This window comes from Xyrauchen texanus, chromosome 19 (assembly GCF_025860055.1).
Source record: "Xyrauchen texanus isolate HMW12.3.18 chromosome 19, RBS_HiC_50CHRs, whole genome shotgun sequence".
Lineage (NCBI taxonomy): Eukaryota > Metazoa > Chordata > Actinopteri > Cypriniformes > Catostomidae > Xyrauchen > Xyrauchen texanus.
The window spans coordinates 7,956,247-8,028,335 of NC_068294.1; the positions used below are offsets into that span (position 1 = coordinate 7,956,247).

General features: G+C 38.2%; 1 protein-coding gene across 1 annotated transcript; it reads right to left on the reverse strand.

Annotated features, from left to right (window-relative positions):
• Positions 1-19,517: 19,517 nt before the first annotated feature.
• On the reverse strand, positions 19,518-57,426 carry LOC127659468 (GDNF family receptor alpha-4-like). Its single transcript, XM_052149311.1, has 8 exons — positions 56,936-57,426; positions 46,367-46,651; positions 39,832-39,924; positions 36,527-36,875; positions 34,509-34,618; positions 33,834-33,968; positions 33,249-33,379; positions 19,518-25,975 (listed from the first exon to the last, which is right to left on the reverse strand). Exons 1-8 carry the CDS (start codon positions 56,976-56,978, stop codon positions 25,763-25,765), a joined length of 1,359 nt encoding a protein of 452 aa, XP_052005271.1. The 5' UTR covers positions 56,979-57,426; the 3' UTR covers positions 19,518-25,762.
• Positions 57,427-72,089: the final 14,663 nt, after the last annotated feature.

Consider the following 72,089-nt stretch of genomic DNA (forward strand, 5'->3'; position numbering starts at 1 on the left):
AGAGAATTAACACACCTTTATTACAAAAAACCTATACTAATACAATCAGTTCCTACTTATAGAAAAAACAAAATATACACATTCAATTAAAAAAAAAAAAAAAAAAAAACTTTTTGAGCCGAGTCATTTTTAAACATGTACAAATTGTAAACTCTCATTAAAGATTTCACACAAAGCCCTCTTATAGCACCAAATCAATTCAAAAGATATAAGATCCCCCATAGCCTTGTAATACTGAAAGTCTATTAGAATTCTGGATTTCACTAGGTTAAGAAACATAGTTTGTAGATTGATGCTTGAGTTTCGCTCAATTTTTATCTTCCTGGAGTCATAAATAGCCTTCTTTGCTTGACCTAATAGAAAGTTTAGCAGTTGGCAACAGAATTGATGACTCCGAGTATATTTAAAACCACAAATAAAAGTTTCCAAAGAGAAAATCTCATCAAAAAGATCAAATAAACTCTCTAAAATCTGAAACAAAGGTACAAGCCTGTTGCAATACAGAAAATACTCTGGACTTAATAAAGCACAGTGGACCAACACCAGCCGATGACATGGCTCCCCAAACCAACACAGACTGTGGAAACTTCACACTGGACTTCAAGCATCTTGGATTGTGTGCCTCTCCATTCTTCTTCCAGACTCTGGGACCTTGGTTTCCAAATGAGATGCAAAATTTGCTCTCATCAGAAAAGAGGACTTTGGACCACTGAGCAACAGACCAGTTCTTTTTTTCTTTAGCCCAGGTAAGACGCTTCTGACGTTGTTTGTTGTTCAGGAGCGGCTTGACAAGAGGAATACGACATTTGAAGCCTCAGTCCACTCCTTGTGAAGCTCCCCACACATTTGAATGGCCTTTTCTTGACAATCCTCTCCAGGCTACGGTCATCCCTGCTGCTTGTGCACCTTTTTCTTCCACACTTTTCCCTTCCACTTAACTTTCTATTAATGTGCTTTGATACAGCACTTTGAGAACATCCAACTTCTTTTGCAATTACCTTTTGAGGCTTTCCCTCCTTGTGGAGGGTGTCAATGATGGTTTTCTGCACAACTGTCAGGTCAGCAGTCTTCCCCATGATTGTGAATTCAACTGAACAAGACTGAGAGACCATTTAAAGGCTCAGGAACCCTTTGCAGGTGTTTAGCTGATTAAAGTGTGACACTTTGAGCCTACAATACTGAACCTTTTCACAATATTCTAATTTTCTGAGATTCTGAATTTGGGGTTTTCATAAGCTGTAAGCCATAATCATCAAAATTATATCAAATAAAGGCTTGAAATATCTTACTTTGCTTGTAATGAGTCTACATAATTGTAAAATAGCTCAAGGATGGGCAAGGAGGAGGCGAGAACCGGCTTGTCAATATAAATGATAATTTAATGAAATCTTAAACCAAAACACATAAACAAACACACACGACAGACATGCCCATAATTCTCTCTCTCTCGAACCATCGTCACCGGCCGCCTTTATCCCTCGCGCGCCTCATCAGGCCGATTGGGGACCGGGCGCGCGATATTCTGATCGGCCGCGCCCCCCCTCCGCTCCACAATAATATATTAGTTTCACCTTTTAAGTTGAATTACTGAAATTAATGAACTTTTGCACGATATTCTAATTTTTCGAGTTTCACTTGTATGCTATTAGATACGCAAACATTTCCTAAAAAAGGATTAAAAAACAGTGGTTCATTCAAGCCATAATGATCATTTTCAGACCGCTTCAACCTAAACACTTCCCAAGATTTCAAAACCTATGCATAAAAATTAGCACCAAATGTAACATTCTCAATAAAAGGTGACATCAAAAACAGTTGCTTATCAAGAGCACTACCACAAAGGGATCTTAGTAAAGTTAGTCCAAAAGACACCCAAGGGATAAATTCTGTAGAAAAAAGCAGTCTCTGGGCAGATTTTAGTCTCATGGCTCTGACTTTAGCTGACAGTTCAATCAGACCTTGTCCTCCTTCATTTACTGGCAAATATAGGATTCCAGAAGGAAGCCAGTGGAAACCACCCCAAACAAAATCAACAAAGTCCTTCTGTAGTTTTTGTAGTAGTTCTTTTGGGGGGTCCATAACAGTCAAACGATGCCACAGCATAGATGCTGCTAAGTTGTTTACAACAAGAACCCTCCCTCTATACGACATTTGGGGGAGAATCCACCTCCATTTCTGTAAGCGACCAACCACTTTTTCATAAAAGCTTTCCCAATTTTTCTGCATGTATAGCTCTGTTCCAAGGAAAACCCCCAGCACTTTAAACCCCTCTGAACTCCAGGGGCAGCGCTGAGGAAGTTTTGGAATTGGCCTACCTTCTTCCTCCCATTGGCCTACTAACAAAGAAGCACTTTTTTCCCAGTTGACTCGAGCTGAGGAGGCTTTTTGAAACATCTCAAGAGCCGCTTCCATATTGCACACATCTTCATTTGATCTTATTATTACAGTGACATCGTCAGCATACGCGCTGAGTTTTACAGTTACCATCTCTGATGTAAAATGGCCCGCCGTTGAAATTCCACAAGGTTGACGCCTCAGAGCCGTTAGCTACGGTTCAATGGCCATGGCATATAAAATACCTGACATACTTATCCTCTGCCAACTAAAAAAGGTCTTGTGAGTGAACCACTTATTTTTAAGAAACTATAGATATCAGTGTACAGTAATTTAACATAAGAACTAAATGAAGGACCAAAACCGAATGCTTCAAAACATTTAAAAAGAAACTCATGATCCACACGATCAAATGCTTTTCCCTGATCCAAAGATAAAAAACCCACTTTAACATTATTGTCTCTGGCAAATGAAATCAAATCACGAAGCAGAAACAAATTATCAAATATTGTACGTTTTGGAATACAGTATGACTGGTCTATGTGAATTATTGTTGATATGTAGAGTTTTAATCTATTAGTTAACGCTTTGGACAGTATCTTATAATCCACCCCAAGCAAAGACACTGAACGCCAGTTTCTTATATCCGCAAGATCCCCCTTCTTGGGTAGCAAAGTAATAAGCGCTCTTCGTAGACTCAGCGGTAAGGTGCCTCTTTCAAAGCACTCTAAAAAAACTGAGAACAAGTCTTCTCCAATCACTGACCAAAACTGTTTGTAAAATTCTGCCGTTAAGCCATCCAAACCCGGAGCCTTGCCTGAAGATATATCATTAATAGCAGCAGTCAATTCGTTCATGTGCAATGGCTGATCAAGCTTGGCCTTATCAGTCTCCATCAGATGCGGTAGATCCTGGAGAAGTGTTTCTGCTATCTCTCCATCACATGGTTCTGCTCTATAAAGATTTTCATAAAAAAGCAGTGCTTGAGTAATTATTTCATGCTCATCAGTTGTTTTACCTCCTTCTGGAAGTTTCAGACGACTTAAAAGTTTTCTATCAACAACTTTCTTCTCCAAATTGAAAAAGAAAGATGTTGGCGCATCCATGCAATTAAAAGATGTAAACCTTGCACGAATCAGAGTCTCTTTGGCTTTTTCTTCCAGGAGATTGTGGAGAAGAATTTTCCTTGTTTCCAACGCGTCAACAGTACTTCCATCATATTGTTCAATGTTCAGCTGCAAAATATCTTGTTCAAGCTATCTCATTTTGTTTTCAAGAGTATTCTTGTTGTAGGCAGTATACTTCTGACAAAACATCTTGACTTGAACATTACTAATGTCCCACCACTGACTCAGGGACTTGTACTGAGATTTACTCTCTCTCCACATCTCCCAGAAAAGTGTAAAAGAGTGCACAAAGTTGTGATCCTGCAAAAGCTTATTGTTAAAGCGCCAGTAGGGACATTTAAATGTGCTCTATGCAGATGTGACATTGACAGAAATATAATGGTGGTCTGAGAAAGGAGTAGGAATAATACAACTATCAATAAACTTTTCACAAACACTTCTTTGTGCATAAATTCTGTCAAGTCTTGCTGCAGAAACCCTATTCAAACGTACTTTCATCCACGTATATTGTTTTACATCAGGAAAAGCTTCTCTCCAAACATCCACAAGATCATGATAAACTATCAATTTTCTAAAAACATCTGCTGACGGACTATGAGGTTCTTCATGATTCCTGTCCACTGTGTGATCTAAAGTGCAGTTAAAATCTCCAGCCAAAACAATAATCCTAGCATGTGGGACACTGCTTAATGCTGTATGAAGTTTTCCAAAGAATAGTGTACGTTCAGTCCCAATATTAGGGGCATATACATTGAAGAGTGAAAAATTGAGCCCATGTAAAACAACATCTACTCTTTGCATTCTACCTGGTAGAACATCGAAAACGCTCACATTCTGTTCCTTAAACTCAACTCCAAGAAGAATAGCCACTCCTGCACTGTTACTAGAACCATGACTCATAACAACCTTTCCATCCCATTCCCTTTGCCACTGAATTTGATTATTAACATCCGTGTGAGTTTCCTGTAGAAAAACAACACTACTTTTTTTTATAAAAATATAATCAAAAAGACTAGTCCTTTTCAAAGGCTCACGACAGCCATTAATATTCAATGAACTAAATCTCAAAGGTGCCATGAAAAAAAATACAAGATAACTACACACACACACACAAAACAACTATACTCATTTTTTATTTTGCAAATTCAAAGAACTTCTAACGTTACTCATAAGTTTCTTGAGACGGTACCTTTTTGGTTTATCAAGCTCTTCAAAGGAAGCTTTTCTCATAGCCATGGTGCTGGACAGTAAAAACAATTTTACATCCGGAAAATAAGAATCAATTCTCGGTTTACGATGTCCTTTAGTAGTATCCAAAAAATGATTGATCTGCTGAAGAGAGTAAAGTTTGGTCTTACCTCCAGAGATGAGCTCCGAATCCGCTGCGTAATCTCTCATTAACTCCGAATCATCATGCTCAATGTCAGAGTCATCCATTAAATCCACAGGGTTTTGAGATAAAATTTCATCTTTACTCTGTTTAAGCATTTCCTCAGTAGTAGTATCACTCTCGATTTTATCAGGCTGCGCCTGTCCTTCATCGCACCTCAACTCAGTTTCAGACACGGGCTGCAACCACACCTGTCCCGGGCACGTCTCCGGCTGCCTTACAGCGGGAGCATGACTCGGGCCTGCTTCCTCCTCAACAGCCTCCGCCAGGTCGTCTCCAGAGGCCTCCAGCACCGGTCTCCCCTCGGGCAGAGTGCTCCGTCCGGCTGCGGTTCTGACGCCACAGCGGTCGCAGCAACATCCGCGCCGGCCGCCCTCTCGCTGTTCTCCGCACCTGCAGCCGGAGCTGGCCTGTCTCGCCTCGGGCAAGTTTGTCTAACATGTCCAAACTCCCCACACGCAAAGCATTTCATTGACTCTGAACTTATAAAAACAGTGTAATCCTTTCCCTCAATACTCAACTTCACTGACAGATTTAATGGATCACTCTGAGAGTTCAGAATCATTAAAGCCTGACGCCGAAAAGACATCACGTGTCTAATGTCCGGATTTTTACATCCAAGAGGAATCATTCTTATAGGACTCACTATTTTACCATACCTCTGGAGTATTTGCTCTAGGTTTTCATTTCTAACAAACGGCGGTATGTTGGATAAAATGACTTTCTTGACTGGGCTTGATAAAGGCAAAACAGGTACAAAAATGTCTTTGATTATCAACCCGGTTTCAATTAATTCATTCACCATTTGGCTTTCACTAAGAAAGAACACAATTGCTTTGTTCATACGGGAGGCGGATTTGATATTTGCACCACCGATCACCGCACTCACAGCTATCAGGCAATCCTCCACTGACACCGCGGCCTCAGGCATACACTTACAACCATGATTGATTGTTAACCGTGAGAGAGCCGCCATTTCCGACCCCATTAACCTCTCTCCCCGACCGAAGTCAGGGGAAAAAACTAAAACCTAATAACTATAAATAATAAAAGAAAAAGAAAAAATAAATAAAGAAAAAATAAATAAAGAAATCTCACTCAAAACAAAGAGACACTTCCACTCCCAACAATCTGCTCCTTCCACACTCACTCCGCACATGCGCACAGAGAGAGAGAGAGAGAGAGAGAGAGAGAGAGAGAGAGAGAGAGAGAAAATATCCTACACCAAGGCCAACAGAAGAAGCCAACAAATATTTGTATTGTTTAAGCTTTAAGTGTGAAAATTAAAAGTCTCACCTTGAACTTGAAGGACTGTTTCATGTGTCATCCGTCGTGGAAGTTGTTACAAAGAGGTTCTGAAATTACAGAATTACCTCTTTTAAGAGCTTAGTTGGTATTGGATCTAACAAACAGGTTGTTGCTTTTTATGTTTTGATAAGTTTTGTTAGCACTTCATGACCTATGACAGTGAAGGATTGAATTTGCATGTGAGAAAAATTATGAGACACTGTTATGGTGCTATGACAGATGATTTCATAATTTCAATTTTATTTCTGATTATTTCAATTTTATCAGTAAAGAAATTAATGAAGTCAACTTGCGCTGCGACATAGTATCTGGTTCTCTTGAGGCTTTATTCCTAACCAATTTAGCCACAGTACTGAATAAACACCTAGGATTGTTGTGGTTATTTTTCTATGAGTTTACTAAAATATGCTGACCTGGCAGCTTTTAGTGTCAGTCTGTGGCTATCCTTCCATTCACCACAAAATACTTATAATTTTGAATTCTTCCACTTGCGCTCCATTTTCCGAACTGCTCTCTTGAGAGAATGAATGTGATCATTGTACCATGGTGCAGGGCTTATTTCTTTAATTTTCTTTAATCGAAGGGGGGCGACCTTGCCTGATGACTACAATTATGAAAGTGTTCTGGCTTGATGAGAACTATATATGTACCAATTTTGGTGACTGTAGGTGAAAATGGGGGTGCTACAGAGGCCGTCTTACACACAAATTTTAAAGGGGCTGCTACAGACGTCCATGCGTGAACTTTTGCCAAGACATAATGGTCAGCGACTCTGATGTGTGTGCAAAATTTTATGACATTTTAAGCATGCCAAGTGCCTCAAAAACACCCAAATATAGGAAGAAAGAAATACTAATTAATGCCTTATCATGGCAACAGTATTTAATGTATAAAATATTCCTTTACAATTTTACATCAGCAGTGTCTTGACATTATTCTAAACATTTTAAGCAATTAATGTAAACAAAAGAGGGATATTTCAAAGCCTGTTAAAATTGTCATACTAAGGGTTGCATGGCCCCATATGAGGGTCGGACTTGTGAATGGCAGCTCTGTGCACTTTGCAAGTTTTTAATACTTTTTAGTGTCATAAACCGGTGATATTTGATATACCCTGTTCCATAATTGTTCTATGAAGACAATATGTCAAAGAATTCAAAATCCTCAGGCTCTGGAGACATTAAAAGACACTTACGTGCTCAAGCTGAAGCCGGAACAGTTTACCTGGATAAATAAAGGTTAAATAAAAATAAAAAAATAAATAAAAAGCTGAAGCCCTGAGCAACAGGCCGAAAGCCCAGGACTCAATTTTGCCAGTGCGGTGAAAAAGATTCAGTGTCAACTGTCAAAGTTGTCGTGGGGACTCTCATAGGCATACATGGACTGTTTTAGTTTAGAGGGATAGACGCCGGTTGGCGCTGTTGTGTGTGGGGTTCATGCGCAAAAATTTGTGAAGATATGGGGTGGAAATGTTTTCTTTAGTGCTGGCTCAAGTAAGAGCAGGGGAGTCATTACATTGATAAGTAAGCATCTACAATTCAAATGTCTTAAACAGACCAAAGATAAATTAGGAAGAGTCATTCTTGTCCTAGAAGAAATTCAGGTGCAAAATCTTATTTTGGCTAATATTTACGCAACTAACGCTAGTGTTCAAGGCTTTTTTTATAGATCTTGAAGGGATGTTTCAAGATGCTGGAACCCCTCATGATATAATATTGGGAGACTTTAATCTTTTGATGTCTCAGTCCTTCATCATAGTGAAGCAAAAGTGTTTAAGCCCCTTAGAGAAAAATGTATGCTTCATAGGATGTGGTTCAGGCAGTGGCAGGCAGGTTCAGGCAGTGGCATATGAAGTATCCAATGTCTTAAAGTTCAGTTCATCCTCTGAAGTATATCGTAAAAGACAAAAGTGATGTCTGGCTAGCACCGGCTGTAGTTTGTCATCATCATTCAGCAACATGTAGCAGTGGAGTCCGACACCAAGCAGGAATGGAGCTGATTCTGGCCGGCTTTGGTAACCTCGGGATATGAATTCCAAGGTTGAGACAGGGAAACAATTAGAATAATATTAGCATCGATGCCATTCAATTTATTGCAGAGTTATAGATTATGAGAAATGTTTCTGAGAAAGGTTTCTGGTTCTGGCAGACCTAATTAAAGAAGCCTAAAGAGTTGATGGATACATTTGCATCCCGAAGAGTGTTATGGAGACTGTTCCATAGGTTTGGAGCCAAATAGAAAAATTATGTACCTCCTTTTGTGGATTGTGGCAGTGGGGGCGTGGTCAAGCGGTCATCGAGAGAGAGAAAGTGGTAAGGGTGCACACACCTGAGCCAAATTATGACTAACACCTGTCTCTAATTGTAGTGAGATTGGGAAGAGTGGCATAAAAGGACAACACTAGCGCCAGATAGAGAGAGCCTTACTGTGAAGCTGATATATTATTTTGAAGCTGATTTGTTTAAGTGACAATGTGCCTATGTATCTGATGAGATATTGTGAAGCTGTAAACTAGAGAAGTGGTAAATTAAAAGTTCTCTACCTGTGTTTTGAAGAAACCAGCTCCCGGTGTCCTTCTTTGTTACACTGGTGCCGAAACCTGGGAATAAATTCATAGAATGTCCCATGGAGCCCTCCCAGCTGACTGAGATCCTCCAGTCCCTCGCCAGCCTGCACCAGAACCATCAGCAAGCTCTACTTGAGCTCTGCTAGGACCAGGATCGCCGGTTCTTTGAAATCTTGCGGGTTCAAGCAGAGGACCGGCATGTGATCCAGAGCCTCCTTGACCAGGAGAAAGCCTCAGCCACGACCCGGACAGCTGCAGCACCCTGCCCCCGCCCATGCTTCTGAAGATGGGAGCAGATGCCGACGTCGAAGCTTTCATAGATCTGTTTGAGAGGACCGCATGGATTTGGGGCTGGCCGTGTGACCAGTGGATCTGGAACAATTCCGGGATGTGATGGAGCTGGGATTTGTAGTCCGGATCCCCAATGCACCACAGGCTGCCCCCAATCGGGCCGGAGGGTACAAGATACCGATAAGAATGAAGGGGAGTACACACCAAGCCTTGGTGGACATGGATTGTTAACAGATCACTATCCACCAATGCTTGGTTCAACAAGAGGCTTTGGGAACAACTAAATGTGTGAGTGTAAAATGTGTGCATGGGGATATTGACAATTACCCTGTGGTGACCCTTGTTATTAAATTTAGGGGAATCACCCATCTGCTGATTTTGGGGACTAATTGGCCTGAATTCAGACATGTATTAAAGGGAATATGTCTGAACTATTTAATACATATGTCACGCTTTCATATACCTATTTCACAATTATAAACGAGCGAATGCATAGAGTGACGCAGGATGTTCAAACAAAGGAAGATACAACCCTGCTCTTAATACTGCAGAGCCGTCGTGAAATTTTGTTCCAGGCGGCTCATTATAATCCGATGGTGGGTCACTTAGGGGAGAGTAAAACACTGAAATGACTAATAGCCCATTTTTATTGCCTGGGCATTGGTGGTGATGTTCGCAGGTGGTGTGCAGGATGCTGCAAATGTCAGCTGGTGAATCCACCGGCCACTCCAAAAGCGTCATTGTATGCCCTTCCACTGATCGAGGTCCCCTTTGAGAGAATTGGCATGGACCTTGTCAGGCCATTAGAGCGGACAGCATGTGGACATCGCTTTGTATTAGTCCTAGTGGATCATACAACTCTATATCCGGAAGCAGTGCCTCTCAGCAACATTTCAGCACATAGTGTTGCGGAGGCACTCTTCAAAATAATCTCCCGGGTGGGGATTCCAAAAGAAATTCTCACCGATCAGGGCACAACATTTATGTCACAAACACTACGCAAGCTTTACGAATTATTGGGCATTAAATCAATCCGCACCAGCGTTTACCATCCACAAAAAGATGGCCTGGTGGAACAATTTAATAAAACCCTTAAAAACATAATTTGTATGTTCGTGCACGAGGATGCTAGAAATTGGGACAAATGGCTCGATCCCCTGTTATTCACAGTACGAGAGGTCCAACAAGCCTCCACAGGGTTTTCCCCATTCCAGCTGCTATATGAGGCCGCCTGCACGGCGTGCTTGATGTTATACGTGAAGCGGAGACCACCTTTCACCGTACCAACTCACAGAGGTTACCACGTGACAATAAGAATTTGCGGATGTGTATTCCCCTCTACCATTCGCACGAACCTCATCCAACACCACTTTGAGACCGAGCTGAGGGTGGTGGTACGTACCCACCCTTACCGTTTGCCCAAACATAAAAATAATTTTCGGGAAGAATTGGATGCAGTGCTCGATATGGGAGTAATAGAGGTATCCCAAAGCGATTGGTCCAGCCCGGTTGTTCTGGTACGGTTCTGTGCGGATTATAGAAAATTCAAAGCGGTGTCTAAATTTGATGCCTACCCATTGCCTCATATTGAGTTGCTTGATTGGTTGGGCACTACTAATTTTTACTCAACACTGGATTTGAAAAAGGGTTATTGGCAGATCCCCTTCACACAAATGTCCATGGTTTCTCCACACTGTTCAGATTACACCAATTTGTAACACTTCCATTCGGTTTGATTGGGGCTCCAGTCACGTTTCAGCACCTCATGGATCAAATTCTCAGACCGCATTCGGCATACGCCACTGCCTATTTGGATGACATCATCATTCACAGTAATGATTGGCAGCAGCACATGCAGCATCTGAGGGCGGTCCTGAGATTGCTGCGGCAGGCGGGGCTCACGTGATCTATGGTGTCAATGGCAGCACTTGGATCTAAAAGCACTAGAAGAGAAATGCAGTTGCGATCAGATGATAAAAGAAAGTTATTTGTAATTCTGATTTGTGCAGCCTCTGTACTGTGATGGGGCATAAATCCTGACTGAAATTGTTAATATATACAATTTCTCTGTAGAAATTAACATAATTGGGATGACACTACTTTTTCTAGTATTTTCGACATAAATAGGAGATTTGAAATCGGTCCATAAATAACAAGTTCACCAGAATCAAGCTGTGGCTTCTTAATAAGTGGTTTGATAACTGCCATTTAAACGTTTCTTGGGACATGTCATAAGAATAGCGAGGAGTTAATAATATTAAGAAGAGGTTCTGAAATTACAGGAAATACCACTTATAAGAGCTTAGCTGGTATTGGATCTAACAAACATGTTGTGGCTTTTGATGTTTCGATAAGTTTTGTTAGCCCTTCATGATCTGTGACAGTGAAGGATTTAAGTTGCTTGTGAGTAAAATTATGAGAAACTGTATTCTGAGGTGCTGTAATGGAATATCTGGTTCAGTAGAGGCTTTATTCCTAACCAATTGAGCCACAGACTGAATAAACACCTAGGATTGTTGTGGTTATTTTCTATGAGTCTGTGCATTTTCCAAGCTGCTCTCTTATGAGTGTGATCATTGTACCATGGTGCAGGGCTTTTTTCTTTAACTTTCTTAATCTAAGGGGGGGGCGACACTATCAAGAGTGCTAGAGAACACCTTATTTATATTTTATGTTATTACATCAAGTTCTTCTAGACTTTTTGGCTTACTGAGTATGTGAGACAGTTCTGGAAGATTACTAGAGAAGCTCGTCGACCATGTGTTACGACCCGGCTCAGAACTCGGGTCTCTGGTGTAAGAGCTAGAAGGAAATACCACTGAGCCACCAGAAAGCAGGGGTAGGATCCAATCGAAACACAGGATATGAGGTCTCAGGTAAGATAGTTTAATAAACAAAAGATGATTACAGAAAACTTCAACAAAGAATCTCCTAAAAATGGAGGTATGACAAAAACACAAAAAAAAATCCACGAGGGGAGAAAAGAAGGCAGAAGCAAGAGAACTGCTTTAAATAACTTAAACAACAAACCTAACTTTTTCACAGGGTCTCAAAAAATCCTAAGAACTCAGGTAGCCAGGCAGACATCTCATACAAAGACCAAGTAACCAGGGAGAACAAAGACAGAGCTTAAATACACAGGGGGAAACGAGGTGCAGGTGGAGATGATTACATAAACGAGAGGCCACAGGTGAGTGGAATGACATCTAGTGGCAGAACTAAGGAAACAGCAGTCCCAAATGCTGACACCATGAAGCTTTTCTTTAGTGGTCGAAAGAATAGATCTACCTGAACGATAGCGTGGTGTAGATTTAGTTAGCTGATCGCAGCAAACAAGAAATGAGGTAATGATCTGAGATGGCATAGCTCTGCGGTAGAATTTCTATAGTATCAACATCAACCAAATATAACAGAATTAAATCTAGCGTATAATTATGGTGATGAGATAGTCCTGTCACATTTTTTCTGACTGCAAGAGAGTTGAGAATATCGATAAATGCTAATCCCAGTGTGTCATTTTCACTATCTCTATGAATTTTGAAGTCACCTACAATAAAAGCTCTATCTACAGTAACTACAATTAGCAAATTGACCGAGGAAATCAGAATATGGCCCGGGTGATCTAAATACTGTAGCAAGAGCAAAAGATGAGTCACATTAAGCATTATTAGTTCAAAAGACTTATAGTAGCTGGCATTGGCAGTGACGAAGACGATAACGTGAAGAACCCAAGTGCATATTTATTCGTAAACGTGAAATCCAATAAATCCTAACTATAAACATGAAAGAAACATAAATCATGAACTTGACTAGACTTAATCTTGGCATGACGTAAATTTGGCCTGACAAAACATAACAACGTTACCAAATATAATACCTGACAAAGGACAATGGAAAACATGAGGGCTTAAATACATGGACAAGGGGTAAAACAATGACGAGTGAACCAATGAACAGCCAGAATTGATACCTAAATAACAAGACAAAAACCCAATGCAAACAATAAATATGAACATGGAGGGAAACAGGAATCACATGACTATCTGTCACATGACATGAAACAGGAACTACATTTTCAAAATAAAGACATGAAATACATGAACAAACACATCAAATATTACAAGGCTCATGTTTGTAACAATAACCTGGGGGAGTAGATTAATTTAAACTAATATATTCATCCAGTTTAAGCCAGGATTCAGTCAAACAGAGCACATCCAAACTATGATCTGTAATAAATACATTTACTTTGGTTAAAAGAGATATAATGTTTAGTAGCCCTAACTTTATATGATGTTATTTATATATATATATAAGAAAAAAAAGAAATTCAAGTTTGACCTTAATTGTATTTTTTATAAATGATTTAGTGAGGGGTTTGTGTTTGGTAGTTCGGGAAACAGATACGGTCTCCATGAGATATCTAGGTGATACAGTCTCTGTGTGTTGTAGTTTATGTGAACTTTGTGATGTTTCGAGGCAGCTAGCAGATGTTCAGATTAACCAGTCTGTCTGCTTCCTGACCTGTGCCCCAGTTAGTCAAATACTTATATTATATTTAATCAAATTTCTCTCATCTGTGATGCTCTGTAGTGCAGCACTTTATTTGACAAAATATAACTCCAATGCTGTATTTTGGACTGTGCTGTGAGGTTCTGTATATAAGCACTATAAAACAAATACAATATCATGTTGAAAATTAATTGTTATATTTACATTTGATTAACATTTTTATGAATTTAGATGATAACATTTAAGTAAACTCTTGATATGGAGTTACCTGAAAACAGGTATCGGACTCAGTATCGGCGATTGCCAAAAATGAAGTATCGGTAATTGTACTCATTCTCAAAAAAAGGTATTGGGGCATCCCTAGATAAAAGAAAATTATACAGGTTTGGAACATAAGGATTTTTTTCCTCTTAAGCCGATATGTGTCATTTGTGGGTGTTAAAAGTCTTTCTTCTATGCCAGCTTAATCTGCAGAAACAACTATAAATAAGCAATTTGCAGGTTGATTTCCACAGAAGGTGTAAACGCTGAATCTCTGTGGCACTATTAAACATTGATCTGTTTATTTGAGCTGCCCATCTAGTCCGAGACAGCAAAATATTTTGTTCGACTAATGGAAGACAGAGGGTGTATTATAGAAATCTGTTTGAACACAATGTTTATTTTTGCAGTTCCGTTTGGTGATACTAGTGTTGAAGAAATTACACAATTCAGCTTTAACTTATAAGACAATAAGTTCATAGGGCCTGTGTGTGTTTGTATCTGTAGACAGTGAAGAGATGTATTCTGGAAGAAGAAAGGCAGAGATCGCAGACTGTGTGATTGAACTCGGTGGGACAGAGAGAAATCTGATTAATAAACAAACTGTTTCTCACCAGCTTCCATATGCCAGTGAGACTTTACCAGCTTCTTGACTGTCTTTATCAGACGCAATGATGCTCTGATTAACCCAGATGCAATTAGAACAATCACACACTCAGAGGGGATCACCAACTACACACACACACACACTGCATTCAAACAATGCACTTTACAGTCTTAAACTTTAGTTCAGAGAGAGTATGCTAATGTATCAGAGTTGTTAAATGCAAAAATAAAACGTGTGCACACACACATACTTTCCATACCTAGAGGAAAATTGTGTTGCTCAAAGACTGATCCCTCATAGCTAATGAGATTTAATGGATATCTCAGTTACGGTTCATTTAAGTAACAACTTTGTGTAATGTTTCTCTAAAAATATTTGGGTCACACTTTACATTAGATGGCCTTAACTACTATGTACTAACATTAAATACATACAAGAGTATGTATTTACTGTGTATCTACACTGTTCAGCAAAATGCCCACATTTGTGCTACTGAGGATGAGGTACAGGTAGGTTTAGGAGTACGGGCAGGGTTAGAGTTAAGATTAGGGTTTAGAGTTTGGTTTTGGGGTAAGGGTTGGTTTAGGAGTACAGTTAACAGTGTAACTTCAAATGTAATGAAATGCAAGTACTTTAAATGTACTTTTAATGCAACAACATGTATGTACGTAATAAGTACATTGTATCAAATGGTTAAGTATGCATTAATTAAGGCTACCCACTATAAATTGAGTCCATATTTTGTTTTCTAAAAATTGTGTGAGGTGCTTGACCAAGCAAAGTTCATTGCCACAATTTCAGGATGTTCTGGGTGGTTGCTATAGTAGATGGTCACTTAATAACCCAAGTCAAAAGAGCCCACTAATCTCTATGATAGTCTGGGCCCTAGATATGCATCAGTGCAAGTCTATGAGATTAGTTTTTACCTGTTTTATAGACTGCCAGGCAAAAATCGTAAATCCGTTCACTTAGAAAAGTAATAGCTCGGATCATTTGTCTTGGAAGCATTTCGTACTGTAAAATAAATGTTTGCGTTCATATTGAAATCGCTGACTTTTCATTACAGACTTTGGTATCTTGGCAAATCTGAGCACAGTTTGAGAAATTGAGAAACTTTTAAACAATAGAGGAGACGCATGAGATTACCAGGCACTGTTTCTCAGGAGGAAAGTAAGAGAAACACTCAATTTGCTTTCCATTTATTCTCATTGGTGATTCATTCTTATTCATTTGACAGATGCTTTTGTCCAAAGCAACTTACAGCACATTCAATGTTTACTTGTTTAAGGATGTGCATTGCCTGGAAATCAAACTCATAACCGTCCTTTTGCTAGCACCATGCTCTACCTGTTTAGCTACAGGAACAGTTGTTCTCACACACACACACACACACACACACACACACACACACACACACACACACACACACACACACACACACACACACACACACACACACACACACACACACACACACACACACACACACACACACACACACACACACACGTTGTGTTTCCATGTTTTATGGGGACTTTCCATAAACATAATGGTTTTTATACTGTACAAACTTTATATTCTATTCCCTAAACCTAACTCTACCCCTAAACCTAACCCTCACAGAAAACTTTCTGCATTTTTACCTTTTCAAAAAACATAATTTAGTATGATTTATAAGCTGTTTTCCTCATGGGGACCGACAAAATGTCCCCACAAGGTCAATAATTTCGGGTTTTACTATCCTTATGGGGACATTTGGTCCCCACAAAGTGATAAATACACGGTCACACACACACCATCTATCAGACTACTACCAAAGGCAGAAAACATAAACGATAGATGAGTACAGTTGTATTCTTTTAATTCAGATGGTATATTATCATGGGTCACAGAAACATTGAAATCTCAGTTTTTACACTTGATAGGAAACAGGGCACAAAATAGAACCAGACTTCTGAAGATGAATAGAGAGAAAGAACCAGTGAAGAACCAGCGCAGTGAAACATGTCCGAAGCGTGACCCAGAAGGCAGTGATTGAGGTGGGGGTCATTTTAAGGGCAGATGTGTTGGGGTTGTTAAAGGCAGATAAGGAGAGACATGCTCAAACCACAGCAAACTCAACTTGACCACTCAACCATCTCTGAAAAACTTTTAATCTTGTGTGCTATTTTTCCCCAATTCAACTTTATGATGTACAATCACATTAAACGTTGACAGTGAATGAGCGTGTAAAGCATTGAGGCAATCTGAGGCTGGCTGAAAACATGACCAGTAAAAGCAAAACTGAAACAAACAATTCGACCCAGAAGGAATTTTTGCATTTTGATTTTCCAATTTGAGGGATAGGGTACAACAGGGCTAATGCCCCACCCCCCTTCCCCCAGGATAAAAGGCACTTTTGATTTAATTTTCTTCTTAATTGAAAAAACTTGATTTTTAGAAGAAAATATCAGCTCTGTAGGTCTATACAATGCAAGAGAATGGCTGCCAGAACTTTGAAGCTCCAATAAGCATATAAAGGCAGCATAAAAGCAATCCATACAACAAAATCTATGTCTTCAGAAGCGATATGATAGGTGTGGGTGAGAAACAGATCAATATATTTACGTCCTTTTTTTACTAAAAATACTTCTCCCTGCCCAGTAGATGGTGAAACGGACAAAGAATGCAAATCGCCAAAAGCAAAAGAAAAGTGTGAAAGTGGAGATTTATAGTAAAAAAAAGGACTTAAATATTGATCTGTTTCTCACCCACACCTATCATATCTCTTCTGAAATCATGGATTAAACCATTGGAGTCATATGGATTAATTTTATGCTGCCTTTATGTGATTTTTGGAGCTTCAAAGTTTTGGTCACCATTTACTTACATTGTATGGACCCGAGATATTCTTCTAAAAATCTTCGTTAACAGAAAAGTCAAACACATCTGGGATGGCATGAGGGTGAGTAAATGGTGAGAGAATTTTCATTTTTGGGTGAACTAACCCCTTAAATTATCACATTTATTTTGAGACAAAAAATTTATCATTTTCAGTTTTGTTAAAGGTGAATAAATCAAACTTCAATAACTTCAATAAGAGATTTTTTTTTCCCCATTAAAAATGTTCCAAGTGGGCTCACATTGTCTTTATTCCATTAATAGAATCCTCCACCAAACGCGACTGAAATGAACAGGAAATAGTGCACCCTTTTCTGAAGTGGTAATTTTGCATTAGCATTATATTCATTTGTTACTCAAAAAATCTTGTTGCCCCAGAAGTATTTGCATAGGGTCATTATATCACTATGACCCTGTGGCATAAAAGGGCCCCTCGCCTCCTTTTTTTATAAATTGAATTGAATTTTTTTTTAAAACCTTCCGTTATTATTTCCTTTCACATAAATTATGTTGCTCCATCAATATTCAATAAAAGGTGGTTTATTTTTTCAGTCTTAATACACCTTGCAACCAGAAAAATATTTTTTTCCATAAGGCGTGCATTTAGCCCCATTGTACCCTAATATATTCTGAAGAATGGGTTTAAACATGATGACAACAAGATGTGTTAAACAGAGTTTAAGTAGTACACTTTTGAATGCATAAATTACACAAAATATTAAATAAATGAACATGCAAGCAGCAGGAAGAAGTGTACAGCTTTGTGGACCTTCCAATACTCTGCTGAGCTTTCTGTGTGGGCCTGCACAAGATCAGAATAAAGGCAGTGTTCAGTGTTAATAGTTTCATTAAAATTAACTCAAGAAAAGACAAAACAAATCAATAAAGTCGTTATTAAAAGTGAAAACAGAGTTATGACAAAAAAGGCATAACTGCACTCCATTAAAGAGGATTAAATACAGACACTATTTTGGGCATCTTCATTAGAAATACATTAGCAGTGGTGATTATGTTCATGCAATTGATGGTGCATTGTGGGATGAAAAACAGTGGCATACAGTCCAGTGCGCTCCAATGCAGAGCCAGAGGAGAGAGAGAGAGAGAGTCAACATCAGAACCGCTGAAATGAGTTTCAGTGCGAGTGCCTGCAGCCGCCAAATAAATCAGTGTTCGCATACTATAATAATAAAGCTATGAGCCTACAGGGTAAACTACTCTCTCTCTCTGTCTCTCTCTCTTTCCTGTGTTTCGCCGTCATGCAATCCCCCCTCTCTCGCTCCATCAAGCTACCAGCTCTCTCACTAGGGTGCTTTTTTCTCTAACCCATACTCTTGCTCTCCTCCACTTTCTCCATCACTTTATCCCTTATTGTGTGTTTATCTCTTTGCCATTCTTATGCTCCCTGCAATCTGGCACTCTGCGGAGACTATTTGCGGTGGCAGGTTTCTCCTGTGTACACACGGGCACAGATGGATGTGGAGGAAACGGCAGATTTATATTAAGAAAATCTGTGTATGTGCCAAAACGTGGTTGTAATGCCGCACACACAAATAAACATAAACTGCGAAAATTGCTACGGCTAATTTAGTGTGGGCCCTGTCTCTATTGCTCTGTTCCAAAACCTAGAGAGCTGTCTTGTTGTCTAATGCCTACATAGACAGCTGTCTTCTAAGGCAGCTTCCTAAATGAAATGAAATGTCTGATTTGTATAGAGCTTGATAGACAGCAACTTTGCAGCAACTATTTAAATATTGCTCAATACAAAATTGATTCCAACAGAGCGCAACGGAATGGTTCCAGAAATAAAATCCCATACATTTTGTTCTATAGGCGACTTATTTTTTAACAATAACTTATAAAACTTCAAAGCCAGACTTGCCGTGTGCTCTTCAGAAGCTTTCGGTCTGCGTTATTTCAACATATTTAAAAAAATAAATAATTTCAAAGTTTGTAATGTAGTGATTCACCTCAAAGCTGGTTGGTTGGTTTGGTTCATGGCTTACAAATGTTTTTATGAAGGATTTTATGAAATCCCAATGGAGAAAAAAAGTGGGCAGGCACTGTTGCACTCTATAGAGTTTGACATTAGCATGCTAAGCTAAAAACACAAATCTCCAATAAGCATGCTAGCTGACATAAAATAATTTTGGAAAGTTGACATGGCCTGTGGTGTGAGATAATATACTTCAAATTAGGGCAGGGTGATAAAACATTATCAATATGTATCGGGGGCATATTTTCTATATCGATGATGAACTTTTTAGTCATTTTCTGTATTTAGCCTGTGTTCTACACCTAGACAATCGGATTAGGTACGTGTTGCTAAAAACGCAAGCAGATAACAAGCTTTAACTGAATCCCAGTCATGACATAAGCCTGTTAGGAAGTATTAGCAGGCATGGAAACTGGCAATGAGGCTTGGTAGCCACTAGCTAGCAGCTAGCTATCTGGCTAATTTAACATCGATGTGTACCGAACAAGACAACACTGACAATGCAGTACAATCAACTGAACACAACAACAACTCTGACATCATTGCTGTTTATTTATGTACTATTTAGTTGAATGATTTTTCATGATTCATACAGTAGTGCTGTCAATAGCATGAAAGTGTTTCTTCTTGTGATGTTTTTGGTGGTTGGCAATCCAGCTTTTGTTGAATTACCACCACATACTGAACTGTAGTGTGGAGCGTCACAAGAAAGTCTTTCAGAGGAGTCAAACATCAACTGAAGATGATGAAATTGGCGAAATTTCATCATAAAGAGGTCACACACCTTATTTATGTAGGATAAATCCTAAACTGAGTGTACTTTAAAGGTAGCGTACCTTATGGATTTTACTCGTTATGTTTAATTAATTTGTAATTAAGGTCTGTCAAACATGTGGAAAGCAGTTCCATTACCATTAACTAAATAGTTATGCATCTTTAGCGTGTGGTAATTCAGCGCATCTTATTCACTAACAACCCGCAATCTAGTTTAAGCAGGTGCAGTCAGCTCTGAATTTGTGCTGTGTCATGAGTATGTAAATTAATTAATTGTCATTCCTTTCCGTGCCAACACGCCTTCTTTCTATGTAAATTAGGCTCATTATAGATTGAGCTTCACTAACAAAAATTGCCTGGTTTAATTTACATCGCACTATTACCGCCAGGTGAAAGCATGCGTTAAAATTAATTTTATTTAAAAGAGTTTGTGTACATTTTCTTTTGAGTATATTAGTAGAAATGTATTAAATAAAGATCAAATAATGGAGAAGAGCATTATAACCTGAGTCAGGTGCACTTTCGGCATGTTTGAGAGATGATTCAGGTGATACTGTACAGTCCTGGCAGTGTGTGTCAGATTATGGTGGTCTGCTGCATTCAGAATTGGCCTGCAAGATCTGAATTTCCAGTGCAACAATTTTGTGGGTGTGTGCGCTGTTGCCTGATCTGCATAATTCCTTTAGTGAATTAGGTGCTAAAGCAGCGCAGACAGCGCATGAAAATAACTGCCGCTTTTACCAGACGCAATTCATTCTTAGTGAATTCCCCCCTTTTTCTCTTACTCTCCAAACATTCCTGCAGTGTGTATTTATTTAATGTGCGGCTTATATTATTCAGAACATTTTTAATGTGAATTACTGACATCCATGCCTTGCCTTTCCTCCTCCGTTGTCACTCATTCTCTGCCTCCCTCTGTTATGGCTGGGCGAACGACACTGGTCCCCGATAACAATTAAAAAATAACAACAGCCATCATAAAGGCTGCCCGCTATTTTGACAGGCGCATCAGTCCAGTGGCGAGCGCGTTTCTTCTCTTAATTAACCCTACTGATTGAACGGGCATGCTGCATGCCTCGCTGACCTTGCCACGGAGGAGAAGATGTTGAAAAGCATGACGTCTGTTCAACCAGAGCGTTCCCCTCTACGTTCTTCAGCATAATAGATCAGTTCACAAACTGATTAAAGTCGTGTCAGTGTAATCTAAGGTGCTTCATGTGAATGCAAGATGAGATATGAGCACTTTAGCTAAGATTTATTTTCATCTGGAGAGGAGGAGGAGGGAGGCGAATATCTCACCTAGTCCACATAATTCATATTTCCATGTGTCTTTACGTCTGGTATGGTCTATATCAAACTAAACTCTTATAACGGCGTCCGTACGAACGTATACGACACGTGAACTTCAACTGCTTTGTGATATATTTAGTACAGTCAGCTGCGGTTGCATACGTATACAACACGCTCAAAACCAACAGTCTCATCACAACTTGTAATAATTTGTAAGAGATGGTGAAATCTGAAGATATCGTATGACTTGGTACATAAGAAAAGGTATGACTTTTATTCACATAGAGACCAATCAATCAGCAAACAGAATAACTAACTGATACAATACAGGTATCAAATTTGAGCTAGCCTCCAATCCAACACTTTATTTTAAGGAAGGAAACTTCTGTGAACCAATGACTTTGGTTACTTATTCCATATGTATGCAATACAAATGACTGATGTACAGGTATGTCAATAACCTGTAATACCTTTCTCCGTCCCATTCCAAACCACAATTTCTTTCATCCACTGCACACAAAAGTTTGTTTACTATTTAAAAAATGGTTAGGTTTACTGTTTGGATAGGGGTTAAGCCCTGTACACACATGGAGCCACCTTATCGCTTTATGTCTCCAGTCCCTGTACTGTGAAGTCGCTAGTGGGCGTTCTTACTGCTTTTGCGCTAACATTGTAGCCTGCTCGTCTGGTGGCCATTTCTCTTAAAAATCTGAAATGGAATGCCTCAAAAACGAGAAATATTGCCAGTAAAATTAAGATATCATTCTAATTTGTAAAGGAATCCGTTTTCTTGCTGCCAAAAATGAACATTATGCAGTGGAGAGTGTTTTAATATGAACTGCAGCAGTGCTCATTGCATCACATCATTAACAAGATGAACAATCTATCAGTGTAGGAATCAAACTCACTCAGACTGCTGATAATTTCTTTTCCAGGCAACATTTTTTAATAATATATCCATAAATGTTGCTGCAGACGAACCATATAACAGTGAAATCGCTAGACTATTTTGCAGAGATGGGCCACTTCTATTAAAATGAATGAGAGAAACTGAACACCAAACGTTCAATGGATGTAGATAGGAAGTCCCGCCTTACAAGTAATAGAGCCAATCACCATTTAGATACAGACATCGGCTGTCAATCAATTCAAGAAGGTGTATGAGCATTAGCTGTAAACTGAGCTAAAGAAGCACAATGTATCAGATTTTCAGATTATCAGATTTTACTGCTGATTTGAAATGTGTTCTTTGGTCATAATCTTGATCAACCGTTTTTGACAATTTGGTCTTTCCCCATTTAAGTAGATAGGAGCTGGACTTGTATGCCGCTTGTTTACATAGAAAAATAGCTGCCTGATTGGTTTATTGGTTGTCGCTCCCAAATGTTGTTCCTCATTTGCATACATTTTTACTTTTATTAACTTTTATTAACTTTCTTAAGTAACTAGTCACGCCCACATCTAGTCGCCAGAGGTCACTGTCAATTGTATCGGGCTTTAGACTTTATGGTTAAATTTAAGGTTTAATTTTTGAGTTCTTAATAATATTTTTTGTTGTTTCTTTTACTTTTCTCAATGGAAGTAAAAGTTGAACGTTTTTGTACAAGCCAACTCCATTTCCTACATATGATTTCTTACAATTTCGCCATCTCGTACTAATTATGAGTTGTCATTAGACAAAATATGTTGGTTTGGAAATATGTTTTAAAAGTTGGGCTATTAATAACTGACATGGCATCTTAAACAATTTCTGTTATATTTATATGAATATAATTATATAATTTCAGACATTTTCAGTGGCATTGCTTTAATTGAACCTCCTGAGACCCGAGTGTGACTGCTGTGTGCATTTTCTATATAATTTTACTAAAAATTGATGTCCACAAATGTAACATTTTTCAGATTTTTTTTATCAAATAGTTTATTATGTTTCCAGGAGTGTTGGTTATTGATGTTTTTGAGATGTTACAGACATTACATCAGAAATTAGCATAATTAATTCTGATTCAAAGTAATGGCCAGCATCATCCAATCACTGCAAACCATGTTCAAATAAAATTACACATTATACATTTTTAATCTATGTACTGATTATCATTGTCCCATGTCTGCCAACCATGTTGAGTGATTCAGACATCATCTACAGCCTGAAACTGAACTTTTGACCGGATTTTAGGAGTGAATGCACTTGCTCCCTTGCTCCCTATTTAGTGAATGACTTAACCTCCAGTGTGTCTGCACTGGTCTCAGAGCAGTTCGAAATGCATCTTATTTTCATCCTAACTCTGTATAAAGCCTCTGAAAGCAACATTTTTCAGGTTTTGTATGAACCCATTGATTCTCAATGTGAAAATGCACTATAAATGTATGATTTCTAAGAAAAAAATGATCTAAAGTACACATTAGTGTACATTGTGTTTAGCAGCATGACGCTTTGCGATAAATTGCTAAAATTACAAATAAAAAACATATCAGATGAAACTAGAGACTCTAATCTTTTGACTCAAACAGTTTTCACTGTAAAAAGTTTATTAGGTTTCTCACCAGACATAGTTTTATTGCCGTTTCTCCAAAAGACAAACCCTGCTGTGGTCGACGCCATGTTGTTTGGTCTCATGACTCGATGCGTCAAAAGATGAACCCTTTACTGACATCACAGATTCTCCTGAACTGAGATCAGCCATTTAAATTCATTTAAATTATGCATTTGCGTATAGCGATGATGTGTATGCGAGATTGCACAAGGATATACATGTTAACATTTTCATTGGCAATGCTTTAATTTAATATGCTAACAGCTACATGTGTTGTGCTAAGAAGTGCATGGAAATCCTCTCGTAAAAGTTGCGTCTTTAAATGAATTGTCTTTAAAGCACAGTGGCATATATAGACGGGTTGCTTAAAACACCTGCCTTATGCTTCTAATCTGCTGCGTTTCAGTTACGAAATATACCACCTTTTAAGTGGACTCGGTGTGGTTTGGTGGTGCACAGCAAAGTTTGGAAAAAGCTTTCACACCAAACAAACCAAACTCTGACATCAAACATCAGGTCCGCACCATGGCTCTAGTTTGAAAGTGCCCTAAGAAAAACCCTTCTGGAGGGAAGCAGAGATTCTGTCTTTTACTTCCATGGACATACACGAGAACGAATGGAGAGAGGATGGGACAAGAAGAAACGAGACTGAGAAAAAAGCATCAGTGTCAGCAAAGGATTTATAAGAGTAAAAGCACGTGATTCCAGACTGCATGTTTCTTTTTTCTGGAGGGTTTGAGTCTCTCTCTGTCTCTCTTGTTTTTTTCCCCCCCAAGATCTATTTCTATTTCTTTCCCATCACAAGTAATTCTTTGCCGTGAACACACAACAAGATAAACAATTTGTGTTGTAAGCCATTATCTCTGTGAAAGTAAAACAACAGGCACCGAGAGAAGGTACAAGGGCGACAGGCGGCTGGAAAATGACTTCCTGTTCTTTCCCCTCGAGTTCTAAACCCAGACCGGACTCCGACACCTGCTGTTCGACAATATATTTATTTATTTTGCTTGTTTATTTCTTTGTTTTGACTTTATTACTTATGTTTTTTTCTGTTCACGGTTCTATTTATGCCCCTGGTTAGAGTGCACAGTCTGCGCTGAGTCGAAAATGAAACACATCACAGATAGAGCAATAAATGAAAACGCTTGCATCTGCGCGATCAGCTCTGCAGCAGGGCAGAGGCGCGCGCGTGTGTGTGTGCATGTGTGATTAGGTGTGTGACCTGGCTTGTGATACATAGAGGTGTGAAAAATGAAAGATTCAGGAATTGTGCTCGACAAGTATTTTCTCCGATGTCAACGAGCAGCGATGTCAAGCAAATCAAACTTACACGAACACACACACATACACATATATTTTGTCTCATTTCATACAAGTTCAGCAACAATAAACACAGCGGGGTTCTGAATGCAGGCTTCAGTGCAGAACACGTTTGGCCATTTAGGGAAAGTCATGTAGCGAGTCTTAAACAGCAATGTTGCCTAGTTTAACCCACTTTTTCATTTCATATCTGAAGCACACTGACATTATACAATAGATACAAAGTACGATCAAATCACTCGATTAGCATCGGCTGTAATCAACGCCAGTTAGTCCGAGGAGTTGTGACTTGTGATTCAAATGATTCAGGTGGGGGATCAGATTCCGAAAGTAATTCCCTAATGAGCAAGCAGCTATATCTATAGCAGACCCTCTTCCCTAGAAGGAGAAACAGAATGAATGAAAAGGAAAGAGGGATAGAACAGTTTTCCTCTTGTTTTGCTCTCTTCCACCCTCCAATAAGTTGTTCTTGTCATCCATCTATAAGAGGTCTTAGAGTCTGGATGTATGTACATTAGTACAGTGTGTTTGTGTGTTTATGTGTGTGTAAGAGTGTGTGTGTGTGAGCGGGGTGTCTACCCCCAGCCGAGGGCAATCAGCAGCACAACTGAGAGCAGGAAGAGAGGGGTGGAGAGGGTTGAGGCTGGGCTGTGGACCCGGTCAGCCTCGGAGCCCAGGTTAGTAACTGTCGCCTTCTCTGAGAACGGAGGGATCACGTTGAAGCCTCCTGCGGTTTCGTCTTCTTCCTCCTCCTCTTCTTCTTCTTCCTCTTCTTCACTTTCTACCACCTTTAGGAAAGAAAGCAATCGAGAGAGTGTTAGAGAAAGTTGTATGACTCAGTTTTTTAATGTCTCAGTTATTTCTCTTAGACTGTGATTCAATTAAATGGAGATAAATGACATCTTGGCTTAATGGTGAATGATGTCATTTTTTTCAATGTTTAAATACTTTCTCCTTTCCAAGTTTAACCCTCAGAGACCTAGCGCTGCAGAATTGCAACATTTGTTTGAAGCAATGAAATAATGTTTTATTTTTATTAAATATGGCTAAAAATGACACATAACAATAGCTGACATCTGAACAGTATCAGAAAAATTATTACATCCCCCATACATATGAACGTTGGTAAATTTGATACAGCTGATGTAAGCGTAGCAAAAATGCATCTTGTGAATTAGTGCTTAAAATGTTTCTATATTCACACAATACAGCCTATTCAGCAAATTATAGATAAACTACTCCAAACAATTTTCAGCTGTTTTCTGTGCTGTTCTTTCATATTAAATAAATAATATTTGTTTTATAGTAGCCTATTCATATTACATTAAATATTCTACATAGAGAGGGGTTTTTTTCATTACACTAGCAAATATATCATCAAAGACAAAAGTCCTTATTAGTTTTAAATAGTTATATTTCTTAAATGTTAATAAACTTGTAATACTGCTTGTAATACATTATTTTTTCACTTTTTTCAATTGAATTATGGTTCTTTGATTAAAAAAATTATAATTATGTCTAACATTATTGCTCCAAATTTGACTTTTTCCTCATAATTGTGAGTTATAAACTTGTAAACAAATGAACTTGTGACTTGTTGTGAGTTTAAATCTTTGTTTCTCACACTTGCGACTATTTAACTATGAAAAATAAAGTCATAACTGTGAGATTAAAAGTCAGTATTAAAATTTGTTGTCAATTTAAATCTTCCATTTTACTGTCTAAAACAGTAGTGACATTTTACAAACCTAATTGGCCATCATGACATTTTCAAAAAAAGTTTTAAAAACATTTAACATTTAAAAACACTTTCAAGAAGGAATATATATTGACAGCCCTAATATATATATATATACAGTTGATGTCAGAAGTTTACATACATCATAGCCAAATACATTTAAACTCAGTTTTTCAAAATTCCTGACATTTAATCGTAGAAAAGTTAGGATCCCTTCAGTTAGGTTCACTACTTTATTTTAAGAATGTGAAATGTCAGAATAGTAGTAGAGAATTATATATTTAAGCTTTTATTTCTTTCATCACATTCACAGTGGGTCAGAAGTTTACATACACTTTGTCAGTATTTGGTAGCATTGCCTTTATTTAACATGGATCAAACATTTTGGGTAGCCTTCCACAAGCTTCTCACAATAAGTTGTTGGAATTTTGGCCCATTCTGTAACTGAGTCAGGTTTGTAGGCCTCCTTGCTCGTGCATGCTTTTTCAGTTCTGCCCACAAATGTTCTATCAGATTGAGGTCAGGACTTTGTGATGGCCACTCAAATACCTTGACTTTGTTGTCCTTAAGCCATTTTGCAACAACTTTGGAGGTATACTTGTGGTCATTGTCCATTTGGAAGACCCATTTGTGATGAGCTTTAATTTCTGGGCTGATATCTTGAGATATTGCTTCAATATATCCACATAATTTTCCTTCCACATGATGCATCTATTTTGTAAAGTGCACCAGTCCCTCCTGCAGCAAAGCACCCCCACAACATGATGCTGCCACCCCCATTCTTCACGGTTGGGATGGTGTTCTTCGGCTTTGTCCTCTAAACATAATGATGTCATTGTGGCCAAATAGTTAACTTTTTGTTTCATCAGACCAGAGTACATTTCTGAAAGTAAGATCTTTGTCCCCATGTGCACTTGCAAACTGTAGTCCCTGGCTTTTTTATGGCAGTTTTGGAGCAGTGGCTTCTTCCTTGCTGAGCAGCCTTTCAGGTTATGTTGATATAGGACTTGTTTTACTGTGGATATAGATACTTGTCTACCTGTTTCCTCCAGAATTTCACAAGGTCCTTTGCTGTTGTTCTGGAATTGATTTCCTCTTTTCTCACGAAACTATATTCATCTCTACAAGACAGAATGCATCACTTTCATGGCGGCGTGGCCCCATGGTGTTTATACTTGCGTACTATGTTTGTATAGATGAACATGGTACCTTCAGGCATTTGGAAATTGCTCCAAAGGATGAACCAGACTTATGGAGGTCCACAAATATTTATTATTTCTGCTGATTTCTTTAGATTTTCCCATGATGTTAAGCAAAGAGACACTGAGTTTTAAAGTAGGCATTAAAATACATCCACAGATACACCTCCAATTCAGTACACCTCCAATCAGAAGTTAATTGGCTGATTGTCTCAAGGCTTGACAGCATAGTTAACTTAGTGTTTGTAAACTTCTGACCCACTGGAATTGTGAAATATGCAATTAAAAGTGAAACAGGTCCTGGGTAGCTTAGCGAGTTATGACGCTGACTACCACCCCTGGAGTCGCGAGTTTTAATCCAGACCGTGTTGAGTGATTCCAATCAGGCCTCCTAAGCAACCAAATTGGCCCAATAGTGGTGTGTGGTAAGTTTTGCGTAGATCACGGAGAGTAGTATGAGCCTCCACATGTTGTGAGTCTCCGCAGTGTCATGTCCAGCAAGCAATGTGAGAAGATGTGCAGACTGATTGTCTCGAAGCGGAGGCAACTGAGACTTGTCCTCCACCACCTGAATTTAGGTGAGTAACCACGCCACCACGTGGACCTAGTAAGTAGTGGGAATTGGGCATTCCAAATTAGGAGAAAAGTAGATAAAATAAAATAAAAACGTTTTTTAAATCTTGTTGTATACCTTTTACTGTTATTGTATACTATCAAAAATGACCTTAAGAGAAACATCTGAGACAAAGTTGATAGTTGAATGAATCATAACTGAGATCTCCTGAGTCTCCTGAGCTATGAAGTCTCCTGAGCTATGAAAGAGCAACACAACTTTCCTCTGGGAAGTTGGAACGGTAGGATTTTGAGCATTTGTCAGTGGGAGCGACGGAGAGATTGAGAGGGAGAGGGATTAGGAATAAACGATTATAAGAGAAAGAGAAAAAGAGAGTGTGTGAGAGAGACAGACAGATGGGTACAAATACATTAATATTAATGAAGTTTGACTGATGCACTGCTGCTTGCAAACACCTTTAGCTAATCCTTTCAGAGAGAGAGAGAGAGAGAGAGAGAGAGAGAAAGACTGAGAAGCACAACAAGAGAGACAGATCAGGAGAGACAGGGGCATTTGGAGAGGAGAGATTTGTAGGAGAACACAAGTGAGTGAGAGAGTGTAGGAAATAAATAAATGACAGCAGAAACTGAATTGAATCCTTTTTGTCTGCAGGCCCAGATTATCTCTAAACTGAATGATGTGGTGTGCTGTGAGAACAGAGGATGTGAACGCCGTCCAAACGAGAAAACACACAAACACACAGATCAGAGAATTTCTATTTTATTATTAAGTCAGGACGCCTATGGACACAGCTGGATTATTTGGTTCTATTTTATGTGGGTAGCAAATATACAATCCATTTTGCATTAGATAGTCAAGTAAGCATTGGTATCATGGATGCCGTCACTCCCTGAAGCCTTTAAGGCTGACTGGCTATCTAGAAATGACACTGGTGGGATATTATGCTAATGCTATTAACTTGGCTAGAGGGTCAAGGTTTGGCTGGTTAGCTTTGGCAGTTAGCCTATAATGGTGGATGTGTCTCCATAGATGGCAACTCAAATGTATGATTATTTTTTTATTTGTATTTTTTTTGCAAGCAACATATAAACAAATAACATAAATTGCAAATAGTTCATAAGATTATAATAGATGTTTCACCAGTGATACTTTTTGTAGCTTTTAGGAAGCCCTAAGTATACATTATACTGATAAAAAGCATAATTCTCCATTGACGGCCATTGAAGTAGCCATGTATTATGATCAAATAAATATTTTATAATTATAATTATTGATCGACTAATATGGGTTTCTTAATGGCCAATGCTGATATGTAGAGAGCAAGGTGGCTGATAGGAAGATATAATGCCAATATACAGTACAGTATATACAGGGTATATATATATATATATATATATATATATATATATATATATATACATATATGTAAAGGGATTAATGGAAAGGAGGAGGCGAGAACCGGCTTGACGATATAAATAATATTTTAATTATTAACTTAAACAAAAATACAAACACACAATGGTGTCGGACAGCTGTCTGTAAATCTCTCTCTCTCACGCACTCCAGTCGGCCTTTATCCCTCTCTGAGGCTTGATTAGCCTGATTAGGGGCCAGGTGTGCAGAATCACAACAAATACTATATATACCATATACACCGATCAGCCACGACATTAAAACCACATGCCTAATATTGTGTAGGTCCCCCTCGTGCCGCCAAAACTGCACCAACCTGCATCTCAGAATAGCACTCTGAGATTATATTCGTCTCACCACAACTGTACAGAGCGGTTATCTGAGTTACTCCCAGAAGATCAGTACTTTGTCAGTTCAAATCGGTCTGGCCATTCTCTGTTGACCTCTCTCATCACCAAGGCATTTCCATCCACAGATTTGCCCCTCACTGGATGTTTTTTGTTTTTGGCCCCATTCTAAGTAAATTCTAGAGAATGCTTTGTGTGAAAATCCCAGGAGATCAGCAGTTACAGAAATACTCAAACCAGTATGTCTGGCACCAACAATCCATGCGATTATCTAATCAGCCAAACATGTGTTAGCAGTGCATAAAATCATGTACATATGGGTCAGGATTTAATGTTCACATCAACCATCAGAATGGGGAAAAATGTGATATCGGTGATTTGGACTGTGGCATGATTGTTGGTGCCAGATGGGCTGGTTTGAGTATTTCTTTAACTGCTTATCTCCTGGGATTTTAAAGATCTCTAATGGTGTCCTGTGGTTTCTGACGCCAAGACATAAGCAGCAGATCCTTTAAGTCCTGTAAGTTACAAGGTCCTGCCAGTAGGGGGCGTATGCATAAAAAATGTGAATAACCAAAAACGAAGAATGTGAAAGTTAAGGTGGAGCACAGAGGAGAATTTATAGTAAAAATGACAAATATATATCTGTTTCACACCCACACCTATCAAATCACTTCTGAAGTCATATTGTTTACTTTTATGCTGACCTATGTAATTTTTGGAACTTCAACATTTTAGCACCCATTTACTTGGATTCTAATGACATACATATTGAAATATTCTTCTAAAAATCTTAATTTGTGGTCTGCTGAAGAAAGAAAGTCATAACCATCCAGGATGGCATAAGGGTGAGTAAATTTGTAATTCCGTTTTGCTAAAATTTTGCCATGGTCACGTAACGTTCATGAGACCAGGCTGCCACAGGATTGACGACAAATGAAAGAACTAATTCGGTGAAGCTGCCTACTAAGACTTATTGAGTCAGTTAAACTTTGCCGGTCGGCCATAATGAAAGGAAAATAAAGCTGACACCCTCATTACAAAGCACAATATAATCTGACTAAAGGGAAGAGCCAATCGATAGAGATTTAATTCCTCACCATGATTGTGTTCTTCGGGGCCTGGGAGTTCTGTGATTATTTCTGAATGAATTGAATGTGGCAGTTCAAGCTGTTGGATTCCGATCCTACAGTGATCTCTTTAGAAGTTTAGATACATGTGACATTTGTGTATTAAAAACATGACAACATGTAATCCAGGAAAATATTATTTTAAAGTATGACAAAGACCAGCTAGGTCATCAAAACAAGGCCATCCGTGTAGAAGTCAAAGGATAGACCTTTATGTCAAAGGGTCATGACCTTTAAGCCCATTGATTTGATGGAAGAGATGGTTCTTTTTAAAAGGCGGTAAAGAGACATTGCATTAACAAAAACTAAAACTCTTATTCATCACATAGATGAGATGCTATGAGAGATCAGTGTTCACTCCCTTTTTCTAAAATGTGTCCAACCAGGGGTCATCACTATAATGTCAATGGGTGACAGACATTTTGGTTAAAATGCCATTTTTAGCATTGAAACATACAAAATTGATATTTTCAGTGATATTACCAGAACGGAAGTGTGAATTTGGGGTCGATATTGCAATTTCTTTGAAGGTATCCCTTGTGGTAAATGGTAAAAGTCCATATACTTATGTGAGGTAATTTGGTCATGTTCAACTTTCCCTTGGCTAACAAAACTAGACGTGAGGTTAACTTTCCACCATTCTTGCCTACTTAGTTTTTTTAGCAAGCTGCTCCTGTTCAGCAGAAAACATGCCATCTGTTTTTCCCGATTGACCCATTTCCTCTCACAAAAACAATAAAACTATTTTATCACCTAATGGATTAAAAGTGCATTTCACTAACATTTTGGCTGAAATTTCACAGATAGCTAGCTAGAGAAACTATCTGGAAATAAATGTCTCGTTTGATTAAAGCTCGGGATCTGAACCCTGAGAACTCACGCAATATAGTGCAACCTTAAAATTCTCTTATAGATATAGATAGACATACAATGATGCTAATTAGTCAGAAATAACTTTACCAAGCATTATCATTTTTAATTATACTTTTCCTATACATAGTTTTGCCATGAACATATGCTAATCATGCCACGGACACATTTGTCCGTGTACATACATGTTGATGACCCCTGCGTCTAACCCAAAATCAATGCAGTAAATTAGCGAGGAAGATTAGACACATCCCACCACACACACACAGAAAACCAAACGAAATGCACTGGGAGGAATTCTGAACAAGGGTTTTTGTGCTTACTGTAGCGACTGCAGGGGCGATGGCGTGTGACCGTGTGTTTCCGCAGTGACATGATCAGCTGCGCATTAAGAGGTTCAGGTCTCTTCCTGAGATCCATCAGTATGCTAAAAGTGGCAGGACTGCGGGTTTGTTCGGCCCGTCAGCTCTTGGTGCAGTCAGATGAGCCGGTTGATATGTTTTACGTAGTTGATGTAGCAAAGGGAAAAAATTTGCCACAAGGCCGAACCACAACAAGAATTTAAATCCTGTTTGTTTCAAGCACTGAATTTACAATCAGGTTAGTGCTGGTTTGGTGCTGGTCTAGGTAGTGGACCAACACAGCCATGTTGTTTGCCATCAAAACATGGTGGTGCTAATTGACTAGCATGTCTTTCTGATGAAGCTAGTTGCCCAAGGAAATCTAAAGTGTAATGCAAATTAAGACTATTTTTTTGGTAGTATTTTTATGAAATGTGTTTAGGACTCACTGTGTTGGGTTCAGGCAGCAGGTTTATGTTCAGCTCATAACGCTGGACCTGGGGGGAGGGGCGAGGAGGAGGAAAGGGCGTGCTCTCGACTGGACGAGGGGTGGAGCTTCCCAGGCTATCAATTGCATTACCTGTCAGGTAAAGAGACGGGGTACATTTTAGATTGCAGTACTGTACGTTTTTACTTCCAAAGCAGAGGAAAAGACAGGATTATGATCTAGAACATAAAAGGTGGAATCTAACAAAAATGTCCTGGTAACATTTCACCCCAAATTGGGAGGGAAATGTGTACAATTGTCATCAAAATAAAGGCACAATAGTCCTAAATATAAGCATAATTGCCTTTGAACAAAATATAATTTATTATTTTTGTGGTCATGGGGTGCATTTACACAAAATACATGCAAATCACCTTGTTTGCAGCGATGATATTTCAATTTCATGACAAATTTCCATCAAATGTAATTTTGGTTGAAGGCAAGTGGTTGAAAAATATTTTAATACCAGGAACATGCATTAAGAAAGTAAACATGTTGATCTCCTGTTGACTTTATGCTAATCTGTAAATTATATTCTCGTACTCACGCAGGCAGGTGTTGCTGTTGAACATGTGCAGGATACGCAGGCAGTCCTGCCACTGGTTCCCGCTGCCTTCACAATTACACCATTGCGACACCTCTGTACTGCTGTTACTCACATAGTTTGGAGTCATGATGGTGCCTGCAAAGGGAGGGATGGAGAAAGAAAGATAGGATGAGAGAGAGCCCAACGAAAAGATGTCATGCCAGTTAGCCTGAACACCCATTTGGGAGAAACTTTAACCAGTGTGGTCTTTCCACTCACCTCCAGTTTAATTATATTATCTCAGCTTTGTCCTGCAAATTTAATTCAACTGTCTGATGTCACACTGTCTTAAAGGAATAGTTCACCCAAAACATTCTCTCATTATTTACTCATCATCGTGGTTACAACACCCTATGCTGTCATTTTACAATGGAACTCAGAAGGACATGAGGTGAGTAAATGATGACAGAATCTTCATTTTTGGGAAAACAATTTATTTTAAGTGAAACACAAAATGAAGTTGATCCCAAACCACTATGGTCAACCGCTTGACCATTTACTGTTTTAGTGCACTCACTCCACCAGGATGCAGAAACTATTGTCATTAAAAATTTACTGTGATGAATCGATTGGTGTTTTTTATACTCTTCATTAAGTTTCGGCCATTTTTCAAGGTCATCTGAGGTGGTTTCTCACCGATGAGTCCAGCGTAGGCCTTAAGACACACGGCTCCACTTTCCCGGAGACAGCCAGAGGGGGAGAGAGAAGACGGTTGACAGTTCTGCTGGAAATCAGCCAGTCTCGACCTGACACACCAAACAAATTTTAATATTGACACGGGCATGATTAGAACAGAATACGTACCTCATATTCTGACAGGGGAAATACATACAGAATGCAGGATCAGAATGTGAGATCTGATTTTCCTGATTTATAATTTGGTCTTTTATGGTGAGTTGCTCCAAGCCATGCACTTTTATACTTTGTGGTTTATACAGTTGTTGTTGTAATACACTACGTCAGGGTTATGAAACCGGAGGTTCACATGATTGTGATAGACACGCCAATGCTGAATTAAATAAAGAAGTTATAATGACATATTTTAATACAAATATATAAATTATACATTAATATATTTTCTATACACATTATATATTTTATTTGTTTATATTATGTAAATAAAGCAAACAATATTTGTACTTTAAAGCTATTTTTATATTGTTTAAATGCTTTACTTGTCTGTTGCCATCAAAAATGTATGTACATGATGTACTGTATTTCAATTATCTCAATAATAATATTTATTCTATTTTATATTCATTTTAATTATTATATTCTAAATTACCTTTATTTGGAGGCCTTTCCCAGTAAATATGTAATATTCTATGCAATTAATTGAGATAAATTAGATTACTTAATTGACAAAAAAAATTGATTGACAGCTCCAATCAATACAAATCACTTGCACTTTTCTTATAAAAATTCTTAAATAAGTTTTGAAGGTATTGTGAATAGTTATTGTAAGGTTACTTAAAATATAAGGGGGGATTTCAAGTAAAAGGTTGGGAACTCCTGCTCTACATACACATGTATGGAGGCCACAAAATGTATTTGAACAATTAAGCCCCCCAAAAACATTACCTTTAACCAGCTGCTGCAAAAGTCATTTTTAGTTCACACAGGCAACCTATCAAAGTAATGTTGCCTTCAAGTCGTTCAGAGAAGTTCCTATGTTAATTTTGAAGTTGTAAGTTCTATATGCAGGGACTTATTACCGATCGGGGCCAATGGGGCCATTGCCCAGGGGCCCTTGACTACCAGGGGGGCCATTGACTGCCCAGGTTTGGTGACCCCCCCCATTTTAAAACCCTTTTGAGCATGAACAAAAAACCCAAACAATTGGCCCCAGGGCCTTTGCAAGTCATAATCCATGACTATATGATGTTCATTCAAGTGATCATCAGAATTAAATAGAGGTTAGAACAATAAACACATGAAGCTTTATTAGAGCTTTTTAACATTGGCTCAACCACAGGGGTGCATTAATGCATGGGCTTACACGGACTGAAGCCCTGGGGCCAATAACTCCCAGGGGAGCCCTATTCACAGCATCCGTCACCCTATTCTCCCCCTTTGACATTCATGGGAGGAGTGCGCATTTAAAAGCGTTCAGCTGAAGATGCTGATATACATAATGCCAGACGGTGAGCAACAGTGAAAGCTGTCTGTTTAGTGCATGTTTATAGAATAAAAGTCTGCCACCGCAAACATTTTTGAATTCACACACACCCAACTTGGAAAGTCAGGCTTAAGGAAATCCTGAGTTTACAAATGGAAGGTACACAACCCATAAAGATCCCATACCAACATTTTTGCAAAATGATTTACGGGGAATTTACAGGGCTCGTTGTACATAACGAAGCACTTTACTGTTGAAATGAACACTAGAGGTGCCACAACAACAACTTTTATTCAATTTCACACAAATCACAAGTAAAACAGCAGATTATCAGCCATGTAGTATCATTTTGCAAAAATGTCGCCACAGTCATGTAATTTCCATGAGATCAAGTTATAATTATGATCATGTGGTGGATATTCAAGTGCGCTCATCGATCTGCAATTCAAAAGTATTGCTAAAGTGACTTTTAGTTTTGTATTGTTCTTTTAAAGTGTGAAACTGACATCAACACAGAAAGAAACACGTATCTCACCTGCACAGGTTGTCTTTGAGACAGTAGCTCTCCAGATGGAGGCAGTTGGGTTGTCCGTCTCGTTCTTCGTAGGAGCAGGAGGGGACGATGGTCTTCCTTCTCCTCTCCCCACATAGAGTGTCTGAGCAGGGACAAAACAAGACACCAAAGCTGTATTCCTCTGGAACGCGCTCCAGGAACCTCCGTAGAGCGCGGTGACATTTGTGCCTGTTACAGTGGTTTGTGCCCGGTATGATCTTAGTACAAGCCAACGCATACTCAGAACGCAAGGAACCGCACTTCTCATACAAGCCACAGTCCTGAGCTGCTTTGAGACACTGGTTCTGATCCGTCAGAGGAAGAGACGACACTGAGAACGAGAAAAAGAGAGAGTAAACCTTTTAAAGTTCCACAAAGAGCGTTTTATTCTTTAGAGCACATCCAGTTTGAACACTTCGTAAAGTCATCATTTTTCAAACAATTGTGGACCTGATTAACTGTAGTGCCATGTTTGATTCTTGACATGGATGAAAATGAGGCTGTGAGGGATAGACTTACCATCTTTTTAATGGGTTGTACTGTTGTTTAAGTTGGTGTGGATCATTCCGTGGACAAAACATTGAAAAAGCATCTTTCCACAAAAATATCAGTAGACAACAAACTCTATAAAACACAAGTTGTGGAAATTAGATGTGATCTTAGACCTTAATGTGGCTTTATACAGTGAATGTCATTGAAGAGACTGTATGTCTATCCCTCACAGTCTCATTTTCACTCACTTTCAAAATCAAATATGGCGGTACTGTGAATAAGGTCTTTAGAAAGTCTCCATTTGCGGAGTATGAAAGCTCTATTCTAGTGTGGATGACAGGCATAAACATAGCAAAATCAATATGTTTCCAAATGAAAACGAATTAGTGAGGACATGACCTTTTGACCTTTTTATTCTTTTGTTTTTTCTTTCTTTAGTTAATTGATAGATCCTTGTATTGGTGTACTCTAGTAAACCCAGCAACCATTATACATCACTTTTTTCATTTCCAAAGAACCCTTTACTACAAAAAATGGTTTAGTTTCTTGAATTTAACGGTTTTGATTTAGAAGAGGGTTCTTTGGTGAACCAAAATTGTTACAAAGAACCAAAAACCAATATATTTTTAGAAATAAATTAAGTGTATATAACCAACAGAAACATTTAATTACATAACTTAATAACAAAGGGGTTTATTAAAGGGTAACTAAACACCTGCTCAGAGTCTGACTCCACCCACTATAAATATTTGAAAATGCAGGAAAAGTGGGCAGACCCCGGCGGGGATAGAGGGAACCGAGTGCGGGGCTGAGCGGGGGGGGGATGGGCACCTGAGACTCGTAGTGACGGATTAATTGACAGCTGCTGTCAGACTCTATGTTATTATTATTCCTCACACGGTCGCAAGACGACATGTACATGAATCTGGCGTGGTGAGCTGGAACCTGCTTACGTCAGCTGTCACCGCTTATGTCACGAAGTACCGCAACAGCCAATAGGAAAATTCAACTGCAGTAGCCACTGTTCAACCTGAAGAGGGCAGCACTCAGACGTTTTTACACCATATATTGTAGAATTAAAACACTTTATACACAAATGTCAAAAAAATTACTTGAATCAATTACCAGTACTAATAAAGCCCCATGCTTACAGATCATTAACTAAAAAAAGTTGGTTTAGGGTTTAGTTACCCTTTAATAACAGGACACTTAGGCTATACTGTATAAATCTAAATGCATCAGATAAAATATCAGACCACAACTATTTATTAGCATTTTTTTAAAGAAAGTTAGCAGATGCAAAACATTTCACAAAAGTGAATTTGTTAGGTTTAACATGTAAGGACACTTAAAATGTATGAATGTCATAATGTTACAAAATATGAAGCCAAGTGGCATTTATAATAACCCTTATGTTGTGTTCCGTTCAAAACTGACCGATCATTTTCTTAAAATTGTATGGGTTTTATTTCACTTTGTTACACCTGTGGTGTTTCTGGTCTAAAATGACTGGCCATTGGAAACTAGACTACAAAATACAGAAGCATCCCAATCCTTTAGATGAGCACATATGTGGATGTGTGTTTGCACACACAAAGTCCTTGGACATGTGCACACACACACACACACACACACACACACACACAAACAAACACAACGTGTGTTGAACGCCCTTTTGTGCATCATCTTTCCATGTACAACTTTTGAGGAATATTTCATGATTTACTCATTATGTTGTGTTTGGGCTCATTTGAATCAGGATAGTCTGCTGCAATTACAATATGTCATTGTCTATGATATATGTATGTTTCAGGGAGTAATATGGAAAAATGTGACGAAAAGACACTCCTGTTTACTATATTTATGTGTGTCACAGAAAATACACTAAAAATCACTGCAGATTGGCCTCAGAGTGAAACAAATTTGCTCATTGCATTTCACTAATTAAGACCTTTCCAACGATATATAACACATGGCTATCTCATCTTTTTAATGTTTTGTACAAACACTGAAAATAATTGTTGTGAAAACAAATTGGCAAATGATGAGAACAAAACAGTTCAAATTTGTCAGCAAATTAAAAATAATTCTTCAGGAATTTGTAGGATGTAGGACCTGTGTGCATTGTCCAGATTCTAAGCTTTAAATTGACACATATTTTGTTTAGATCAAGCGAGTGGTTATTAATTTATTATATATTTTTATTTTTGAATCCTATCAATATGCTCAAACAATAAGTATAATAGCTGTCTTAATTACTGAAAAAGAAGTTGACAAAATGATCTAATGCAATATCTTGGGATAATATATGCAATACGAGAGATTTATTAACAGCACATGGGTTGAAGAAAAAGAACACGTGAACACTTTTCAAGCAAAACATTTCATAAAAAGAGGCTGGTTATGCTTTATATGATAAGATATACTGTTGAAAATGGACACTTTATGGTTATCAAAATATTAATGCAGTTAATGGACCAGTTGGTTAAAAGTAACTGCAAAAATGGCAACTCTGAATACTCTAGCATCATTTGTTTGCACATGCCACTCGGTTTGATATTTTGTTGTCAAATGCAATGGATTAGTGTGGCTTAAAGTGTCCAAATATGTTTTGGGGCCACTCTATAAGCCAGTAGGCCTTTCTAATTTCAGATAGAAATACAATAGAAACACAACAAGGAAAACCCCATCAAACACCAACATGCAAACATCACACTGCGTCCATCATCACAGTGCATTGAGCTGTGGAGGAAAACACATCTTATTCCATCATTTCACCAATGCGTGTGCTGTACCTGAAATTATTGAAGCCAGTTTTGATGTTTCCGTGTTTCTCACCAGTTCCAGTTCAATGTCTTCATATGGGGACGTCTCAATGTCATCATAACCTGTAACACACAATACAATCTTGTAAAAGCAGATAGACACTGGATTGTTAGGGATTAATTAAGTTCACCAATCTGTGCCAGTACCACATCATTACGCCTAATTAACGGCACCGCAGATAATCAAATTACAGGGATTATATGATATTTCTTTGATTCACAATAACTGACATCACTGATCCTGTAGCTCTTGCAGAACTTAAAAGAAGAGGACAGTGTTTATGATTTGTGCATTGGCTGAAAGTGTCATTTCACATTTTCGGTGGTCTGGATCAAAGAAGTTAAAATAAGGACGAGTCTATTTGTATTTTAGAACCCTGGAGACCTTGCATGCCAAGATGATTTGAACAAACCCCTTACACTAAGTATTACATTTTAGCGCAGCCATTTGTGCTACGGACATTACTGATACCTCAAATTGTTCCATTTATTGAGGAGAGATGTGCTACACACTCAAACTCTTGTTCAAATTGACACATACATCACAATTCAATCTACAGAGATGCCACACCAAGTGTGCTACATTCCCTATTTTACATCTGCTTATTCTGCATAAGACATTTTTGATGTGCGCCGCACAAGAGAAGCACACTTGACATTTTCATATGCTGTGCTTTAAAAGCACTCATTTCTGAGACTGTCGATAAGACCGGCCCGGGCGTGCCCTGTGCTGCACTCAATCGCATGACGAGTTTTGTTCTCGAAGAAGCCTGGGATTAGTCAGCATTTACAACAGCTCTTGATGAGTTGCTGTGGGAATCCATCATCCTGTTTCATAAGATCTAATATTAATAAGCCATCGGGTGGTAATGTGGGTGCAAAATCAATCAATGTTGCAGTCGTGCCTTGATGGTCCAACTGACGTCATTCACTGGCATACCCTAATCTCTGTTGCCCATGAGCAAACACACAAAGAACAGACATTTGGTCCCCACAAATTAGGCAAAAACCTAAAAGACAAGCACACACACTTTTGCTTACTCTATATGCAGGCATTGATTATCTTTGACATCTCAATTGTTTCTCCTAGACGGCAATGGAATTAAAAGCACAGCAAATCAAGACGTTTCCCTGTTCTTTTAAAGTCTCCTGCTTCTAACATTTTTCTCCTAACAAAACAACCAAAGTAATGTGTCTCCTCTAGAGTTTCAGAAGAGATCTCCACAATGTCTCAACCCAAAATAAGGCTCAAATTCACCTAGATGCTACAGCCAAAAGTCAATGATTTCAATAAGAAAATATTTCAGAGGAATTTGAATGGTGTTAGTTTGGGATGGGGCTCTCTGTTGGTCTGACCAATGGCAGATGGGGGAAACCTGTTTGAAAACAATCATTATTTTTGTTTGCAATTCATTGGTGACATTATTGGGGCAGAAATATCACATTTCACCTCATCTAAAGATCCATGAGATCAAAATTGTGTGTTGTTGCATTTAGTCCATGTCTATTAGCTTTGAAGCCATTTGTATACTTGTGAACTCCCAAAAGTTGAAATATACAATCTTTCTCTTCTGAGGAAACAAACCAAATATAATGATGACTCGTCTTGCACTACACATATTTAGTGGTAACACTGTACATTAATGTTCCCTTTGTTAAGGGTTTACAAAGGGATTAGTTAATGACTAATATGTCATTTATAAATGCATAATAATTCATTTATATGCAGTTATAGCATCATGAATAAAAGGGCAGCTTTCATGCAATACTTGCCGCATTTATCTTGCATGTTATAAATGCTTAATAAATACATTTATTCATACTTCCATTAATAAAATCATTCAAATGATTTAATTCTTGATTTATGTCATAATGCAGTAAAATAGAGTATTATAGTGAGATTAAATGGGGGGATTATTTCATTTTTGTGTTTATATTAATTACTGTAATGTCTTAACTCACTTGTGTTGTCACTTTTCTTGTCACATTGATGTAAAAACAATAGTGCTACTCTGAGTGCTATCCCAATTTACCTAGATCTAGTTACCTAAAATCCTTTGCAGAAACACTTTTCAGATCTTCATGCTCATTCACATCATAAATTGTTTAATAAAGCCTGATGGCCATTAAACCATGCTGAACTTTAAGTACATTTATTAACTTTATGTTGTAATGTTAGTAACTCATTAAGGAATGCTTCATATGTGTCAATTTTACAATACCGTAAAATTTTAAAGGTACTAATGTTGAAGAAGGGTTATTAAGCATTTATAACACACAGTAAACCCTAATAAGTTAGTAGAACTCCAAACAATTGTGGCAATCATTTACATACCTTTTTTTAGTTAATATACCCCCACGTTTAAGTTAATTGAACTTTCAGATTTAGATTGTAACCAACACATGCATATTAAATGCTCTTAACTAGAAATATCGAGTAGGCTAAAGGCCTTTGCACACCTAACGTGAATGTTCAGCGCGATTTCTCGCCACATTTAACATTTCGAATCGAAACAATAGATTCCAAACGAGCCATTCTCACCCAATAACACAGCGACAAATCAAATCTTTTTTCGATTTGTCGATTTTATTTTCTCCGCCCAGCGAGGAAACACCCTGATATATAATATATATATAAGCTTTAGATCACGTATCAGAAGCCGTTGCAGTTACCAGAACTAGAAAGATTTTTTGATCAACAACATTAAACGCTGAAGGAACTCGAGGAAGAAATCCTGAAACAGCAGTTTAGATGTCTATTTAATTTGCATTTGTCTTGCATCCTCTTTAAAAATGATCAGATCTTATTAAACTATTTCTGTGAATTGTGGACCAGCTCAAAGGTGCATTGAGTCACCTTCCATACCGAGGTAAAATTGCTTGTCTATTGCAAAGTCTTGAACACGCTAATGGCGAACAATTGCGTAGCTTTCTATGGGAAATGTCCATTCGCCGACAATCCGCCTCTCATAATCGCATTGAGTTTGGTGTTGAAAGGCCTTAACTCATACATTTTAATAGCACTTGACTTTAAAAGTGGCTGAACTTAAACAAACTTCAAGCAGAGGCAACCTAACTAGTTAGAACTAGCCAGTACAGTGAATGCTAGCATGCTGTATGCATGCTCATGGCAAACACTATGCTTTGATTACTCAACAAGTAAAGCATTATACTGTAGAACAATCTTACATTGTAACTGTCCTCAACCTAAGCTCAAGCTCCACTCTTCATCATAATGGAAAAAGACACTTTATATTAAACTTACTTTTAACATTTGCTCTTCCTGTTGAGTGCCATGCAAAGCATGCTGGGAAATAGAAATCCCCTGCCCAGTTTCAGTTAAATTTAATTTCTGGGTTAAATGGGTAAATTGAATGGGTAAATTTAGAGACGAGTTCATTAAACTCAAATAACAATTCAGGTGACTAAAAAGGTATCAGTTGTGTGAACTCACAAGATAGAGAAAGTTCTAAATACTCATCAAGATTAATTTATTTTTACTAATTTGATTCAAATTTTCCATACTCAAAACAAGTCATTATTATGACATCTAGGCTTTACAGGCTCACTATTTGGGTTTTTTTGAGTGTTGTTATAACCACATATCAGTGATTTATAATGCGCTAATGACTTATTATTAATTAATAAACCCCTTTATAAACCCTTAACAAAGGGAACATTAATGTAAAATGTTACTGATTTTTGTCCTGACAAATGCTTAGAATGTCCCTCCCTCTAATACCACCAGCAACCAACTAGCAAGTAGCAAATCAAGGTTCTCAACTGTGACCTAAAGTAAAGGCTATCGCCTATTTTTAAGAAACGGACGAGTCCTGCAAGCTGTCCACTCATCATATCGACTTCCTGTTTTAAAGGAAATATGTCAGGACAGGAAAGAAAACTGAGCACGTCAACCAATGTCATGGGGTCTTTAAGTCTCCTTTGAAGAAGTAACCTATGAGCAATAAAATGTTCCTCTGGGCACACACATGTACACAAGTTCTGCCGTAAGACGGAACCAGACACTCTCAATGATATCCAAAGCGAACTGTGGTTCCTGCTTGTTTTCATCTGTCCTGCTGAGCATAATGAACAGATGAAGCAATGGCCGAGATTAATCACGATAGCACTGTCAGTGAACCAGTCGCTTGTTTAGTGTCTGTCTGGGTTTTATGCCTGCTTGCCAGTTTACAGAGCAGTCATTAAATGCTATTACTGACTAAATCTAAATCCTCTGGTAGCTCACTCAACACTCTCATTAAGGCATTTTGGCATGTCCTGAAAGAACATAACAAACGACTTCCACTGAGATCCATGAGTGCACTGTTTATGACTTACAGTCATGAAAGGCAAAACAAAGGCAATTATACCGAAAATGATTTCACTGAATTTTTTATGCTTGTGTTCTCTCTGTAGCTGACTCACTCATATACAGTTTCTTTTTCTTTATACTTTTCCCTTTCATCATGACATTCTTGTTTTTAGGGAATTGCTGGACATTGCAGTTCTGTCACACAATCTTCTTGGGAGTCTTAAAGAAACACGAACGGCATTCGCAACATTCATTTCTGTGGTGTAAAATAATTCCTGGTGAACAAAATATTCAAGGGAAATAAAGTGGGGCACGACTTGATTTTATACGTTGACATCTGATTGGATTGTTAAAAAAAATATTAAAATGTTGAACCCTGATATGGTATCTCGAGTGATGCAGAGCTTTGAGGTGAATCACATCATTACATACTTAAATTTGAAGAAATAAGTTTTTGAAAATTGGACAAAAAGACAAAGGATTGTCTTTAATGAGGGAATGAATTACAATCCCATGAAGCATTGCAAATGACATAACAAAATTAAAAACTTTGGAAAAATATAAAACTAACGATTTAAAATGGTTGATTATAAGTACAGAAACAATACACACTGATGAGCCAAAACATTATGATCACTCACAGATGAAGCGAATAACACTGATCATCTCTTAACAAGGTCACATGTCAAGGTCTGGGTAGATTAGATGTTAAACAATCAGTTCTCGTAGTCAACATGTTGAATGCAGGAAAAATGGGCAGGAGGAAAGACCCGAGCGACTTTGACAAGGGCCAAATTGTTATGGCCAGACAACTGGGTCAGATCATCTCTGAAACGGCAAGGCTTGTGGGGTGCTCCCGCTCAGCAGTGGTGAGTACCTACCAACAGTGGTCTGAGGAGGGACAAACCACAAACAGGCGACAGAATGATGGACGCCAAAGGCTCATCGATGAGTGAGGGCAGCGAAGGCTATCCCATCTGGTCCGAGCCGACAGAAGGTTACGAGATGTGTCACAACATGCAACCTGCTGCATGTGGGGCTGTGTAGCCGCAAACCGGTCAGAGTGCCCATGATGATGGAAGTGCCTGTCCACAATGGAAATGCGAGCGTTGGAAGAAGGTCGCCTGTTTCTGATGAGTCCCATTTTCTTTTACATCACATGGACGGCCGTGTGCATGTTTGCCATTTATCCGGGAAAGTGACGGCATCAGGATGCACTGTTGGAAGACCACAAGCCGGTGGAGGGAGTGTGATGCTCTGGGAAATGTTCTGCTGGGAAATCCTGGGTCCGGCCATTCATGTGGACGTACACCTCTTCGTAACAATGGTATTTCCTGTGGGATGTGCTGGACCAATAAGTCCGATCCACCTCGCAACTTACAGGACTTAAAGGATCTGCTGCTAATGTCTTGGTGCCAGATACCACAGGAAACCTTCAGGGGTCTTGTAGAGTCCATGCCTCAGTGGGCCGACGCTGCTTTGGTGGCACGAGCAGGACCAACGGCATATTAGGCAGGTGGTCATATTATGATATGATGTTCATCAGTGTATCATATAAATGTTTTGAAAAATATTTAGACATTTTCAAATATACAAGAGTGTAGGGAGACCGACACAAATGTGTCATTCAAAGAATGTCATGGTAAGTTGCCGGTCAATGCAGAGATCTTTTGTCGTGCTTTGTTGGCGCTATCCTTTGATTGGCGGATTATTCTCTTCGGGATCATGGGCTGTGTAGTACTTCACCAGGAATTCCACTATTAAACATGTTTTCTAAACAATAAACTTAAATTAAAGCAGACAGATGGCTTCAACAGAATCATATACCATCAATTGACAACCCCAGAGCTCATGTCGGATCTTTCTTTAAAGGTTTATAAGTTATCATTACAAATCAATTATCCTATGGAGAAATTGAATGGGTTTTTTTCTTCCAGAATCTGACTGTTCTACTCTACAAGAACAGGACACATATTAAGAAAGTAAATAGGGGTACATTTTGTTTTCATGTTGACTATAAATACACATACACACCCACACACACTCATGTCTAAAAACAGAAAGACAGTGGACCTTCCCTGCAGTTTAATTCATCAAAGGCAAATGAAACTGGGACAGTAGTTGACAACAGTCTCCAAGTGGGTTTACACAGCATTAGTCTAAATGTAAACGAACACCCTTTAAACCCCTTACCCTGTGGAAAGCGGATGGTCCAGTAAACGCTCAGGCAGTGCTGCTCCATTCGCGAACCACGCTGGCACTTGCATTGTTGCAGGGGTTGATAGTGCATGAGGCTGTTCTGGATGTCGATGCATGCCTGCCGTGCCTCCAGGCTCTGAGGGGCCACCGCCTCCTCGTCCACACAGTACTCCAGGTGTCGGAACTGTCTCTTACATTCTGGATCCGACACACATTTCTGTACCGCAGCAATGCAGTCTAAAGTCCCAGGGAACACTGGCACCACAGAGGGAAAATAACCTAGTGGGGAGAAGGATGTTGTTAAAAAAACATTATCAAGAAATTAATATTCATAAACAACCTGCTTTACCAATAAGTTAATTAAAAGACAGTGTTGGCTTGACAGAAAAGTTTTGGCAATTCTAAGTAATGACAGACCGATATACCTGTAGTAGTCAAACTGATTAATCGTCTCATATTTGGCCATATTTGCATTAGCTCTCCCTTGTGTAAGGTTTCAAGATATACCAACAGCCTAGTCAATGCATAATGGACAATTTCTGTTTCCAAATATGTTCCATGAATTTGGAGAAAATATTGGTTGTGTCCGAAACCTAAGGCAGGTGCATTGATGTCCCACTGATTAATCAGTCAAGGACTAAACAGGCAGCATTTTGTGTATAAAAGAAGCTGGTTTCAGACCAATTGTAACCAATTAAAGTAAGCTTTTTAGACATAACTACGCATATACAGTGCAATCAGACCCCTTCATTTTTTTTTACATTTTGTTATGTTGTAGCCTTATGCTAAAATGCTTTACATTTTTTATTCTTACAAATTAATCTACACTATATACCCCAAAATAACAAAACAAAAAACTGATTTTTTATAACTTTGCAAATGTATTAAAGACAGAATTTAAATATCACACTGAAATACTGTAAATATGATTTTCTATAAAGCTGCTTTGAAACGATGTGTGCTGTGAAAAGTGCTATACAAATAAAAATTAATTGACTTGACTTGAAATATTAAGACTCTTAACCCAGTATTTAGTTGAAGCACCTTTGGCGGCGTTTACATCCTCAAATCTTTTTGGGTATGATGCAACAAGCTTTGCACACCTGGATTTGGGAATTTTCTGCCATTCTTCTTTGCAGATCCTCTCAAGCTCTGTCTGGTTGGATGGGGACTGTCGGTGGACAACCATTGTCAGGTCTCTCCAGAGATGTTCAATTGGGTTCAAGTCCGGGCTCTGGCTGGGCCACACTTGCATTGTCTTGGTTGTGTCCTTAGGGTCATTGTCCTGTTGTAATGTGAACCTTCATCCCAGTCTGAGGTCCTGAGTGCTCTGGACTAGGTTTTCATTAAGGATATCTCTGTATTTTGCTGCATTCAGCTTTCCTTAAACCCTGACCAGTCCCCCAGTCCCTGCCAATGAAAACACCCATACAGCATGATGCTGCCACCATCATGCTCCACTGTTGGGATGGTATTATGTAGTTGAGGAGCGGTGCCTGGTTTCCTCCAGACATGATGCTGCCACCATCATGCTCCACTGTTGGGATGATATTGTGCAGGTGATGAGCGGTGCTTGGTTTCCTCCAGACATGATGCTGCCACCATCATGCTCCACTGTTGGGATGGTATTATGTAGTTGAGGAGCAGTGCCTGGTTTCCTCCAGACATGATGCTGCCACCATCATGCTCCACTGTTGGGATGATATTATGTAGTTGAGGAGCGGTGCCTGGTTTCTTCCAGACATGATGCTGCCACCATAATGCTCCACTGTTGGGATGATATTATGTAGTTGAGAAGCGGTGCCTGGTTTCCTCCAGACATGATGCTGCCACCATCATGCTCCACTGTTGGGATGGTATTATGTAGTTGAGGAGCAGTGCCTGGTTTCCTCCAGACATGATGCTGCCACCATCATGCTCCACTGTTGGGATGATATTATGTAGTTGAGGAGCGGTGCCTGGTTTCTTCCAGACATGATGCTGCCACCATAATGCTCCACTGTTGGGATGGTATTATGTAGTTGAGGAGCGGCGCCTGGTTTCCTCCAGTCATGATGCTTGGAATTGAGGCCAAACAGAACAATCTTCATTTCATCAGACCAGAGAATCTTGAATCTTGTTTCTCACTCTCTGAGAGTCCTTTAGGTGCTTTGAGTCTTTCACAGAGGAGAGGCTTCTGTCTTGCCACGCTGCAATAAAGCCCAGATCTGAGGAGTGTTGCAGTGATTGCTGTCCTTCTGCAAGTTTCTCCCATCTCCACACATCAACCAGAGTGACCATCGGGTTCTTGGTCATCTCTCTCCAAGGAGCTTCTCCCCAGATTGCTCAGTTTGGCTAGGCGGCCAGTACTAGGAAGAGTCCTGGTTGTTCCAAACTTCTTCCATTTAAGAATTATGGAGGCCACTGTGCTCTTGGGAAACTTTGATGCAGCTGAAATTTTTTGTGCCTCAACACAATCTGTTCTCTGAGCTCTGCAGGCAGTTACTTTGACCTCATAGCTTGGTTTTTGCTCTGATACGCATTTTCAGCTGAGACTTTATATAGACAGGTGAGTGCCTTTCCAAATCATGTCAAATCAATTGAATTTGCCACAGGTGGACTCCAATCAAAGTGTAGAAACATCTCAAAGATGATCCAGATAAATGGGATGCACCAGAGCATCAGTGTAATATTTCAGTTTTTTTCTTTTTAATACATTTGCAAAATTATCAAAAATCTGGTTTTTGCTTTGTCATTATGGAGTATGGTGTAGAATGGTGTGAAAAAGCTATCTAATACATTATATATAATAATACATGGCTGCCACATAACAAAATGTGAAAACATTGAAGGGGTCTGAATAATTTCTGAATGCACTGTAATGTATGTAGTGAGTACAAAGCTTATTTCTTGGGAAAACAAATTGACATTTAATTTTACTCTACATAAATTGACTCAAAAACAGTGAATGAACCATCAATGCTGCATTCAAAAAATGACCAGATGAAGGTGTTCGATTCTGACATGTCTTGTTGCCTTCCTGCCTCCATTTACAGCATTTTTCGGCTTTTGGAAAAATTGAATAAAAAAAGCTTTTTTAAATTTCACCAAATATGTGTTCCAGTGGCAGTTGGTGCTTCTCAGAAGTGGGGAAGTACAGATTATTGTTTTTGGTAATTATAATGTTGCTCCCAAAAGCTGCTTAAACTTTTCTTAATAAAAAATAATTAAGCTCAAAACTGCTTTTGCAACAAAATATGCAAAATATCCTATTATGAAAGCTGAAATAAACATGTTACGCAGTGTTGGGTAAGTGACACAACAAAGTAACCCACTATGAATTACTAATTACTTCTCTAAAATTGTAACCAGATTATTTTACTGATTACTTAAATGAAAAGTAATCACATTACTTTTTTTAAAGAAAAGGAGGGACGAGTCAAAATACATTTTTGTGGTAAACAACATTATGCCACAAATGCTGTTGATTGAGCATGGACGTGCATGATGCGCTCTCGTTCTCAACATTTTACAGTATTATAATGTCATAGAGCTATGCTTTATTCAAATGGACTATGGTCTATTAAACCAAGGGTTTTCAGTCTGAGGTGTGGGGACCTGCAGGGGTGCATGAGGGGGTGCTAGAGGGTCTGTCGAAAATTCCAGAGAAAGAAAAAAGTGTTTATCAATATAAAAAGTATAATCCTACTTTTACTGAAGTTGACATTATTGAAGGACAGATAACTTAAATGAGTAGAAAATTGCCATTCATGTTAAGTCATCAAGACCCTGATTTTTTATTGATCTTCATTAACCGATGTGGTTTACCAAAATCATGTTCAAAATGTAAGTGTGAGTACAGAAAATTGAAGGGAGTGAGTTCAGTTATAAACTACAGTTGTCAAGCTTGAATTTAACTGAACTGTGTGTAAATGTACCATTATTTAGCTCTTAAACGGGACTAACATTCGCATTAAGGTGCTGTGTGAACCTTCCTAATGTGTTTAGAGTCCATTCTCAAACCCAGTCCTGACAGACGTTCTCATCTCTAGAGATCCCTGCTGTCAGCCAAGGTTTCAGGGTGACCTGAGGGGGAACTGCGGCAGGCCTGTGTAATTTCAAAGCCACGTTTTCCCTGTTTTTCATTAAGCAATGAACTTGCACTCCTGTAGAAGCATGAGACATGTGTTTCTCTTTCTTGTATTTCACCCCCTCTGACACCATCCCCCTTTGTGTCTTGCTTTATGTGCAGCGGCAGGGACTGTAATTGCACAAGGCCTCATTTTAAAGCGTGTGGTGATTGAGAAGCCACGGCTGTGGACGGCAGACTAAACGTTGGTCATGGCTTTGGACTATGCCATCACAAAATGGCACCTCCGTCCACAGCTCTCAGAGAGATGATCCATGCATGAAAGACCATCTACCGCAGCAGCTCGAATTAAAATGACAAATAAGTGCACTTTGATCACACATACACACATTTGACAAAGAGTTTGTTGTTTGTACTTCAATACTGAGATATAACAGTGCTTGTTTTACTACAAAGACAGGTGTTTGTGAATGGTGTTCGGTCACCCTGAGGTCACCAGGATGGTCACCGTCCTAATATAAAAACATCATTTTAATGCAGTTCGCGGGTGAATTTGTTCAAAGTGGCTTACAGTGCATTTAAGATATACAGTGTAAATATTTCAGTGAACAGTGTATATTCCTGGCTACCAGTTGCATGACTTTTACGGTATATTTTAAAGCTGTATTTCTACAATTTATTGGTATACTGTGACTTCACAGTGAAAAGGACCAAGAAATGAATGTAATGCAGCAGTGTTGCGTTGTAGAATCACAATGATCATCTGTATTTTTTTTTATCTTCAGTGTTTGTTAATTGTCACCATCATTAACTTTTGTATGCCGAGTGTTGATATCTTGCATGCCTGATTGGTTGCATGAGCAATAAAACAAACCATATTATTGGCTAGCTTTGCAAACATCCCTTCCTCATTGTTTATTTAAAATGATACTATTTCTTTACTTTCAAATGTCAAAGTTTATACAGATAAGTCAACCACTGAACTGACTAATTTTCTCCATACATCACAGTACAATAAATTGTGTTTTAAACACAATTGCACCAACTGGGAGAAAATTCATCAGTGGCTTCTAACGAAACCTCATTTCCCCATAATGCAGTGTGATATTAGAATTCATCTTATCATGGTGATTTGTTGTGTTGTGACAGAAAATGACATAGCCTGCATTGATTTTCCAGTATGTTATTGTAAGAAATGACTATTAAATCTTGTAAGTGTACACTGTAAACCCTAATGTTGTCATTACTGAAAAATCAAGTTTTGAGCTCAAAATTAAGGTAATTGGGAAAACTCATAATGCCTTGCACTTGAATTATTTAATTATGTTTCCTTGATCAAAGTGAAAATATAGAGTCATTCAAATAGTTGTTATTAAGAATTCATAGACATTTTAGCTCTTTCATAGTAATATTTATGTTGTTTTATTGCAAATAGTTGTTTTGTGTGATGTCACCATTAAGGTCACCTGTGTCCCCTTTGGTCAAGTTGGACCCTGTCAACTGAAGTACAGGTGTCTATGCATTTCTGTGGAGAAATAAGTTTAATAACTGACCTAGAATATAGTTTTAATCTTCTTAATTTAAGCTGTGTTATTGCATGACCTAAATTTGAGTCCATTCGATTCAAATTATTAAGTAGAAACAAAAATATTTAAATAACAGATCTGAGTTAAGTCTACTTGCTTCTTGTAACCTACTTAAACATAAATAGTTACTTCTTATACGATCATAAAGTTAAGTGAACTTAACACAAGTTTTGGAGATAACATCTGTTAAAACTTGTGAATTATTTAATCTGTAAAGTTGTTTAAATATTCATATTTACAGTCGTTTTATGGCTTGTTGGCATTACATCGTCATGGAAACAAAGTTGTACAATTGGATATAACTTTACACCGAAAAGGTTAGTAAGTGATTTTATCATGATAAAATCATGATTAAGTGCAAGTCTTTTATGTGGTATTTTAGTGAGTATTTTAATGTCTCCATTTCCATTGTAAGTGCCTCAATGTACCCCAGATTTTTGCTTTTTATTTGTTTTTTTTTCCCTCTCATTTTCTCCCCAATTTTGGAATGCCCAATGTGCTCTAGGTCCTCCTGGTGGTGTAGTGACTCGCCTCAATCCGGATGGCGGTGTATGAATCTCAGTTGCCTCCACATCTGAGACCGTCAATCTGCGCATTTTATCACATGGCTTGTTGAACACGTTACCACGGAGACGTAGCGCATGTGGAGGATTCACGCTATTCTCTGCGACATCCACGCACATCTCACCACATGCCCCACCGAGAGCGAGAACCACATTATAACGACCGCGAGGAGGTTACCCCATGTGACCCACCCTAGCAACTGGGCCAATTTGGTTGCTTAGGAGACCCAGCTGGAGTCACTCAGCACGCCCTGTATTTGAACTCACGACTCCAGGTGTGCAGAACATTCCTTTAATACCAGATAAAATAGTCTGATCTTTTATTACTGTTATTATCTGTTATTTTAACTGTGTCTTAACAATTTATCAAATCTTTGTTAAATTCTACATGGGTGATTCTCATGAAAATGTCCATATTTATCCCCAAATCAATACAGAAAACGATTTGAAATTATGTTTTGCAAAAAAAAAAAAAAAGCTTACTTTTAAGATATGTATTATTTTCAAAACCATTAAGCACATTTTACCCCATCCAAACATTTCACTTTTTACTGTATTATCCTATATAAAAATTATGATTTCTTTTTTTTCATTGATTTTATGCATTAAAATCAGCAAAAATGAAAGACAAAACCAATGGAGTACATCTGCAATGTACTTTACAATTTAAATAATATAGCAATTTTTCACATGCATTAATAAGAATATTATATTGCAATCTATTTCACATTGCGGTAATGAGAGGTGAAATGTGCTTAACCGCCATGAAAATAATTTCACAATGCAAAACATCTCAATGGCCCTAAATCTTGATAGAAAACATAACTTTTTATTTGTTTCTTTTGATTTAGCAGTAAAAGAGCTGAACCCCCCTCATTAATCTTTACAGACAGAATCAATTAACTCCAGTCCTAAGTGTAAATACAAAACATACATACAGTATCTAAACCTACTAAATAATCTTATTTACTAAATAAGAGTTATAAAAAAGGATTATGCTTAGAGAATATGGAGCTTGTCTCAGAGAAAGACACATAAGCACACAGAGTTTATAGAAGTAAGAGATGGAATGAGAAAGACACATAACGAAAAAGAAAGACCGAAAAGAAAGTAAACAGAATGACAGACAGCAGACACCTCACACAATAGGAAATAGTGTCAGTATGGAGGCTGACAGCAATCAAACACATGCTGGCTGGGTATAACGAGCTGTGTGTGTGCGTGCACTAAAATCACATTTAGCAAGTGACAGTGCCACACACACTTACACACACCTTGAGGCTCATGTCTCATGCACACACTGAGAGAGAAACAGACACAAAGACAGTTTCAGCTGTACAGGGGAGTGAAAGGAATAAAACATTGGGTGAAATGGAGAAAGTGTGTATGTACATGAGCATGCAAGCTACAGTAAATCGAAGTATCCTGTGGTTGTATTTATGGTCAGCGACAGTAAACTGACTCTAGCTGTCGATATGTGCGGATCTAACATGATTAACTAATCAATGCGTACAGCGGTCTAAACCTCTGTGGTAAAGCAAGCACCACTATATCAAGATACGTATCAAGGAAACCCACAAAGCCTCTCTGCAAGAATCCATCAGCTAATTTACAGTGTGCTACATCTCTAGGGCCGAAACCAACAATTTCGGCAAATGACTCGACAAATGTGTAAACCTTCAAATCCATTGAAAAGGTGGTTTTGTCAGCACTTCAGCCTGATGAATGACTCACAAATGTACCTTAAAACTAGATTTAAAGTCGTTCAGCTGCCGTCCAACTATGAATCTACTATAGACTTTCAGTGCACACTGTTATTTGCTGCATTGAGGGTTTTGTCAAATGTGGGTCAGAGCGCCGTATCTGTTCACTAGTGGTGACACGTCACTTCAAAGCATGGCGGTGGTATTAAAAGAACTGGCTCGGATGGGCACTTCTGATTGACAGTGAGGAGAAACGGAAGACAATCCAAAAGCCCCAGGAAGAGAGCGAGTTCACTGTAGGGACGTGACGCTGAGACGTCCTCGTGTAATTACACCACTCAGCACCTATAATGAAAATTGGCTACAACATCATCATAAAGCTATGTGTGAAAGGAACTCGGTTTATACACACGGACACACACACACTGATTCTGTCGCTTGGCTTGAATCTTCCAACACAGAGTCCAACACCATCTGCCATCACCGTATTTGCCTTTCCAAATCCTAGTTATCAACAAAACACACACGCACACACACACACACACACACACACACACACACGACCCTGAAAGGGCCCTAACATCCCCTCGTCACCCCACATGTAAAGAATACAAGACTAAGGGAAAATTACCTTTGCAATTTTATATTAACAAATCCCGTGTGGTTTATTGAATCATTTCGCTTTGATTTGATAAAAAATTGCAGTGTAATTAGGCTGTCCCTGGGTATGTCCTTGGCTAGCGTCGACAGGAATGCATCTGTGTCCATTATAGCTTTTTTGCAGCATCATGCAATTAGCAGATGCGCTGACAAGCCACTGTTCCACCTGTGTATATTAGACATTTCTGAACGTACTGATACATTTCTTCACTTGTGCAGCGTGTGTTTTTGAGAGAACGCATTTGGGTAAAAGCAAAAATAAGGGAAACGTATTAGGTAAGCATGCCAGGCGTGTTTTTCTAAGACCTGTCAGCATCTGTCACTGGGAAAATGAGTGAAAGCTGCCAAAGTCCTGAGTTCGAAGAGCAGAAACACACCTGGGCACACGACTGGCGAGCGCACACACGCATCCACACCTGCCCAAAGGCCCATTCGAGCCATCAGATTGAGAATGCATATGTTTGCACACAGTTATAAGTTCATAGCGCCTCATGTCCACTCTTGAAATCATGTAAATCGAGCATCCAAACCGCAGTGCAAATACACTCGGTGCAAAAGTGGAAATTGAATCTTTTTTTTTTTCACGGCCTCTCCGTCAGGGGGTCTCCTCGCGTTTCGTGCGACTGATATACGATCCGACCCCCGGGGGAAATGCACAGCACGAGAGAGCACATCAAATCTGCAATCATTAACACGGCTAATAAATAAACCTGTCGATCAGCGAGTGCATTACAGCGTGTTCTAGAGGCACCGGGGTGCAACAAACACCACTCACGATGATGAATGCCACTTGTGCAATGGACTACAAAGCACTTGCACAAAGACACTCGCATTATTGCATCGTGTTGTCCCAGGTGTAAAAAGAAAGTCATCCCCTCAAATACTGGTTGCTGTGTTAAGAAAACACAGTGGAGCTGCCCTTTAACAACTCACGAGTCTAAACCACAGTGTGTGTGTGTGTGTGTGTGTGTGTGTGTGTGTGTGTGTGTGTGTGTGTGTCTTGCCATCACATAATTAGGAAAATATTGACTGTGACAGATGTCTCATAACATACTATTATTTGTTGATGGAATTATATTTTTAGACCTGGACTGTAAGGATTATCGTGCTTGGAGGAGCTCCTGTAATGTCTGGGATATTAAAACTATTATGATGTCGTGATTCAAAGGTGTGAGTGTTTTAAACAGGACAACAGAAAATACATCATTGCACATTTTACGAGATAAGATACCAAAGACTTATTTGTCTGTTAAAAGTGCCACATCACTGAAATGTAATTACAATAAATTAATCTCCACAAAAAAAAAAAGATTATGGTGCAATATATATATATATCTATAAGAAGGCATGACATGCAATGGTCATAGCATAGCCAAAATAGTTCATTTAACTTCATTTAACCAGATAAAGGAAAGATCCTTATTTTTTATTTAATTTTTTAAAATAATAACAGTTCAGTTTTAAACTGTATACGCTTAAAAAAAACCTTTTATGCTGAAATGGGTCAGTATGTTGAACTTTACGGCACTTTCAGAACGTGGTCCTTTGTGGAACCTAAAAACCTAACCTAAAAATGGCTTAAAATGATATTTAGCCCCTCTAGAGTTGCAAGCCAAATAAACCCTACAATTAGAGCAATATTTATAAGAGTTATATGGCTGTTAAACACCATAAGTGATGAGTAGTGAGTGAGAAACACATCTGTTCCAGTGTACAGCAATCAAGAAAATGAAGCTTTCTTTGTTTCAGCACATGGCACAGTGGTCACCCTGAAATACTGGTAATCAATGACAGTGTTCATGTTACACATTTGTAAATATAACCAATTACTGTAGTTATTATATCAGTTAATACGTACATGTTGTTCATTAATGGGCTATAACTCAGTACTCACTTGTGTATGTAACATGAGCACTGTAATGTAAAATGTGACCCTGATGTGTCAATATAAGTCATGGATGTTGTTTCTCAAGGTGTCTTACCCTTAATGAAGAACAGATTTAGAAGAATTCCCAGAAGAATCATCTCGTCTGCTGCTGAATGTGCTCGGCTGGACGGTGATGCTGCTGCTGCTGCTGCTGCTGGGGAATCTCGGGGAAGCGCGTCTGGAACCCCCGGATCGCTCCGTATCGACCCCTCAGACCGACACCCCGTCGCCCGCTACATCCATACACGGGGACTACCGTCCGACAGAGAGTCTCGCAGATAAATCTCCAAAATGATGTGGCCGAAAATCAAATTCCAACTAAAAACTAAGAGCTACAACAAACAACCCCAAAATGACAAACTGTCATATGAACAAGCATTAAGATGTCCTACCACGAACGGAGTCTTTCTGAAATATTAATCCTCGAAACAAACACCTAGCACCATGACAGGCGCGTGAATAAATGCGCGCGTGAGATGTGCCAATGTGCGCATTGGATCGCGTAAATGTATGTGAGCGCTCGACCCCAGATGCTTGTCTCCAAGCTGTCCCACAGCACAATGTGCTTAATCCAGTCCTCAAACTCAGCGGCGAATTTTACATGCATCTGCCTCCCTGTGATTGGCTCGGGCATTCTCAGGCGCATCCATGCAAAATCCCTGGCCAGTCTCCGAGGGTGCTGATGCTCCTAAACTCAAAAATAAAGATTGCAATTTGATACCACAGGAGATCATTTTAAGCTCAAAAAGGGACTTATTATTGAGTTCTTTAGAAAACCATGAGCCGGTGCTTTAAAGAGCCCCAAATCAATACACTGATCTAAAGAACATATAATGTAACTTTAACTTAATCTAGGAAGAACCATAGCCAACTCAGTGAAAACCCTAAAATGTGAAGCTAAGGATATTCTGGGTTCAAGACTAGGTCAGTCGATAGCATTTGTGGCATGATGTAGATTACCAAAAAATAAAATACAAAATATTTAGACTTTTTCTTAGAAAAAGCAAAAACTGAGGTTACAGTGAGGCACTTACAATGGAAGTGAATGGGGCCGATTTTTAGAGGGTTTAAATGCAGAAATGTGAAGCTTATTGTGATTCTTTCATCAACCTCGAAACAAATTGAACCAAATGCTTAAATTGAATCAACCCATTTAAAATAAAAAGGGGCAATACATTACACTAAAGTTTCCTTTATTAATGGTTTATAAATGGTATTATTAATGAGTAATAAATAATTTACAAATGCATTATATATATATATATATATATGACATAATCCCTCTTTTCAATCTCACTGTAGTCTATGTTTGCTGCAGTGTGACATAAATCATGAATTAGGGCATTTTATGAATATTTCATCATCTGCTAATTTATTCAATGTTTATTTTTTATTTTTTTATAATATAAGTTTACATAAATGTTTTTGGTAGAACTTTATTTTTAGGATCAAAAATCAGACATTAATTTGTGACTATTAATTACACTTGTAAGTGACTAGTTATTGAATTGTTTGGCATTCTAAAGTATTTATTAAACCTTTATAGGCTGATTTCTTGTTCTTGCTTTATAGCCCCTTTATATTTGCTTTTGTCATAACAATGAATTAATTAGCTAAAAACAAAACATATCAGTTGCTAGTATGATGCAAATGACATCCTTTATAGGTTCTTTGTGTGAATGTGCAGATTATAAGAATAAAATACATGTAGAATTCATGGAGTATTTCAACAGAGCAGGGAAGGTTAGGGTTAGGTTTAGGGGTTAGAATAGGGTGCATGTGGGACTCTAAATAAACACAGTAAACATGCTAATGCCTCTATACTGTATGGTGGTATCTATTTAGGGGTGCAAATATCATCTAATACTGTTTGCATTTTGCACTATTTGAAGATGCTTTTTGGTGCTATTTACACTAAGCAACAAAAGTAATGTAATGAGAACCTGTAATAAAGGATGTATTTTGTACCTTACTAGCTATTGGTATCTTTATTTGTTACCTAAAGAATGTAAAGAGGCTATTATGCAAGGGTAAGAAAAGGCTTTATAAATACCTTATAATTCAAAACAAGTCTGTAACTAGTCCCTTACAAGTGCTATTATTAGTCATTAATTACTGTCTAATTTCTGATCCCTAAAATAAAGTGTTACCGTGTTTTTATTAAGCATTTATAACTTAAATTAAATTAAAATACTCACTATTTGGCAAGTTACTCTTGTTATGCATGTTGCTATAACATAGTGTAAATACTTTATAATAAGTGTTGGGTGTAATCCAATTACAAAGTAATTAGTTACTATAATCTAATTACTTTTAGTTATAAAAAAAGTAGTGTAATGCATTACATTTAAAATTCATGTAATCCGATTACAGATACTGACTTTCAAATCATTTACTTACTTTTAAGTATATTGTAGGGTTATTCTTATTTCTAATAAATTATTTATAGAATATATGAATTATGACCCTGTAATGAATCTTTGTGAAGGAGAAATATGATGTGCTGAATGTATGATTGGTGTTACAATGAACAAGACAGAAATATAGACATTATTTTGTATTTGTTGAGTGGAAAGTGTTTTAGAGTGTAATTTAAAAGTAAAGTAATTAGTAATTTGATTACTTTCTCAATTAAGTAATTTATAAAGTAATCTGATTACAATTTTTAGAGAAATATTTTTTATTTGTAGTGGATTACTATTAGTTAAGTAACTTACCCTACACTGTTTATAATGCATCTATAAATGACTTAGTCTTCAATTAAAGCCTTTATAAACTCTTAACAAAGTGAACAGTAAAGTGTTGCCAAAAAATAATAGAAGATATTCAGTATCAGTCAGACTTTTATATAAAAATACATGCATAGACATCCATTTTTATTCATATTGTTCTTCTGTTGACAATAGGTGAACATTGCCTTGGACTCTTTGTTGAGTAACAAAACATTACTCTACAACTTTAGCCTATACAGTAAAAGAAAAAAAAAACATTAGTAAATGTTATTATAAGCAGCTATTTCTACCTGATCTGACCCTTCAAAATGACTTGTACTCATTCAGGTTGATTCAGTCATATTAAATCAGATTTACTACAATATTTAATATGACTTTTCAAATTCAATTAAAATTTTGTAATGCAGCACTTTTCGAACGAATGCCCCCTGTAATATAAATCACTTATGTTGTTAGTCACTTTGGATAAAAGCATCTGCCAAATGAATACATTTGAATGTTAATGTAAATGATTTGAATAAATCAGTTCATTTAGATGTTATCACCTGAAGGACAATTATAACAGGGCATCCCAACAGGAATATGGGAACAGGCAAGATTTCAGCAGTAGAGTTCACAGGGTATTCAGTTTCCTTTTGTTTACAAAACTCCATCTTGAGAAATCCCAAAGGGGCTACAAGGCGTCCAGACAGTTGATACTGTGAAAAGAACAAATGTTCGATTTAAAACTTCTGTTGGCAGGATAACACAGAGATGACAAGCCTATACGTTGTTCCAATTTCAGGATTAGTGATTGAAACTTTAATGAGAATTTGATTTGTCCAAGAGGGTTTGACTTGGTCCAACAACTGGTGGCCATAATCATGAGATACATTCTGCTGATTACTGCAGTACAACGGCCTGGTCATCTGCATGTGTGTGTATGAGTGGTTTGTTGGACAGACAATCACAGCTATTTAACTAATCAGAGTAAATGCCATGAGCCATTGCTCTGATGATGTCACAGCTCTTGAGACGTCACTTTGAGTGCTTCCATCTGGTGGTGTTTTTATGGGGCCGGAGTGCCACACACTTCACTTTTTCTTTGTCCTCTCTCATTTTCAACCAATCTGGCCACTCTTTTTGTCCTCTCTTTAAAGACAAGATGTTTTATCATTACTGGTGTTTGCGAAGCATCAAGCATCTCTATTACTACAGCTCATAATAAAAGGTGCCGTATGTAGCAGAAAACAACTGTCAGGGGAGCAGCCACCTTTTTTTAGCGAATCAGAAAACTTAGCTAAATCACAATTGCTCTCTGCCTGTCAAACGTTTTGCACGTTTGGTTTTGCTAATAATGGGCAAGGTCTAATTGGCGGAAGTGAGCAAAATGAATAAAAATTCTTACAGCACCGTTAAAGAAATAGTTCACCCAAAAATGAAAATTCTCTCATCATTTTCTCACACTCACACCATCGCAGATGTGTATGACTTTCTTTCTTCTGCTGAACACAAATGATGTTTAGAAGAATATTTCAGTTCTGTTGGTCCATACAATGCAAGTGAATGTTGACCAGAACTTTGAAGCTCAAAAAGCACATAAAGGCAGCATAAAAGTAATCCATAAGACTCCAGTGTTAAAAGCCATATGTTCAAAAGTGATATAATGGTGTGGGTGAGAAACAGATCAATGTTTAATCCTTTTTTACTATTGCCCAGTAGGTGGTGATATTCAGAAAGAATGTGAATCGGCATAAACAAATGAAGAATGTGAAAGTGAAAGTGGAGATTTAAAGTAAAAAAAGACTTTATTAATTACTGTTATGTCTTGTCTCATTTGTGTTGTCACTTTTCATGTCATGTTGATGTCAAAAGAATAGTGGTACTCCATTACAAATGATCTAGTCCTTGTTTCCTAAAGTCCTCTACAGAAATACTTTTCTGGTCATTTCATGCTCATTCACAGCATAAATCATACAATTAAGTCTGATGATCATTAAATCATTCTGAAATTGATATACATACTGTATGTTGACATAAGTGTCTACTAAAGGTTTATCCTGTTGAATAAGTGTTATTAAGCATTTGTAACATGTAAGTTCAAATTGCCTGAAAGTCTCCATTTGTGTTCATATTGTTATAACCGCATATCTATGATTTATTATGCATTTGTATATGCATTATTAGTCATGAATAAATCTCTTTATAAACCCTTAACAAAGGGAGCATTTATGTACAGTGTTACCACATTTTCTAAATGTAAAAATCTAGTTTTTTTCCAAAAACAGACGTGTTTATCATTTTGTTGCATCTTCCACGCATCCATAACATTCTACAATTTTCTACAATTCAATTCCATTCTTTCCTCATCACAAAGACTTTGTCCATTGCTCTTTCCGGCCATTCCTCTCTTACTCTCTTTTTCCCCTCTTCTCCGATCCCTCTATCAGCTCATCATTGCTTTACGATGGCTGTGACCTTTTTCAGCGGCACTCAACTATCAGACTCTTATCTCACTGCTAGTGCAGCCGAGCGGTCATTCATGAGGTCACTTCACAGAAGTGGACATTAGTGATAATGTACTTCCAGTGACTCAGGTGTCACAATAAAGCAAATGCATGCACGCACACACACACACCGTACATGACAGAGATGTGGACGTTGTAACAAATTAAAATGTCCATAGGTGGAAGGAATATGTTGCTTGATGTCAGAGAAGAGGGAAAAAATTAGACAATATATTTTCTTCAGAGTATTACAAACGCACACACACAATTTCTGAATCCCACTCGGTCTGTATGCTTGTTAGTTCCACTTGAAATGGCAAATGACAAACAATCAGAGGCAGTGAAGCAGTGGCTTACCAGCTCACAGAACCAGCCAAAACAAACAAGGCAATTACTGCAATTCACACTACACCAGTTCCCCATGTTAAACACACACTCGCACACACAGATAAACACAAGGCCTTTTACAATTACAAACATTATTCTCATCCTTTGCAATCTATTTTTGACATGCAGACTAACACACACACGCATATATACTCATATACATAAACACACGCACACACATATGTAGCAACGGGGATGTACCGTACACGGTATATTAAAACGACTAAATCCACTGAATAAAAATTTTCTCATTTCCAAGGTTACTCAGATTTTTCTCCTGACGTGCTACAGAAAGAAGACCAAGGTGGAGTAAATCTCTGAGCTGATTTTTTATACATCACTTGATGCGCAGGGCTGTAATAACCGCAGGCCAAAAGAGTAAGTTGGCAGATGTGGGTAGTTTACGGCCCGTTTGAATGTCTGGCTTTCAAAGACAGAACAACTTTATGCCTCTCTGCTACACAGATGCACACACATATTCACCTGTACACGCAACAACAACAAATACAAAATAGCTCTGTTTACTACTCTTGATAGGCAAAGCTTTATTTCAAATAATTAGTGGTGCTTGGTAAGGAAATCATCACTCTAATCCTAAGTATTAAACTTGTAACTTATGCTGTATGTGCTATGAACATGACTGACACCTCTAACTGTGCGGATTGTTGAGGAGAGGAACAGTAGGATGTTACATTTCTAAGCAACGGGACTTGCATGAGGGTCATTCCATTAAATAAGAACCTTTTGTGTCCCTCATAAGCATATGTGTAAACCATTAATTGCTTTTACTATGTGATATTATAGTCAATTTTCTTAACACATCAGCAGTGTTTTTGTTTTTCATTGTCTTTCTTTATGCCTTTTAGCCTGTCTCCAGCCCTGTATTTATTCCCTCTATAATAAATGTTTCAGTGGGCAATAATTCATTTTTTAAAGACTTAAAGTTGTGCCCTAAATTTATGTCAACTCTGTTATCATCTTATCTCCTCTTCATTAAAATAATTTTAATTATTAAATGAATTCAAATTAATTATTAAATAATTCCATTTAAAAAAAAAGAAAACTCAAAATAAAATTGGTGTCGTCTGAACTCAGGATGTGAACGCTACGAGTACAAGTAAGAGTCTCTTTTTTATCTTGGTGATTTGGTGATTAACATTATTTGTGCATATCTCCACCTACTGGGCAGGGAAGAGATGTATAATATAAAATTATACATTATATTATATAATGTATAATTATAAAATAAATATTGAACTGTTTCTCATCCACACCTATCATATTACTTCTGAAGTCATGGATTAAACCACTGGATATATGGATTACATTTATGCTGCCTTTATTTTTTTTTTTGGACCTTCAGTTCTGGTCAACATTCACTTGCATTGTATGGACCAACAGAGCATTCATGTTCGGCAAAAGAAAGGAAGTCATACACATCTGTGATGGCATGAGGGTGAGTAAATGATGAGAGAATTTTCATTTTTGGTAAACTATCCCTTTAATTTGTATGCAACGTGTGAAGCAGTTGAACATTTACAAAAAAATGATACATTTGAATGAATATTAATATATTTCCATTTGTTTGTATCTCTTTCACACACTGGTAGTAAATGATACAAATGCAAAAAACATACCGTAGCATGACGTTATCCTGCAACGTTTTGAAGAAATAGAGTAAATAACAAAGTTAAAAGTTCTATTTCATGCTCATCAGATACAGCACTACCAAATTTTTTGCTTTTCTTCTTTTTTCATTGTGCATAAGAAAACGAAGACAAAACAGACAGAGGGTAAAACTAAAATACACAAATAAATATATATTAGACTAATGTGCAATTATGTGACATGCAGATGACGATCTAGATGTGCATATGTTTGATAAGTAATGAATGATGCTATCCATCTGTATGTTTGGTGTTGTGGGCCCCTGACAGCATGAAGGATCCAGGAGGCTTGGAGGAAGTAGTTCGTCCTGCTGGCCCTAAGGCTGTGGAAGCATTTATCTGACCACAGCAGTGTGGCTCAAATCCTTAGTGATTTTTCTTGTCATAATCCTGCTTTAGATGCTTACATGTCCAGCAGGCAGGGCATCACAAAAACAGTCAAATGTTTGGATTTTTAAGACAAACCCTACTGATTGTGCACAATCAAATATAAAAGATAAATACTACATTGATAAGTCAATTCTAGATTTCTGAGCGGTGTTTATGGTTAAATCAAAACCAACCTTCCTACCCTAAACCTTAACCCTAAACCTATCTGATAATGTCATTAAAGCAAATATGAGATGAAAAACACAATAGCTGATGCAACCACAACATTTTGTGATGCTTCTATGACACCTTTGGCTCACGTGTCGACTCACATGCTCTTCGGGACTCGGCCCCTTTGCATCGCAAGTGCAACATTCAACACTGGAGCGCTCCAAATCAGCTTATAAATGTAGTTGGTTATGTAATGCAAATGTTAAAATATATCGCCTTTCAAGTCATGCACTATAGTAAAAGTGTTCAGATGTCATAAGAAAACATTGTGTTCGGCGAAAAGTGTATATAATCTGATTATGTGCCATTTTCCTTGTGATTTGTGTGAAAGTCATTGTTGTTGTAGCGCCTCTAGTGTTAACATAGGGGTAGATCACCACTTCCAAGTTCGTCTCTGGTGATTACATTCAGTAGTTCAGTGGTGGTTTGGTTTCAGGTTCATGATCATGATTGGGTTGTATCCTGCACTGTTTTCTCCTGAAGTCCACTGCCTGACATTAATTGTCCTTGACATGTCAGGTTCCCTACCTCAACTTCCTCTCAAAAGACCTTTTCATCACTGTATGTGATCAGACCCATCACAAACAGAGAGTGAGAGAGCTGGAGCGAGAGAGAGAGAGAGAGAGAGATAGAGTTAAAAAAAAAGGAGGAGGGTGGGGTGGAAGAAGAGCAAACATGTCTTTTTGAGATAGACTAGTACTAATATTGACCAACACGCTTCACAAAACACAGGTGCATGACTCTGCCACAGTAATGAAAGAGCCACAATGGGCCATCGACACGTTTTATCAACAACCAGAATTAGATACGTCTGTTCACCTTGATTGCTACAGTGTTCATATATTTGACTTGAGCACACACACACACACACACACACACACACACACACATACATAGACTCATTACACATGCAACCAGCCAGCAAAGAAGAGCATATGGCATAAAAACACATAAAAACCACTTCCCAGCAGGTATGAGTCCACAAGCAGACATACGCACAAATGCACACAACTAAAACCTAAAGACAACACACTGTACACTGCTCCTCCTTGATCAATTATTTTGGGTCGGCCCCCCTTTATCATGTTTCGCCATTGGTCCAGGTCCATTTTAGGGTGGAGTGGGATGCACACCTGACTTAGCCATGCTGAAAACAAACAAATTTAGAAACAAACAAACATATTCATTATTAGTTCATGCTATCTTAAGCATTAACTAATGTTAACGAATGGAAACTTATTGTGAAGTGTTACCGTAATTCGTAATCTGTTGTGGACTGCTTTTAAAAATACAAAAAAAAATAGCCATCGTTGGAGGCAGGATAAACTTGTTTCAATTAGTCAAATGAGGAACTGTTATCGTCTGATGCTGATCATCTCAAAATGGACAAATATAAGCTGATACAGTATCAGCCATTTAGGAGACTTACTTTAAAACTTTAGCGAAATCTTTTATGCATGAAAAAAATATATACATTTGGATTGCTCAACCGATTTGTCTTTCCCGAATGCCACGTGGAGTTTTCTTAATTTGTTCATTAATTTGTTTATTTGTCTATCAATTTATTCATTCATTCATTCATGTATGAGGTAATAAAGCAACTTCCATCTTAAGTGCAGGAAGAGGCAGCAGCTATCATTTCTAAGAAGCCTATCAGCACCACGATAAATAGTGAACAGTTGTTGTGTTAGAGAGTGAACAGATTGCTTGTAGCTTCGAGGCTGCCTTATGTTTTACCCCTAAAAACTTGTCTAACATTTCTGTTTGTGCATCCCTCCGGCCACACTCAAACTTGATTCTCTCATCAGAAACTACACACTGATTATGGAAATTATTATGGAAGTTTATAGGGCAACTGTTTTTATTGCGTATACTTCGGGTAAGGGATTAAGCAGGGTTGCCAACTGTCCCATGTTAGCCAGGGCATCCCATATTTAAGCTAAAAATATGATATTATCCTGTATTTCAGAAAATGTTGCATAAGTATCCAAATACTTTACAGGGTAACTGTATCAGCCACTCATTTCTGTAAATATCAGTATCAGCATCAGCCATTGAAATACTGATATCGGTTGACCACTACTGCTAAATGCCAAAAGGAGATTAAAGTTCATTGAGATGCCCTAAAATTTAGGGTGAGTGTGTTTATAGAGTGAGTGACAGCACTAAGGATATGTGTTTTGACATTTGACAGATTGCGTTTCCCTCGGTAAGCCCTGGGGAGTCAGTGCGACAAGTCAGCCTCATCCTGAGGTGGGATGGGTGGGTGTGTGTCTGTTTCAGGACAGGCTCACAGATGTGCGTGACGACCCCACGGCAACGGAACTGCTGTCACTATGCAGCACACATCACATAGCAACCGGGTAACATCAGCCAGATATGACCGATTTACATTTTTAGATGTAAAAGGTCATAAGTTAATTAGCCAAAGACAGACTAAACAAGAACCGCAACTTAATTATGCTCACGATCAACTAATTAATTCACACAAGTATATGTTTCTTTTTCAGAGTTGAATAAGACCATCAATCCACAGGTAACCTCACAAAAAGGTCACATTTGGGAACAGATCAGGAAGTCCAATTTGGGAATGTGATTTGCATGCGCATGTAAGCAGTGACACTAAATCAAACAGAGTGTTTCATACACTTATCATCGGGACTGCAGTTTATATGACAGTGTGATGTGGCTTAGTGACCTTCTCTATATTAGGTGGTGTTGATGTGTGTGCGTTTCCTCACAAACAAACAGTAACTGCACGACAGTAAAAACACATATCACACGTCTCACATACAGGAAATGGAAAGATGAAGGGATGAAAGGTGAAGAATGAGAGTGAGAAAAATATGTCAATTGTCTATTACAGTGGTTCTCAACTGGTGGGGTGTGACCTAAAAGTGGGTCACAGGTCTTTTCTGATAGGGTCGATGACAGAAGAGCAAACCATATTATAAACCATAAAATCGTATAGAATTGGAATAGCAAAATAAACAAGTTTACAGAAAAGAAATCTATAGCTCCCATACAGTAGCTTCAATTTTGTTTCATTAAACTTTATAGATTTGTGGCACAAATTCATCTGTCACATGGGAGAAGCTAGCCAAATTATGTAGATAGCAACATGGACAGGTTGTGTGACATGCCCTTATCCTGAAAAACAAAAACAGGACTCACACCATATTAAATGCGTTTCCACTTGCAATAATGATAAGCATTTGTTGCGCTAACCGAAATGTATTCAGAAAATACAGCTAAAATTCAAGAGACATCTAGAAATCAAGGAGTCAAATTATAAAAACAATGTACAACTGGGGATTAATTTCATAATTGTATAATTTTTGGGGAAATATGCAGTTCATGGTAAGAGGCTAGATTACTTCTAAAAATGTAATCTGGTACTGATTACAAATTACAAATATTATTTAATTACAAATTAAATAACTTAAATTCATCTTAAATAATACATCATCAGTAATGTAGTCTTTTAGATTACACTTATAAAAGTAATCTAATCTGATTACTTTTGGATTGCTCATTCCATGTTTAAAGCATTAATTTTGAGTGTATTAAGTGCCAATTTATGCTGCTTTTATTAAACATATGTAAACATGAAATTATACAGCAATTTGCTATTTGTCAATTCCAATGTCAAATCTGTGTCCCGAACAAAACCAGTTGAAAACCACTGTTCTATTCTGTTTTTCTTTTCAGGGAATTAAAATGCTTTGCTGTTACTGAAGGCAGAGATTCAGGCCACACTGTGAATTAAGCAGTAACATTTGACAAGGTCCCAACAGTTAATACGAACAATGTTAATTTCATCATATGATATATATTTCAACATATACAGGTGAAACTTGAAAAATTAGAATATCGTGCAAAAGTTCATTAATTTCAGTAATTCAACTTAAAAGGTGAAACTAATATATTATATAGACTCATTACAAGCAAAGTAAGATATTTCAAGCCTTTATTTGATATAATTTTGATGATTATGGCTTACAGCTTATGAAAACCCCAAATTCAGAATCTCAGAAAATTAGAATATTGTGAAAAGGTTCAGTATTGTAGGCTCAAAGTGTCACACTCTAATCAGCTAAACACCTGCAAAGGGTTCCTGAGCCTTTAAATGGTCTCTCAGTCTGGTTCAGTTGAATTCACAATCATGGGGAAGACTGCTGACCTGACAGTTGTGCAGAAAACCATCATTGACACCCTCCACAAGGAGGGAAAGCCTCAAAAGGTAATTGCAAAAGAAGTTGGATGTTCTCAAAGTGCTGTATCAAAGCACATTAATAGAAAGTTAAATGGAAGGGAAAAGTGTGGAAGAAAAAGGTGCACAAGCAGCAGGGATGACCGTAGCCTGGAGAGGATTGTCAGGAAAAGGCCATTCAAATGTGTGGGGAGCTTCACAAGGAGTGGACTGAGGCTGGAGTTACTGCATCAAGAGCCACCACACACAGGCGGGTCCTGGACATGGGCTTCAAATGTCAAACGTCTTACCTGGGCTAAAGAAAATAAGAACTGGTCTGTTGCTCAGTGGTCCAAAGTCCTCTTTTCTGATGAGAGCAAATTTTGCATCTCATTTGGAAACCAAGGTCCCAGAGTCTGGAGGAAGAGATGGAGAGGCACACAATCCAAGATGCTTGAAGTCCAGTGTGAAGTTTCCACAGTCTGTGTTGGTTTGGGGAGCCATGTCATCGGCTGGTGTTGGTCCACTGTGCTTTAATAAGTCCAGAGTCAATGCAGCCGTCTACCGGGACATTTTAGAGCACTTCATGCTTCCTTCAGCAGACAAGCTTTATGGAGATGCTGACTTCATTTTCCAGCAGGACTTGGCACCTGCCCACACTGCCAAAAGTACCAAAACCTGGTTCAATGACCATGGTATTACTGTGCTTGATTGGCCAGCAAACTCGCCTGACCTGAACCCCATAGAGAATCTATGGGGCATTACTAAGAGAAAGATGAGAGACATGAGACCAAACAATGCAGAAGAGCTGAAGGCCACTATTGAAGCATCTTGGTCTTCCATAACACCTCAGCAGTGCCACAGGCTGATAGCATCCATGCCACGCCGCATTGAGGCAGTAATTAATGCAAAAGGGGCCCAAACCAAGTACTGAGTACATATGCATGATTATACTTTTCAGAGGGCCGACATTTCTGTATTTAAAATCCTTTTTTTTTATTATTGATTTTATGTAATATTCAAATTTTCTGAGATTCTGAATTTGGGGTTTTCATAAGCTGTAAGCCATAATCATCAAAATTATATCAAATAAAGGCTTGAAATATCTTACTTTGCTTGTAATGAGTCTATATAATATATTAGTTTCACCTTTTAAGTTGAATTGCTGAAATTAATGAACTTTTGCACGATATTCTAATTTTTCGAGTTTCACCTGTAGTAATACATTTTTAAAATCAAATGTTAAAACATTGGCTAATGTACTATGAACTAACAATGAACTATTGTATTTTTATTAACTAACACTAACCAAGATTAATCAATACAGTAAAAACTTATTGTTCATGATACCTGATGCATTAATTAATGTTATCGAATGGAACCTTATTGTAAAGTGTTACCAATAAAGCCAGGTTTTGCCTTTCATCCCACACAGCATCATTATACAACTATATATTGTGTACCTCATGCATTTACTGTTAATTTACACTCTTTAATAACATACATTTTATGTCTGCAAACATACATGATATTGTCACGTGGTCAGAGCTGTACGACACTGAACTTGTTTAATTCTGTAGTCATTACTGTAGAAAAACAACAACTTAGATGGTGTTTATCTAAATTAGACATATCCAAAGTACAGTTGAAGTTCACATACACCTTAGCCAAACACATTTAAACTCAGTTTTTCACAATTCCTGACATTTAATCATAGAAAAGATTGTCTGTTTTAGGTCAGTTAGGTTCACTACTTTATTTTAAGAATGTGAAATGTCAGAATAATAGAAGACAGAATTATTTCTTTCAGCTTTTATTTCTTTCATCCCATTCCCAGTGGGTCAGAAGTTTACATAAACTTTGTTAGTATTTGGTAGCTTTGACTTTAAATTATTTAACTTGGGTCAAACATTTTGGGTAGCCATCCAGATGTTGCTTCAATATATCCACATAATTTTCCATGATGATGCATCTATTTTGTGAAGTGCACCAGTCCCTCCTGCAGCAAAACATCCCAGCAACATGATGCTGCCATCCCCATGCTTCACAGTTGGGATGCTGTTCTTCGCTTGCAAGCCTCCAAAAATAACGATGGTCATTATGGCCAAACAGTTCAAATTTTGTTTCATCAGACCAGAGGACATTTCTCCCAAAAGTAAGATCTTTGTCCCCATGAGCACTTGCAAACTATAGTCTGGCTTTTTTATACCAGTTTTGGGAGCATTGTCTTCCTTTCTGAGCAGCCTTTCAGGTTATGTTGATATAAGACTTGTTTTACTGTGGATATAGATACTTGTCTACCTGTTTCCTCCAGCATCTTCACAAGGTCCTTTGCTGCTGTTCTGGGATTGATTTGCACTTTTCGCACCAAACTATGTTCATCTCTAGGAGACCGCATACATCTCTTTCCTGAGTGGTATGGTGGCTGCATGGTCCCATGGTGTTTATACTTGCGTACTATGTTTGTAAAGATGAATGTGGTACCTTCAGGTGTTTGGAAATTGCTCCTAAGGATGAACCAGACTTGTGGAGGTCCACAAATATTTCTTTGATTTTACGCTGATGTCAAGCAAAGAGGCACTGAGTTTTAAGGAAGGCTTTAAACTACTGTACTCCCACAGGTACACCTCCAATTCAGAAGCTAATTGGCTGATTGTCTAAACGCTTGACAACATTTTCAGGAATTTTCCAAGCTGCTTAAAGGCACAGTTAACTTAGTGTATGTAAAATTCTAACCCACTAGAATTGTGATAGTCAATTAAAAGTGAAAGAATCTGTCTTACAAAAAAAAAATTACTCATGTCATGCACAAAGTAGATGTCCTACTAAAAAGTAGATAACTAAAGTTCTCTTACGAGAGGTTCTCTCGTATTGCGTAAGCTAGCTTACGCTATGGGAAAGATTCATCTTTTCTGAGATATTGAAGCCAAAAAATGATCCTTAATTTTGTATCCATTGTCAACGCAGTGCAGCAGCTGCATACCTTGAGCGGGCTAGCTAGCGAGCTCATTGGTTGCTCTGCGGCAACTGCTGCAGCCTATAGACGAACTTGAGTGAACTTGCGTCCAATGACAGGCTCGCGCCGTCACTGTATCAAAGCCCGCCAGAATGGGCGTGGCTAGAGTGCATATAAGCCGTAAGTTCG

Bases quoted from the DNA above. Each gene is read 5' to 3' on its own strand.
- LOC127659468 (XM_052149311.1), bottom strand. From the start codon at position 56,978: ATGATTCTTCTGGGAATTCTTCTAAATCTGTTCTTCATTAAGG. The intron at 33,969-34,508 runs GTGAGAAACCAC...CTCCCTTTGCAG, and splicing joins GGCCTACGCTGGACTCATCG to GCACCATCATGACTCCAAAC. The intron at 25,976-33,248 runs GTGAGTCCTAAA...TCTTTCCTAAAG, and splicing joins TGCTGCCTGAACCCAACACA to GTGGTAGAAAGTGAAGAAGA.